Consider the following 70,427-nt stretch of genomic DNA (forward strand, 5'->3'; position numbering starts at 1 on the left):
CCCCAACTACTAGTTCGCTGCTCCAAGAAATGGAACAAAATATTATTATAAATACTGATTTTTTCCTTCTTCAATTGTTTATTGTAAAATAAAAGTTCTGTTTTTAAATCAATATTATAATAAATACTAACATTTTTAAAAAGATATTGTCATGTTTTGCTTTTAGAACACAATTGTGTTTATCGTCCTTTACATCCTGTAATTTATAGCTCGACTTTTCGAAGAATAAGGAGAGCTTTCACCTCATCCGGGCGTCGGCGTTAGTTTAATGTTCTGTCCAATATTTCATACCACACCAATTATGTTCCAAGTCCCTTAAGATATCGCTTTGAAATTTGGCAGACTTGTTAACCACCATGTCCCTAACCCCAAGACATGGGTAGATAACTCTGTCAAGCATTTTGTTAAAATTGACTGCCTTGTCGACTAAGATGGTTTTCATTTTACTACCAAGAACTAAGAATAGTCGAGTGTGCTGCCCATGACGCTCTTATTGTAGTTTTTAATTCGCGTGAGGTTAAGTAGAAGCTTTGCTGAGAATGATATTGTTGTCATCTAGAGGAAAATATAACAAAAAGAACCACCTTCCGTGTGCTGGTGTCTCGTATCCAAAGCTGTGCTATGTCAATCTTAAATTTGCTAGAGTAAAATAGGACTGGTGGAATAAGAACAAAAATCATAGTTTTGGTGCATGACCTTGCCCTACACGGGCGCTTTATACTAGGGCTAGAAAAGGTCTAGCTGTTTTATCCATTTTGAGGGCTTATTGCGAAACGGTTGTAACTTAAACAAGATAAAGAAGGAGATACATCTGTTTTGCACCAAGCCCTCGAGTTATATTTTTAGTTGCATTTTATGATACACGTACAGCTTCATGGCGGTTGAATATCTTTTCCTTTGCCAATCCCCAAACCATATATTAATTCAATGCATTTGTAATAGAGGTCGATACGTAAAAAGTCAAGACCACAAGTGTTTGAAGTCACTACTCACAAGTAGGAAGTCAAAAGTCACAAGTAGGAAGTCACAAGTAAGAAGTCAAAAGTCACAAATAGGAAGTCTCTAGTCAGAAATACGAAGTCACAAGTCAGACCATTGTGCACGAAGTGTCATTGCAATATCATTTAAAACGCTCTTAGCTTTACAAATGCGTCATCCTGGAAATTCTTGAAGCTGACCTTACAACGGATAACTACCTATTCGCCCTAATAAGAGCCAATGCTTCTATAAGCGCCCATTCCTTCTTTTCCATTTGTAAGTGGTTAAGCGCCCAGGATAAATTGTCTTAAAAGAACAAAAATCATGACCACAATCGACATTTTAAATTTTTATGCATGTCCGCGGGTCTAGAAAATTTCACTGTACAAGGAAAGACTGTGAATCTTTACATTTCATTCCCATTGTAGTGATTTGTCAGTAAACGGGACGACTTTAAATACGAGATATCAACAGAATTTGCATAGCTGTGACCCTTACATATTGTATACATTTGTAAGACCTGACTCCTAATAAGCGCCCACCTTTCACAATTTTCTAAGCGTCCTGGGCGATTACTAGGAAGAATACGGTAGTACTGGCTATATTCCTGTGCAAGTTTCGTACTAGGGCGTTTGGTCTACAGAGATGAACGTGAGGCAGTGAATTTATTTTAATAGCCAGATTCTAATTAACTGAAAGTTAAGTATATAGGCCCTAGTAAATCTGCACACCTGCACAGACTAATTCGGTCTACACTTGTCACAGGTCCGTAGTTTTTCTTGACTAAAACGTTAACGGTTACAAACAGACCTTTGTGTGCCATGATGTATTTGAACGTAAAAATAACATTTGACTTTCGTGACACATTCGTTTGTTATAATTGACTGTCAAACATAAGAATAAACATATGCCACTTACGTTATGAACTATAAAATATATTATACTATAGTTTAAAACATCATCACGATCATCATCCTTAATATAGTTATTATCATCGTCATGATTATAATCATTATCATCGAAATCAACTTCTGCTTATCATCAACAACATAATTATTTAAATTATAAAGTCGACCTTCATCATGAGGAGCAGCATCATGACAATCATCATTGCAGTCAACATACTTATAATGATAATCATGATGATGTAGATGATGATGATGATGATGATGATGATGATGATAATGATGGATCGTGTTGATCATTTGTTCTCTCACAAAACAACTTTATGGCTTAAAAAGACTTCAGTCTTCATACGAGCTTGCCACTAAATCATTCAACTCCAGGAACAAATTCTATGCTGAATCGGCATCTACTGGCATTTGGAGGTCGGGCTTTAACAGATAAGTCAATTCGCTGAATTCGTCAAACTTTCTCTGTGGAACTGAATACATGTTTTTACAACAGGCCACATCACGTTTGTCCACCACAGTATATAATCAAGCGCGTCAAACGTTTCAGGTAAAAAATACATAATGTCAGGTTTTCTGTAATGTACGTCGGAATTGTGCTGAGGTCTTATTTCATGTACATTCAACTGTTGATCAATTCTATCAAGGTGTGTTTGTATTAGGATCATAAAACAAAATTTCAAATTTTCACAATGTATCTGGTCAAGTTTATTGAAACGACCAGAATCGCGCAAATCCTTAAAAATGTTAATCCACCACTGTATACCTTGTTGACGTATCGTACCCCACCATCTTTCAATGCGCTGGTAAGAAGAGCTTCTTCCAACAATAACGCTGCGACTTCCAGCAAAGTGGTCGGTTGCTTCATTCCGAAAGAACTGCTTTAGAAGACAAACAACACTGTTTTCCGTTCCAGCATCGCAACGAAGTATGCGAGGTGTTTTTTTTCAATGCTCTTCAATGCATCCAAATAATATATCGCAATCAGTTTTGGATCGTTGTTAGTGTCAGAAACTTCTAACCAGATAACTTTCCTGCTAAAACCATCTACCGCTCCGTGCATACAAAATCCGAATGGTTTCAACTTATCATAACCATCTAAATGCCAAATATTGTTTGGCCCTTTTGCACAATAGAAACGTCTTTTAAGTCGATGTGCTTTTCTCATTTGAACACCATTTGGATCTATTGCATTCATTATGTCCATAACATCTTTATGGCTTACATCCATATTATGATTCACTTTCAGCCGGCGCCATATCGTCCGATAACCGACAGACTGTCCACTATAATGCATTTCCGTGCCAATTACACGAACAACGTTTTTCAACTGCGATTGCAAATGTACACCTCGTCGTTTCAGGTTCAACTTCTTCAAGATTCTTTTCAGCTGATGCAGTGACAACAAAATACCATGCTTAAGTAGCAAAAATCCAAGAATTTCACTGTATTTAAAGCCTTTTTGAAATATTCTTAATGAGTGATGCTTTATCAACATTCGAAGACGACAAAGGCAGGTAAGCTGGCACCACACCAGCTATTATCTCCAATAGAGTGCACAGAAAACAACACGCAAACACGAATTTCATATTTTGGCACAACACAGCCATCTTCGCTTATTACTCACGTGCTCTCTTAAAGTGTGGTTTTATTAATTAATTTCACAACTAAGAAGTAATAAGTCTTGAGTTAAAAGTCAAAACTCCCAAGTCAAAAGTCATAGCTCTCAAGTCAAAAGTCATTAAGTCAGAAGTCAAAAGGGCCCTCCAGTGCTTCCATAGATATGGAAATATCTTTTTAGCAAATGTTTTGAATATGATGTTTGCCAGTAAATTGAACACAACACTACTGAATTTGAGACAAAGTATTAAATTTAGTTTATGTCCAAGTGAAAACTCATTCGAGATCTATGCCGTGCATAGGTGAATATTCATGATATTAATAAAAATCAAGGTCAGATATTGATCGCGTGATACCTTTTATTTCTTTTAAAATATAGCAGGCATTTATATGAATTGGTCGAACAAAAATAAATAAGTTCCTGTTCTTATTTGTACATCGTACTACGGACTTTAGCTCAGTTTTACGTTATTTTAATTAATCAATCAACCTGTTATTTTCGGGGTATTTGTCATATGATAATAAATATAAAGAAATTTATACCATCAACAATAATTATTATTATACTACATGTAACAGATTTGGAAACCTATATAATTATTTTAATACTAATAACAAATAATAATAATTATATTAATTAATATTATAGTTATTTCTTAGATAACCCTCTGGCAAATAGGCGATCAATAAAACAATAACTCTCTGGCAGCGAGAGGGTTAATTGATTAATATTTAACGTAATTTCATGCACGAACACACATGCAGCGTGAGACTGATATAATATAATAATGATGAAGATAATAATAAACTTCAAAAGTGAAACAAATAAATTATCCCGCTAGCACGTTAAATGCGTTTTTACCCCCACAGAGTGCCTCAAATTTTTACCAATAGTCACGTGACATCTGAGAAAGAAACCAGACGGACAGTATATCACGTTAAGATTTGAAGACATTTTTTCTATTAAAGGACATTAATCAGCAGATTTTTAATTGGTCAAATGTCATTGGGTCATAAAAAGTTATTAGAGTATGTTACCGCATCTTGTAACCCCCTTTAGTGCGATATGTGCGTGTTATGCAATGGTTTAGCGTGAAACGCAGGGGTCTGATAGAGAACAGCAGATTTATGACACTACGTTTGATGCGGGTCGGACTTACTTTTGGTGTTCACAAGGTGAAATATATTTCGATCTTAAACTAAACTAAACAAATTTTCTTTTTATCATATGCAAAGAAACGTTTTAAAAAGACATTAAACCTAATACTGAATGAAAAGCGCACCAAATAATAATACAACGTGAGGTCATTTACGACCTCACGTCATTAAGTTGGTACCCAGTTCTGTGCACGCTGGTATTTCACTGAAACAACGTAAGGGGCTTAAATTCAAAATAGTGAAATTATCAAAGTGGTAATTTCACTGTTTCAAACAGTGAAATTACCAGTTTTACATCACTGATAAATTTCTATAAACCACCGAAAAGCATGTTATAAAGAGAGAATATTTGTTAATTTCAGTGTAAGATCGGAATATATTTCATCGAGTGGGCACCAAAATGTATATTTCACGAGTGGCGCAGCCACGAGTAAAATATGAATTTTTGGTGTTCACGAGGTGAAATATATTTCGATCTTACATTAAACTAAACACATTTACTTTTATTATATTCAAATATTATCAAATTGATAATTTCACTTTTTGGAACAGTGAAATTATCAGTTTTTTATTGCACTGGTATATTTTTATGTGCCCGCGAAAAACATGTAATAAAATCATTTAACACAATACATTGTCAATGAGAAAAAAAAAACACAAACAAAAAAAAAACTTTACTAAATGAGAAAAAAATATCGAGCAGGCGTTTGTTTACTTTAAATCGATATACACCATTAACTTATAATACGTGTAACTACATTTGAAAAAAAAAATAAAAAATAAGGAGTTTGTCTATTGTAATAATTTGATCAGGGATACAACACAATACGCCCCTGTATGTATTTATAGCACGATATTAGGTATAAAACATGGCTAAAACATTAGCACAAACATTTGATAAATCTGCACGTGAAAGTCGTGTATAACGGAGGGAACCGTGTCAGGGATTTTTTTAGCTCAATCAGTGACTTAATCATTAATTACGAAATATGTATGGTGAAAAAGTAGCATAAAATGTTTGATGTTACAAAAACAACATTAATCTTCATAAACTACGGAGCCCCTAAAATGATATTTTCGACACTTTTCTTCCCGCATTTAATTCATAATTACGAAATATCAATTCGTTTTTACGACATAAGAATTCGTTTTTAAGAAATAATTTGTTTTTTTTAACGTTTTTAGGAAATATTAAATTAAATTCGTAATTACGTAATATTAATTCGATTTTAAGAAATATTAATTCGTTTTCATAAAACAATAGTTCGTTTTTACGAAATAATTATTCGTTTTTAAGAAATAAATATTTGTTTTTACGAAATAATAATTTGTTTTTACGCTTTACGAAATATCAATTCGTAATTACGAAATATTAATGCGTTTTTACGAAATCGTATTGAAGGTCGTCGGGACTTCACAAAAAAATGCTACTATCCTCACAATCAAAACAGGTCATTTACAAGCCACCAATTATAACGAATATATGGTTTTCAAGTTATTATATTTGAGTGAACATAATTTTTTGGAGTGCGAAGTCATTCTCATTCCAAAATATCCCTCAACAGATGGCAAAAATCAAAATGTTTTAATGTTTAAGACAATTAACCTTTTTGAACATTTCTTTAAACAAGAGGGTCATGATGGCCCTGAGGTCGCTCACCTGTATATAGGCCCCCGAAGATTGGCCAGTTCATAACCCCAGGGCTTTTATTTGAACAAACTTGGAATTAAGACACCCATTAGAATATGTTTCATGATGTTAAGATTTTTCTATACACAATTATAAGGAAAAACAATGACCTTCCCCCCCCCCGGCAGAGTTAATTTTAACCAAAGGCTTTTATTTGAACAAACTTGGTAGAAACCCATAAGAAGATGTTTCATGCTAAACATCTAAGCTCTACCTCATTGGGTTTTTTTAATAGAAGATTTTTTATTTTTTTACTATACACATATAGTTAAAAACAATGACACCCCTGGGGCGGGGCCAGTTTTGATCCCCAGGGCTTTTATTTGAACAAACTTTGTAGACACTTATTAGAAAATGTTTCATGCTTAATATCTAAACTCTAGCTATTTGGGTTTTTTCAAAGAAGAATTTTTGAGTTTTTGCTATACACACATAAGGAAATCAATGACCCCCTGGGCGGGGCCAATTTTGACCCCAGGGCTTTAATTTGAACAAACTTTGTAGACACTCACTAGAAGATGTTTCATACTTAATATCTAAACTCTAGCTATTTGGGATTTTTTCAAACAAGGTTTTTTTAAGTTTTTGCTATACACATATAAGAAAAATCCATGACCCCTGGGGCGGGGCCAATTTTGACCCCAGGGCTTTTATTTGAACAAATTTAGTAGACACCCATTAGAACATGTTTCATGCTAAATATCTTAGCTCTAGCTCTTTGAGTTCTTTAAAAGAAGATTTTTTAGATTTTTACTATATGCATATAGGGAAAATCAATGACCCCCCTGGTGCGGGGCCAATTTTGACCTCAGGGCTTTTATTTGAACAAACATGGTAGACACTTAGTAGAAGATGTTTCATGCTAAATATCTTAGCTCTATCTCTTTGGGTTTTTTAAAAGAAGATTTTTTTATGTTTTTACTATATGCATATAGGGAAATCAATGACCCCCTGGGGAGGGGGCAAATTTTGACCCAAGGGCTTTTATTTGAACAAACTTGGTAGACACTCATTAGAAGATGTTTCATGCCAAATATCTAAGCTGTAGCTCCTTGGGTTTTTTAAAAGAAGATATTTAAAGTTTTTTCTTTCGGTTGCCAAGGCAACCAGAGTTCTGCATGGAATTAAATTCTTTGACCATTTTTTAAAGGTGACCACCAAAGGAACATTCCTGTGAAGTTTGGATGAAATTTGCTTAGTGGTTTATGAGATGTCACTTGAAGCAAAAGTTTACGGACGGACGACGGACGGACGCCGGACGAACAGCGATCACAAAAGCTCAGCCTGTCACTTTGTGACAGGTGAGCTAAAAAGAAACAGGCTAGATTGTTGCTTTCTTTTATCACACACATTAGTAAAACTTAAAGGGGCTGGCATCCAGAATTTTACAAAGAGTATATTTCCTTACAATTTATGTATGGGCACCGTGCGATCATAAAAGCAAAACATTTTTTCAAAACTTCATAAAATCGACAAAACGAAACAGACAAAAAATATCCGTGTCTGGATTTGAAGCACAGGACCCCAATTTAAAAAAAAAATACTAGAACCTGTACTATCACGGCTATCGCGGCAACTTAATCAACAGGCTATTATTTTAATTTATATACAGTACTGTTATACCGTCGCGTTAAAGTGTAAAACATGCGGAGAAACAAAACTATTAATACTATGCTTACATGCCTTATATTATGTCAGGAACTTAGTTTCAAAGCCTTCTATATAAATAATTCCAAACCATTTAAAACCCTATAAAAATATTTCGTTTGCACAAAAAAATAGTTCCTATTAACGAATTTATAGTTCGTTGATACGAATTAATACTTTGTAATTACGAAATAATCTTTCGTAAAATAACAAAAAAAAACATTTCGTAAAAAACGAAATAATATTTTGAAAAAACGAAATATTTCGTAAAACGAATTGATATTTTATAAAAACGAATTAATATTTTGTAATTAAAAATAAATATTTCGTAAAAACGAATGGATATTTCGTTAAAACAAATTAATATTTCGTAATAAAGAATAACTCTATTCGTAATTACGATATATGTATCGGGAAAATATGTGGAAAATGTCACGCTCCGTAATAAACACATGACAATTGAATTTCAATGGAATAAATACCGTAGATGTTGGTCTTCCTGAGTTTTCAAATGAAACAGCACGTGGTCCACCTTGGTTCATTCTTCGCACTGATTTGGCAACATATTTTAGTTTTTTGCCAAGATGACGGCCCACTGTTCCTAAAACGATATGATCACATCAATGTGCGGATTAATATTTTCGTTAAAAGTTCTAAGTTATCTTGATATTTATTTTGACATAGTAAAAACATGGCATATCTGAGCTTTAAAATGATTTTCAAGCCATGATTTTATAATATTTATAATTGAGCATTTTGAACTAAACTTTATTTCAAACAATGTTTAGAATTGTGAATGTATCATGGATATTGGGAATGTTTATTAGTCAAACTGATTACAATTGAACATACAGAACAAAATAGATTAGACTAGAATGAAACAATACGCGGTGCATTCTCTTAAACATACACAAATTGTCTTGCAATTAATTACAAAACATTACCGGATAATGTATCGCTTTTTGTGAAACGAAACCAATCAGTTATCACGTTGCCAATCCATAATATTATACAAAAAACAACAGAACAAAATCATGTTTTCTACCGTGTGATTCTATTTGGTCATAGATCTCCTCATCCTCATCTCTCTCTTCAATCAGAGGTTGTCTTCTGTCTGCAGAACTACTGCAATGGGAGACATAGAGGATATTGAATGAGTTTAGGTTGAGTATTGAATTTATCGAACGTGTATTTTATTCAACAAAATCAATAAATTTAGCTTTAAACATACACGGAAATAACGTGTAATGCTAGCATTTCTTTACACTCAGTATGTTAGTATAACGCAAATTACGTCACGTCAAACTATATGCACGACCGTACAATACCATTATTATGGATCAAAATGGAACGAGTATGTGATGAAGTATTTTATTTCATATTTTAGTGGATGGTGAAACCATATTAAATAATTTCAAAGTTATTGAATATTATTTTCACAGCAGCTTGACTATTTGGATGCCAAATACCAGTATGTGTAAATACGTATCTTTACTTGATTTCGAAAAACACATGGACATTTGAACTTACTATGTCCAAAATGTAACAAAATAAATGAAATTTTACAGAATTATTTTTCAACAATAACAATGTGTTGTTATGATTTTATGAAGGCATGCATTAGAGTTCGTGTCAATAGCGGCAAATAAAATGTGAAAATATCTTTAAAATCGTTTAAAAGCATGAAATAAATAGTTAATTTCTTTGTTTTGTATGTAAGATCAAATAATATTCACCCGTGAACACAGGCTTTTATATATTTTTATATTTAGCTAAGCCACATAAAATTATATCTGGTGTTCTGTCAGTGAAATATATATTGGTCTTACGTGCAAAACAAACAGATATAAACTATGTCAAATGTTTTTATTACTGCAGAACATTAGTATGATTTTGTAAATTAACGTTAAATTCTTTATGAATATTTGTTATAATACAAAAAGGACGCTCAAATAACCGATATTTCCTTCAAATCATACATTTAAATTTAATGGCTTCCAAATGAAACTTGTAAAGCAAAACAGGTAATAAGTTACTCATGAAAATATCTCCTAGTTGAAGGATTTATATCCTGTAATCGAGATGCAAGCTCTGACCGCCCTGCTCCTAGGTTTAACCTCCTTCGCTTTACTGGTGGGAGTGGTCTGTCTATATATTTATCCTTCGCCCTACGCGCCTCATGTTGCATTTCCAATCTCAATTGATCAGTTTTTGGAGCGTTTGCATGCTTCCTCATAGTTGCCTGGATACCATCTGTTATAATTCTGGCGGTTTGTGATAAAGCTTGTCTTGATCTTCCAAATTCGGTCATTGTCTCATCCAGACGCCTTGAAGTTGCACTTAAACCATTTTTTGTTACAGTCAATTGATACCTGTATTCAAAAGGAATGAATAATTATTTAATAATTGTAACATTTAAACGAATATCTTTTTAAGCTATACTATGTCACGCTTTTTTCCAAAGGAAATCGTTACATTAATATGATAGTATGCCAGATCGATCAATTTATAGTAATGTAAGGTGACCATATCTTGAATAGCCAAATATTGCTATGATCAACTGGTAAAAAGAAAAGAAAATGTGTTAAAAGATCAAAACGTAAATAAAATAAAATAATAATCACTCATTTATTCACTTATTTATCATTAAAGGGATACTCAGGCAAATTATTGACAAAAATATCAAAATGAATTTATGTACTAAAATCACGCTGGAATGACATTTTTTTAAATGTCCCAGCATGAATTTCTGTATAAATTCTATATAGTTTGGGTTTGAAGCGTAAATATATCTATATGTTTAGAACGAAATTTAAACACCGACAGAATCACTGAGTAGTTTTAAAACAAGTTATGTGACTTGAACAAACATTGGGAGTTACAATAACAGACATTGTGGATATTGTATGATCAAAACAAGCTAAAGCCATTCATTTGACATGTTTTTGAACGTTTCCAGAGCTCACTTTCACAGTTATTGTGAAATTTTAACGCTCTTACCTGACCCATGCGGGTCAAGTTAGGAAACTGCCACTTTATTTGTTATAAGGAGAACAGTTTTGTTCCTGTGACTGCCTAGTGTATTCAATTTGAGGACATTAACATAATAATGAATGAAAAATTAAAGACAAAGAAATTATATTTTTGCCTGTATCTCCCTGAATAATGTATATCATAATCAATTCTGTAAATTAATAAGAAGGCGCTAGAATGGAATAATTGTGTTTATCAAATAGTTTGTTCTCAAATGAATGGTTGTTCAAAAAGCAACAACATGAAAACACTTGAAAGCAGGATATATTTTTTAAAATTAAATATTTTTTAAAAAGTATTTTAACCTTGACCCTGTTTTCTGTAAAGCCTGCAGTTTGGTCTCTATTTCTTTTTCAAACTCCTCGTCGTTCTCACTGTCATCAGAATAATCTGGCAGGGGTTCTGCAATCATTGTATCTATAATTCCTCTTGCTCCTTTTGAATCAACATCCTTTTTTACTTCATTTAAAGATTGTTTAGCTTTGAAACCAACCTTTTCCAGAACAAAAAACAAAATATGTCAATATTTCTCTACCTGCAAAGTAAATCATATGCAGTATATATCCGCACATTTATTTATGTTACCCATACGTGCGCACCCCCCCCCCCCCAACACACACACACATACACTTTCTTCAAATCTGTTGGGAAGGTTTATTAACAAAGTAATTTTACTCTCTTCTAAAGCTTACAGGAATAATTTGTGCCCGATACAACAACAATAAATACGTCAATTGAGTATAAAAAGGATATTAAAAGAATCACCTGAGGAAGAGGGTTTTTCAGTTTTGTTACGGATACAAGATGTTGGAACGTTCCCCACCTATGTATTATCATACCGATAAATTGAAGCAACAGAATAGCTAAGTAAAAAATGATGAAGAGTAATCCCAATAAATCAACTTCAATGGCATTATTAGTTGATGCACTTCCATCGGTATCTTCTTGGTTTTCCTCCAGATAGTCAGGACTATCAGGATTGTCAGACGATCCCTGAAAAACAATTGTTTAAGAAGAAATGTCCATCTTATAATTATTTAAACAAAAAATAACGCATAAACATAATGAAATATAATGAAATAATTATATAAGACGAATTGAAAAAAGTCATTAAAATAATTTCGATTTATTTTAAGAAGTAAATATATACCTTACGATTTTACACATAGTCTGAGTAAAGTTTAAACAAACTTCTATAACAATGCTTTCAGATATACTAAAATATTATTAAAAGTTTCGCAAGATTCAATGCACAAGTGTATATGTTCTTACAGAAAACTTCAACGATATGGTTGTCGGCCTTTCAAACTGAAACATGAAGTTGATGGCAATCCATAGTAAATTTATCATCGCCATACCAAGTGCAATATTGTTCCGTAAGTCTATCAAACTCTTTGCAGTGTTCTTTATCTCTTCCACCTCAGGGTTTAGAGGTTTCAGATATCTTTAATAAGAATAAATGTTTCCAAAAACAAATCATTTAATGTAAGAGAAATTTAGTAAGTCATGTAGTAATACAAAACTGTATTTTCTCTCTGCATTTAGTAAAAGTAATAAACAGAGTTTTTTTGCTAATGAGTTTTCGAGTTGGCGTGAATAAATTAGGAAAATAAGATAAGAAACAAGAGGGGAATGATGGCCATAAATTGCTCACCAGAAACAACTGTTTTTCAGTGGTAGAAAAACATTTTCAAATGGGCTCAACTTCAACTTTTCTTCTAGTTATAAAGTTTCACTACACTGTTTTTGTTTTTCATAATAAAAAAATAACCTTTCACAAAAGGCTCAAGTTCCAAGTTCATTGTTTCTTTACATCTGGCAAGTAAAGCATGTCAACCCACGCTTTCTTATTTCTTTTTCATACTTAAACCTTTTTATAAAAGACTACGTAGGAATGGTATAAACAAAGTTGTTTGATGATCATACATCCATTAATAAGTACAGTGTTTAAAGTAAAATTAGTAAAATTAATATGTGCAAATTTGACAAAAGGCTACCTAGGAAAGCTACAGATAAAGTTTGATAATCATCCATCAATTAGTTAAGTAGAAGAACATTTGAAAAGGTTTTTTCTATTCATAGCTCTGTTTACCCCTAAAAGGGGAGGATTGAAATGATATGATATAAGCAATTTAAGTGTGACTGTCACAAGGATGCTTCAAACCAAATTTGAAGTGAATCTGCCCAGCAGTTTTAGTGACGAAGATTAATGTTGACGCATGACGACGAAGCACCCCCTTTGATACTAACAGCCCACCATGAAACTTCGGTTTTGCTGAGCTAACACAATTCCAAAATTTAAATGTAATATTCTTAACAACACTTTCAATTATCATATTAATATTTGGCCAACACATCTCTGTTTCTGCTTCATTTCATTAAGTCAGTAATAATTATATAAATCCAACGTGCAGAATATATCTTACTTGGTTATAAATCTGTCCCAGAATTTCAATTCCTCTGAGGCGAGTGGAATCACTTTCCCGTTTCCAAGTTCCTCGCACTCTACCCAAGCTGGATTAAACAGCTCGTTACGCGACTTTTTAACTTTATCGTATATCGTTTCCTCATAGTCATCGTCAATATTCCTTATGCTGCCAGATACGTAGTCATGTCTTTTTTTATGTTGTGCGTGGTGTGGTTGTTTCAATATGCCCTTAAGTTTGACCTGTGCAAGTTGTTGTCTATCCGTGTTGCCAGGTTCGTCATGATCTATTGTATCGTCATCAAGAAGAACCGTTTTTGTCGGTGCAGGTTTGGGCTCATTCTTTTGGTTAACAATTTCCTTCAAATGCTCATTCATTTCTTTTAGCAATTTGTTTGTCTCATGGAAACTTAAATCCTCTTTCTTTGTATTTTGGCTCTCTGTGAATTTGCTCAGAATATCTTTAAATTCTTTAGTAGAAAATGTAGGAAAAAGTCTACCGAAAAAACCTCTTTCTTTTTTTTTCTTTTCCTTTTCTTCAGCTTGCCTTTTTTCTATTTCTATTTCAGCTGGAGTTTTTTTCTTTGGAACTTCTCGAGTACCCCATGATACATTATTCAAGTTGGTCAATGAATATATATTGAGAAGTAAGAAGCCTGTTGGTATAAGAAGAAAATAAAGAGCTCCAAAAACGATGCATGACCACTCCTTTGGGTGCAACAGCGCTGAAAAGGTGAATGCTATAACTAGAAAACCTAAAAATATGACACTTGGATGAAATGGACTCTCTTGAGCTGCGGTAACTATTGTTCCAACTAATACAATCATCATCACAAACGCATATAGTGCTGTCAATATCTCTGCTACTTGGAGTTGTGTTTTTTCCTTCACATAAAAGCATAAGATAAAATAGAATATCGCAGGTGCAAGAGCAATAACATATCCCCATATGACAGTGACTTTAAAGACAACCATGTTAGCGCCGGCAATCATCATTAAAACAGTTGCAGGGCCGACAATTGTAGACAACAACAATGCACCCTGATACAGGATATACAGCATGCTGATGTTGGAGTTTACATATACGGTGTTCTTGTAGTCAGCAAGAAGGTCAATTATGTTGAAAACGGTAGATGGCATCCATCTTCGACGTTGTTTAAAAAACTCAGCAAACCTCTCAGGTGCGTATGTGAAAGCATCAGATCCAGCTGCATAGTCAACTCGATACCCCTGCTGTAAAAGTAGTGTGCATAACCATCGATCCTCGCCTGAAAAATACAGAAACAGCATAATCGCAAATGATAAAGCATAAAATAATTAGTCTGCTTGATAATTTTTGAAAACTGAAAAGGTCGCTCTTTGGTTAGTGCGGTTGTATTATTTTGGATTTCAAGTCACACATACACTGTTTAGATCATGCGAATGCTGGTAAACCGCATGAGACCTTACATGCATTAAGGCACCTAAGAAGAACCAGGGAATTTCTGCAAGATAGCTGGATAATTTCCTAATATAAGATTATCGCAAGTCTAAGCCACCTTAGCTATAAATCTATCAAGGTTCTTTTTGTCTCCTAGATTTAACACCGTTTTTGATTTCTGGTGAGTAGAAAGAGTCAATAAAATATGTAAACAATAATGGAATACAACAGTATATATTTAGTACGCTTTTAAAATACTAATAAGGAGCATCATATGATGCTTCTTTTCAAGTATTGTTATTTTTACATTACATGTGTAAACTGATTGAAATGCATTGATCCCTGACCTGTCTAATTCTAATTATCAGATTAGTGGAAACAATAAAAATTAACCACATCATATTTGTTTATGAAAGAGCACATGCCATTTTTTTGGTTAAATCTATTGTTGTTCAAATGGAAGGTCAGAGTAGGGATCTATCAATTTCCTTAAAATAGAATAAACAGTTAAAGTTTGTCCCTCACTTAGGCCATCGTTTCTTTCATCATCATTAAGAAAAATATATAAACAACACATATTATAAATACATTTACCGTGTAAACCGTAGTTATGACCACCTAAAGTTGTGGTACTGGTACTATTCATCAATTTACTAGTAAAAGTTATTTTGTAAGCTTTGTCACACGTGCTTGCTATGGACTAAGTTCCTATTTGACAGGTTTTTGCTTTACTCAATAATCAAACTCGATGAACTGGGGTTAATAAAACATTTATCAAAAATTGTGTTCTGTCCTTACTTTATAAAATTTCATAACATTACTTTCGATATTAATATAGGGTTAACGCACGTTTTTCCGTGTTATAACTTCTGCAGAGTCCCGATGAACGGTTGGTACCCGAGCCCGGTAGGGCGAGGGCTCCAACAGTTCCGAGGGACTCTGCAGACTTTATAACACTTGATTAACGTGCGTTGACGCTATTATAGCATTTTTTTTAAAAGATTCATGATGTATATTTTTAATACAAAACACATACATTAAATCCTTTTGCTTGTACGATATTTATCCAATTCTACATGGTTTACGTATTCTTTTTATTTTTCCGGGGCCAACTACTTGGGAAATTCAAATAAATGCTCAGAACCGTTCGAAAAATCGAAGTTTAATTGATTCAACAAAGCTGATCATTAAAGATTTATTAACTTAAGAAAAAACTACATTAAATTACTCTGCCCAAGACAAAACATGACCCTCAGAAATTCTTAGAATGATTTCAGATTGACGGTAGAAAAAAGATCAGTGACATCAGAATCGTTTTGTTTTGTTTTTTCAAGCTCACAAGTTTATAAAAGAATATCGGGCACTAAACATTATTCTCTCAAAGAAATATAAAAAGCATTTATCAATATAAACATCAATAAAACAACATTTTCTCATATTCATTTTGTGTTATCTTGTTTTGTAAGTTAATTTGAGGGTTAAACTAAATGACATTTATTTGTTTACATTGATAACTGAGAAAGGGCGACAACCAAGATTAGCGGTGATGTCTATACACCGTATTTCCGGCATAGTAATTTGATAGCTGCTCGCCGTTATGCGATTGAGGCCCTCGAATAAATAATTTCCATATAACTCTTGACCGTATGTATTGCGCATAGGTAAAACCGGGCTATAACAAGAGCGCGTGACTATGTTAACACATGGTTTTGGTCCCGTTATAACATGGGCAAAAGAGGGGAAAATAGCCGATTTTATGTTATAATATTTAAAAGTGCAAATGATGTAAAAATGTAATGACGAAATTACAATAAAATAGATAAATGATTATTTGTTTACATAAAAATTTGTATGAATTAAGTATTACTCATACCTTGATCATACATAAGGTGATGCGCAGCTTCTTTTGGCAGAATAGTATACTTCTTCATTACGTTATCATCCATAAGTGCTGACCCTCTGAACATAGAAAAACATCCGGGACTGCAAAGTACACACCCAAGAACATGCTCCGTCGCTTTCTGTAGCCAGTGAGCGATAGCGTACTCGAACTTTTGAAACCAAACAACAGGCCCTTGAACACAAAAACGTTTACATCAATTTGCTAATAAGAATTGATCATGTGAAGTTTTTCACTATATCTAACCTCTTTTAAATAAAGTATATAGAGGATATTTGTTTGTTTGTGTGTAAGATGAAATTTTATTTCATCGAGTGGGCTTTAAAAACAGTATTCTCACGAGTGGCGTAGCCACGAGTGAGAATACTGTTTTTAAAGTTCACGAGATGAAATAAAATTACATCTTACACAACAAACAAACACATTTTCCTGTATTTTATGCTTAAAAACAGGTTAAAACGAAATTTCCTGAATATTTACGTTAATATTAAAATCTGTTTTCCCCATTGAGAGCCTCAAAAAAGTCGAATTTCTCATTAAATACAAGAAGTCATGGGCTGAAAAATAAGTTCCACAATCAATGTTAAAAGGTAATGATAGTATTCATTTAATTAAAATAATATGTCTGATCGCTTGTTTTAATAATAAAAACAAACAATTCTAGTAGAAGAAAAAGTCCAACCATCTATCCATATTTCTGTTACTGACTGCGAATTTATATTAGACCTGGCTTTGTTAAATGTAAACGGCCGCCATTTTTAAAGTTGTGTATTTCGCTGGAGGAAAATAATTGTGTTTGATTCAGAGGGATATCATTTGGATTTGTTAGTCATACACCTTTTTTTAAAAAAAGAAAACTTATTGGAGGATTGTAACAGACAATAAATAAGTGTTGACAGATGTGTAAACATTCAAAAAAGTGGATAGGAAATTGGAAAACTTGGAAGCCTTACGAACGCTGGGTTGTTTACATATTCGTCGAGTGAAAGCTGCCGTTGCTTTTGAAGTTTTCATAAAGCATACGGCAGTTATTGCTCGTAGAATACTTAAATATCCCCAAATGTCATCAAGAGCAGTTTTGCATGTTGAAGGCATGTATTTTTCAGACTGCAAAAATGAAACAAAAAATTAAAGAGACGATATTTGGTGATTGGTAATTTGAATGAATAGAAGTGACATACTGTAAGTTTGTAAGTTTTCTTCTTTTTCTTAATTTTGATATGTAAGTTATTTATCAATTTCAGCTTTGCTTTTCTTTAAGCAGCATGACATTGTCGGAATAGTCAGCAAAAATAAAATTGAGGTACCACATGGGGAAAATCTTAAAAACGTAGTTTCGTCATTGAAAAGTGTGAAATTATAATTTGATAATTTTCACTGTGAAATTATCAAATATAATTTTCACGAATAAATCAGTAATCCACTGAAAAACATAAAATAAATACTTATATATCGTCTTATGCTAAACAATATGTGTACAATGCAGCACGACAAACACTAAGTACAATGTATGCATCTGATATCAAATCAATGCTGTACGACCAGTTGACTCCGATACATCTTGAGGATTTGCAAAAACATGTAAAAGGTTAAACTTAATCATTATTAAGTTTTGTTATCTTGATGAGTGTCATCTCTTCTAGAGAGGCTACAAAAACGAAACCGCTTTAAGAATCACACTTATCATAAAAATACTCATTAGCCGTTTGTTTTGTATAACACTCAGGCAAAAATGTTCTTTTAATACCTTTTCCAATAGGGTGTATTCTGCCGCAAGCAGCACCAACTTTCTCACTTTTTCTCATCCTGTCAAGAAGAAGGCGGACTGCACCAGGGGAAAAGTCTACGTCACCATCAAGCGCCAACAGAAACGTGTTTTGTGCCTAGAGTATATTTCAAATTCGGAACAAATAGTCTCTAATAAGGTTTATCATATACCCTTGCCCTTTTCGCGACAACGTAACAATGGTATATTACACTATCGCTCAAATTTTTGCTTAAGGAAATTGATTTAAAATAAACATAGTTTAAATAACATGCTCAATGCTTGCGTTTAACAATGAGCGCGTCAGTCTAAACATTTTTTTTCCTATTTACTGTTAACAATACTTTTATATTAATGTTATATTAATGCGGTTAGTATGTAAGAATATCTAATTCGTGTAGCAACTTTACAACTTCATTGAACTTGGTGAATAAAAATGTCATATTTTAACTCGGTCAAGATAATCAGTATTGGACATAAACTCAATTAATATCATCTATATGTTTTATTGATTATATGTGTACTATAGTAAGTTATCACATTGAATAAATGCTTGGGTTTATATCATATATCATATTTTTGCTATATTTATACGATTATTTCAAAAAATAAATATGAACAAAAGTAAAAATGTACCTTTTTAAGAACTTGGTCATCGAACGCCTGAAATATATGACTTCTGCCGATTGGTCCATTAGGTTTACTTTCAGAATCCCATTGTATTAAATCATTTATTTTCTCTTCGTTAAGTGCTGCTGAAACCGTTTCCTCACACATTCTTATTATCCGGAAACCCAACAAATAGTACATGTACATGACCTTGATAACAAGAAAAGAGCAAAAGCCTAACAAAGAGTTCAAAAACTTGAATTTTGAATCATTTTACGTTTCCTAAAATCGTAGTATATTTCTCAAGTTTGATTTTATTGAAATATTTTGACACATCTTGTGGCATGCAGCTTTAACAAAATTTTGTCATATGTCGGTGTTGGGTCAATTTGACCGAATTCCTTTATTACTAGCCAGACATAATCAGTTTCTCTGCAACTGACCGACCAGAATTCCTTATAAGTTCCTAATCAGCGTCGAGAGACAAATGACAATAACCCTGAATCATACAAAAGAAACAATGAAAGTCAAAATCATGCCGAACAACTTACTTACCTGGGACCAACGCTTCTTATGCCTTATTTTTTGTTTGTCTTTTAAATGTATGAAAAGGAAGTTATCCCCTGGCATTATATATATGACTTGTCCGCCATATGGGGTAGGAACTTTGTAAGGTGCCTTTATTTTCACAGTTTGCTCATATACACAGCTAAAATGGAATATCAGTACAATTAATACTTTATGTGATTTGTTTTAAAAAGTAATTTATGAAATAGATAACATACACATAATAACTGAATTCAAAAATAATTCACATTAACGTTTCTCGTTTGATTTTTTCTAACAAAAAGATTGTGTAGATGCTTGAAATGTAATGCTAGTAACAATTTTAATGTCAAACTTGTTACTCATGATTATCTTTTACGAGTAGCTCCTATTGAAATTACCTGGCGGCTTCCTCCATGATGGTTGCCAATAACTTTACATATTCATTTGGAACAAATTCGTTATTATCACCCAATGTCATTGCATCATCAAACAGAATGTGTGCTACAGTATTAAAAATAAGATATGTTTCAAATAATTTGTAAGCCGCGTCTTAAATGGAAGAGGTATATTAAATTTGATTTAACTTTTTGGCGTGTCATGGTCTTGCCATAATTTTTGTTTTATAAGTCAGATCATTTGGAATTTAGTGCTTTCAAGATTCAATATTACTTTTGTCAATTTTAGTTTTGTTTGACATCTCCTCTGTCTTTTCCTTTTATATGTCGACTTTGAAATGCATTTTTAATTAGTCTAATATGTCTTTATTCATGCTTTGGTCACATGCATTATCTTGATTCAGAATATTTAAATAGGTTCAACAGCAATGTCGTTTAACAGCATAAATATAAACCAGTTTGTAATAGAAATAAAAACACTAAAATGTCACAGTAAAAAAATGGTTTCACAATCGTTTTCGTTTGAATTAATAATATTTTCTAACTTTTATAGATTCTAAATTATGCCTAACTTGAATTCCGCTTCAGCAGTTTATAGAGCACAATAGTCTGTATAAAACGAAGCGAAATGTTGTGTTTCTTTGCCCTTTTAAGCTATAAGCTAACTCCTCTTAAAATTAACAACTGGTCGAGTCTGCTCATGTTTAGACTCGCTTTCGCTTTAAATTTTCATTCAGCAAGGATACAACTTATAGGTTACTGTACTTTATATGATGCAAGCTTTTTTTGATATCACGATTTAAACAATTTCTTTAAACAATAAGGCTGGCCTTCAATAAATCATTGCAATTTAGAGGCATGCAAATAAGAGGTTAAACATCAACATATGGGACCTACTTTCAATATCTTGAAAACGGAAACATTAAAAATAGCAAAATTACATGAAAATTGCAGATTCGCTTTGATTGAATCTGTACATGAGAGATAATGAAAAAAGTAAAACACATAAAAGTGATGGATCCAAGACCCCGAAAGACCAGAAAAATTAAACAGCACTGAAGTGAAGTACGGGACAACATTTTACAGCTGCCACACGGAAGTTGACACCTGCTGTTGTGATGTACAAATATCTGGAAAAAAGGATCCCTCAGAAGCATTGAAAACAGCAAAATTACATGAAAAAAAATGCAGAGTCGGTTTGTTTGAGTCTGTATATGAGGGATATTGAAAAATTGCAACATCCCTCACCCCGCATAGCACCGGCTTGAGTGGTACTCAATTCTAAACAATTTAAAGTGCTGGAAACAATGAGCCCGAAGGTCCAGAAACAAATATAACAACACTGAAGTAAAGTATGCTCAGCACAATATGGTAAACAAAATCAACAAAGAAAGGTGCCGTTCAACGAACGCATCCTTACACGACCCCGCAACAAATGGCCAGGAGTCTCCCCCCACCCCACCGCCAAACAAAAACAGGAAAGGGCATTAGGCTGAGCAATGACAGGATAATCACTTAAAAAATAAAAGGAAAATAAATAGTAACTGACAAGGAAATCAATTAGTCCGGACAAATTTTAAAGTTAAAATCATTCAAGGGACATTACTCTGACAATTATCATTGAATCGAAACATATTGATGAGATGCACAACTAAACATAGTATTGATCATTCTTATAATGTTTTGATCAAAATGCAATTATAGTGGTTCGGAAGAGTAGTCTAACCAAGTAGCTTGGCACACGAAAAAACACCTTTTCTACTCAAAAAAAAAAAATAAAGTCGATAGAAGAAACAAGAAATAATTTGATTGAATAAATGATAGAAAATCTTTCTCGTCTTACAGCAGTGCTAATATTCAACACTTTACATTTAAAGTAAAAACAAGTCAGTTAAATAAATTGTCATCATATAAATTGTCAAACCTTCGAAGTCATAGAAATCTTCATCTTTCTTATTGAATACTTGTTCAGCATGTCGTCTGACAAACTGATCTCTATCCATTCTGAAGCAAGATTAAACTATATATTGAAATGCCATAATACAGACACATTTAAGAAAAAGAACCCTTACTATATCATAACGTTGATGATTAAGTTTTAAAGGAGTAAAGATAAACTAGCCTCACTTGACCAATACTTGTTTCTAAAGCATTTTCCAGTTACAATGTTAAGTAGTACCCTTGCTGATACTTTGTTGATCTTTTGTGTGATTGAATTTTGTTGGGGTTGCGTATCAACAATCATATCACTTAATTATTATGCAATTAATTCTTAGTATTAAACAGACAGACAGACACACACACACACACACACACATAAATTAATTCACATTTAAAACTTTTAATTCTAGGCAAATAAGGAAACAAACTTTTTATTTAGAGATGACATAAGACATCTCTACAACCCCACACGTTTCAGTAACATAACAAGTGATGGAAGTTTCATCAGTGACGCAAACCTTTCGAGCATATCAAAACCAAATATAACTATTTTTCTGGCATAATAATTCTAATACCAATCAACAACAAAAACCATGTCATAAGCATGAAATACACATATTTATTAACAATTGACTTCTGAATATAACCTTGATTACTATCCTAAAATTTGGGCCTTAACAAACAGAGTAGTATATGATGATAAACGTTTTACCAAATAATTCAGAAATCTAGTATACGTGAGCGGACGCATTACACCAACCTGTTTATCCAAACAGAATCTAGAAAAGAGAAAGCACAAGAAAGCACAAAAATATTCAGATAACCCTAACCAAAAAAATTGTACGATATATATATATATGAAATATATCAATTTTAATTTTTGATAAATACCAGTTCAGTTTGAATACACGAAGTAGAGTATGCTTTTTCCTGGATATTGTATGTAATATACAAACAAATCACACGAAAATCAGGACCCCTACCTGAATATCGATTTCATAAGCTGAAACATTTCATATTTAGTCTCATGCCACATTGTTGCGCATGCGTATATCATAGGGGTATCTCTGAACTTTTTGTTTTTGTAATTATCTGCATGAATGTCTTCATTTTCAGCTTGGCTTGCAACATCATCTTCTACGTCACCTTCGATATTAACTTTCGAGTTAAATTTGGACAACCTGTTAACAATTAATAAACTTGCAATGCATTTGAAACAAAATAGTAAAAATTCAAGTCAATGACCTACCATTCAGCGTGACACATACAGTGCCGGTTTAATTTAAACCTGATTCGTTTAATCATTTACTAGTAGCATATTAACTTTGATACAAGTATAATTTAGTATTATCTTTTTCTGAATCTATAGCATATAATTTATGTTTGGTTTAATTTTATAATGCACACCATCTGAGACTTTGATGATTAAAAATATGTGAAGGAAATGTCGTACCTGTAAGAAACCTTTTCATCTTTTATATCCATGTAAACTATCCTTGTGTGTCGGCGTCTGTTTAAAAGTAGATGCTGCTCAAAAAGAATTCCGCAATAGAATGGGTTCATAAACAATCTGTAAATCATGTTAAAATGCATATTATATTTGTAAAGATAAATGAAAAATGTGTATTTCAAAACATTATAACATTATAACACTACATTGGTCTAGCAACACCAAAATTATGTAGATACTATAGAAACATTGAATATATGACATCTTTATAATACGTTAATTTTACCTTTCGGTCTTGGCAAGTCTTTCTATTTCCGGGTAAAATATATGTCTACATAGCCAATACAAAGATATCCACACAGTAGTGCCACAAATATAGTGTAAAACCACATTCAAAGTTTCAATATCTTCGCGACAGTGTCCTTTTTCCGACGTAAACGGGCTAAGTACACCTCCAATTGAACATTCAACTGCTGCTATAACTACTGCCAATGGTGTAGATAGCATGAGAGGAATACAAAACGAAAATCGTTGTAGCTTTAATTTACATGCTGTATATCCAACATAATTTCCGGCAAAGGCAGACAATATCAGCGTTATTATTGCTCCGCTACGCTTTAAATCATTTTCGCTGAGCTCACCAAACGCTTCCGAAAATGTCACTTTCTCAATACGCTTATGATTATCGTCATCTTCAATGTTTTCTTCATAATACGCTTTAATTATCCATGAAAGAAGAAGGGTTATACCGATCTTAATGAAACTTGTACATGTTGAAATTATTGGTCTTGCTTCTTGGAGTTCAAATTTTGCCTTCAATATAAACTGTCCACAACGACCTTTTGAATTTTCTGTCCAGCAAAATCTGTCATCTACGAAATTTTCCCAATATGCACAAGAAACAAAAAGTATACTTAATATGAAATAGACAAAATTGTTGTTTTCTTTGTCTATTCTACTATCGACGACAAAATGATCTAACACTAAAACAGCGGAAATGTACGCAAATTGCACTAAAATTGTTATAATGTTTAGAGCAAAAACAGAAAGTCTGAATATGGTTGATTGTTTTGTTGATTGTTCATTGGACGCTGTATTTCCTTGATTATTTTGTTTATTGTTCATTAAACCCCGCCTTTCATTGAACGCCGCCTGATCATTTTTATCATCATTTACATTCTTCCCACTGCTTTCTACGTCTGAAGCACAAATTGGAAACAAAACCGACGGCACTACAGCTACGCCACCCAATAAAAGAATTCCACGGACCATGTCCAATTCTGGAAGAATGATGAACGCAAGAGTACAAAGGCCGATGGAATGCATAATTTCGACAACCAAGCACTGTAATTGTAAAACATTAAATCACTGTATATAATGATTATGACTTTAGATAACAAACATCACGCGACGCAATCTTTAATTAAAATTACATTACCTTCCCTTACGTTCAACTCTCACCAACAGCAACTTTCTTACGATAGCCAGTACCCCATAGCTTTGATAAAATATAATTAACAAACATTAAAAGTCACCTCTCTTAACTCCGACCAACAACCATTTTTTTTCAAAATGAATGGAAAAACCTTTCAAACGGCCAGCAAACTGTTGGCTGGCTGTGTTATTTTTAACTGATCAGATTTTCCCCAAGTTATCTTTAATTAAACCAATTGATACATCATGCATTGAAAGTCAAACTTCCTTCTGCTTGTGAAGATCATGAGTCATGTTTCATAAATACTTGTCACATTGTTATATTAAAGTTAGATCCCCGGGAGATGCTTTGTAGTTTAGCGCGGAGGAAGGTTGTCTAGTACTGGTGTAACTCTCTAGGAACGATGGTTAGGAAACTACCCGCCTATATGACTGAAATACTGTTGGAAAAAGGCGTAAAATGAAACAAACAAACAAACAAACAATATGAAAGTTAAAATGAAATATGAATGCACAGAGTAAACATTTAAAATCCATGTTTTTGTTTGCTTCGAACATTTATGCATTCAATACACTGCGATTTTCTCCAAAATAACGTTGAGAAACCACCATTTTGTTCTTTATAGGGAAAAAAGGTATTGTTCCTGTGACTGCTTAGTGTATTCATTTTCAGTTAATTTACAGAATAATGACTAAAAAATTCAAAACGAAGAAATGAAATTTTGCCTGTGTCTACCTTAAATGTCATAAGTATTCTACAATCAAAAAATGGATAATGGATTACGCAAGTATATAAGCGTATATTTGGTTTTTACGATCAAACTATCTTTTTCAATCAGTATCAACATTATTTATCAACAATGAAAATCTATATTATACGTACTGAAAGTAATCACTTAAAAGGTCTTGTATTTCTAGTTCGTTATCTCTCTACAACTCAAGACATTTCATTTCAAAAACATTAAAATATTAAAACTTTTATCTGTAACACAAACCTTCAAAGCAACATCCACCTTCCTACAGCACTCAATTTGTACTGTCCCGCTGCTGGCTGTTGTAAGGATATTGCAATAAATATACATTTTTGGAACAATTTAACAGTTTCTCAATCACGTGTGGCATTTTATGCAAAATTTTTCACCAGTTTTAAAAACGTTGGGTTAGACTAGGAAAAAGTAGTTGTTTAAAATCCATTTAAAGACCCCTGCTTAGAAAAAGTCCCGGCCCGTAAGGGGTAAGGGTGGGGATTTTCAACAAAAAAATTTTTTTTGCAGCCCGCTTTTTTTACTAAAAATTTTTATTTTATAAATGAAAAAAAGTTTAAATTTTTTTACAAGACATGAAATATTTCCAGGATTGCTAAAAACCAAGTCTAAAGAAAATAAAAAATTTCAAATTTTTTTTCTTTTAATTTTATATGCGTATGTATTTTACAAAATATGAAATTAATTTTTTTGTCTTGCAAAAATTTCTGTGACACGCTCAATATTTATTTGGGAAATTTTAAAAGCAAACATGTAAAATATTATTTAAATGAATTTTTTTTTTTTGTTATGTTGAACATTACACTAACATAGTAGAACTTATATTTTCCAGCTTGATAGCTGGTTATCCTCCATTTATTATATCAGACACAAGCCGGTACATGATTAGAAACACCGATGTTCTATAAGCTAGCTGTATAGCTTCTTTCCAAACAAAATCCAACGTATATGGAGGGAAGTCAGCGACCTTCACCACTTGGTGGCTTATAACCATACAAATGTCTGTTTAAACGCATGAAGTGCCTTTTACCTACCTGTACATCTGACTGAGAATTATCTTTTGTGCGATCAATCACTGGTGACACAAGGACAACCAAGCTGAGTTTTTGAGCAACTGCACACCAAAGGAGAATACAGAATAAAAGAATATAAGTGACAACTTTGATCACTTGAAGTCCCCTGTCCTCATCGACGTCACGAATTTTTCTTTCCCGTGCAATTATCCGACAGACGTCCCAGAACCTATAAAATAGCTTTATAACAATTAACTACCAAACTGATAATAAAATGAAAAAAAAAATCATTAAACTCGCATATGTCTTGTCATTACATTAATATTTTATATATAAAATAATTATCATGTTTTAGTGTTGAAGGTTGGGAAAATTATCAAGCCTTTTCACTTCCGATATTTTTCATATATTGAGTTTAATGTAACTAATCTTAGTTTACAAGCTGCATCTATTGTCATTTTGATTGATATCATACTTTGCACGATTTGGAATATGTAGTAAGAACTAAATATTGTCCAGACAATACTAAAAAAGCCACTGCCGAGATGGAGGCAACGCAAGAGCGTTTTTGTTATTTTTCTTTACCTTTTTTAACCTTTTATACCCCATTAGCATATTGCGATTTTCATTGAAAAGCCTCCTGTAACAAGTTCAAACTGCTATGAAACTATGAAAAATGCATTTAATACTGATTAACTTGGCACAAATGTTGACTAGACCATAGCCCTTGTAACAGCATGCTCAGTCGTAAATTTCCTGTTTCCATGACAACAGAAGAACGTTTCAAAATTGCCAAAAATCACTATTTCGCATTGTTTTTTCCATCAAAAATGATTTCAAAGTGCTGCAACTTTTCAAGGAATTGTGATAAAGTAAAGGCATTTCAGCGTTGGTTACTAGTTACCCTAAGATCGGTCCGAGGCCATTTTAAGCCTGTCACATGTCCAAAATTTTCTTCGCGATGAGGGGGACTGCCGCCCCTTCAACCCCCCCCCCCCCAAAAAAAAAAAACCAAAAAAAAAACCAGAAGGGGTCACATCCCTTGCAACACTTTAATGTAACATTTGGATGGTCACTTTTTAACAACACTTTTCGAAAACAATGTTTGGGGCCTAAATATGGCATTTTTTCACTGTTTGAGGCCTCAAAAAGCGGAAGCCAATAAGCCGCCAAGACACGTCTATATGAGGAAAAAGGTTAAAGGAAACAAATAAAAAAGGGAAAGCAAAGTTTGCCTTTATCACACTTTTTGTATGAAACATTTTCCATAATATGACAAAGAAAGAAAATTAAAAGACTTTTGATGGCAACTGTCATTTTAAGGTCAAGGTCATAATAAAACTAGTCAACAAGTCGGTTTTGTGTGTTTTGTACACGTATGAATTAAATCTGTACATAAATAAAAAAATATCAAAAATAAAACTTCAATATTATGACCTTTACGATTTAGGTCATTTAAAGCTCAAGATAATTTCAGTCTTTTTAAAAAAAACATGTTCAAAGGGTTATTTTGCCCAAGTTTGAAAATAATTCATTTTTTAGTTAATTACAAATTTACAGCCAAATTATAGCAAAATTAAGTGAAAATACAATAATTTGATTTTCAAGGTCATATAGAACTCAAGGTCAATTTGAGATTTATATACTTTAAAGTCTTCATGTAAAATATATAGTTTTAATTGATATTATATGCATGGTCATTATTTCATAGATGACCCAGTGACTGCAATATCAGTAGGGGCGACCTTATGGCCATGATCAACCTCCGTACCAAATATGATGACGGTGTGTTAAAACATTCTTAAGTTTTTATTTTTTCAAGTCCCTGTGACCTTGACCTTTGACCCAGTGACCTCAAAATCAATTAGGGTCATGCAATGGTATTGACTAACAAGAACACTTTTGGTCAAAGGATTCTTAAGTTATTGGACAGACAAGTTTTTTATAGTCAAGAGCCGCTTATTATTTAAAGTCACAGTTATTTTTTAGCAAAATCATTGAAAATCAAATAATTTAATCCTCAATGAAATATCATAATGAGCCATTGTCATTTACATATAGTTTGATATTTGTGATGTTTGCATCTTTAAGGCCAATTATGTCTCAGAAATGTTATCATTTTGTAGTCTCAAAACGTTTTATTATAGAAAAATCAACTAAAATTCTGTCGTTTTACCTTTGAAGGTCAAATTCATTTATAAACGAAAGTCAAAGTTATTCTAGACTAAGTGTATTTGAAGATCTTGCTTCAAGTTTTGAAGTTAACAAATATGAAACTAATACACCAAGAAATAAATAAAAAAAACTGGTTGAACTGGGTGATGCTTCCCATGAAGGTTTCGAACACAGAAAAGTATGAAAAAATGACCAGAAGGCAAAAAGTCCGAAATGAAGTTCTAGTTCTTTGCACTGCAAATTCTATTCAATTAGATCTACCTACCTATAACGTTTTGTGTTGATATCTCTTATAGTTTCAGAGTTATGCTCTAGGTAACGTTCAAAATGTTAAAATGAACAAAGGGCAATAACTCAAAAATACGGCAAGGCTGTGTTTAGGGTCTTTAGCACTGCACTTTAATCCAATGACCTATCTACGTACAAAGTTCAATATTTGTATCTCAAATAGTTTAAGAATTATGTTCAAGTATAAAAATGAACAAAAGGCAATAACTCCAAAAAAGACAAGACATAGCTATGGTTCTTTAGCACTGCACTTAAACTCAATGAGATTTATCTACCTACAAAGTTGTATGTTGATATCTCTTTAGTTTTAGTTTTAAACTAATGTCCCGGACAAGGTTCAAGTATAAAAATGAACAAAGGGCAAAAAAATCCAAAATAAGGCAAGGTAGAGTTATGATTCTTTATCAATGCACATTCACACAATAAGAACTATGTACCTACAAAGGTTCATGTTGATATATCTTATAGATTTACAGAAATGTCCCGAACAAAGTTCAAAGTGTGAAAATGAACAAATGGCAATTACTCCAAAATTAGGCAAGACAGAGTTATGGCTCTTAAGCACTGCACTTTTACTTAATGAGATCTATCTACCTACAAAGTTTCATGTTGACATCTCTCATAGTTTTAGATTTATTCACTGGACAATGTACAAAGTGTAAAAACAAGGCAGAGTTAAGGTTTTTTGTGTACTGCACATATACTCAATAAGATCTATCTACCTACAAAGTTTCATGTTGATACTTTTCATAGTTTTAGAGTAATGTCCCGGACAAAGTTCAAAGTGTCAAAATAAACAAAAGGCAGTCATTCAAAATCAGGCAAGGCAGAGTTAATTTTTTTGTGTATTGCCAGTCTCCTCAATGAGATATATCTACCTACAAAAGTTTCATGTTGATACCTTTTGTTGTTTCAAAGTTATGGAAAAGAAAGGCTGACGGACGGACAGACGGACGGACGGACAATGCGGCGACTATATGCTCACCCTTCGGGAGCATAACAATATGATGTATGTTAAAGTGTGCGGACGGCAACAGCATTGTTTGGGACAATGGCACGCAAACATTGACTATAACATTAACTTTATTTTACTTCGAAAAAGAAGTCAAATTAGAAATGAAAATGAGAAAGTTTTCTTATGCTAACTCGGTCTTCTTCTTTTCCTTTTTATTATGTTTTTCCACTTCTTTCTTTTCCGTGTGTTCGTCATCGCTATGGGCAACTGGAGAAGGTGATCGAGTCGATTCAGTTGATGTTCTAAATCTTCCATCATGTGGTAATGTGTCTCCTAGCTAAATCATAAATAAAGGGAATAAAAGGCATTCTAATATTTGCTTTAATTAACGAAATGTCATTATCTTTATTTGCGAGAGCACATGAGCCTCAATGCAAAATAAAATGACCATCGGGATTGTAATTTATACAAACGAAGATTTTTATAAACTAAACAGAAAATATGATGCCTAAGTGCAAGCGTTTGCACAATAAAAGTTAATAAGGGTTAGCAGTAACAACAGTGAAAATAGAGGAATAACAAACACGTGACAGTATGCACCCGAAGAAAATTTGAGTCATCAAAAAAAATTTTTCAGAAAGAGGAGATATGCGTGTTTGAAACTTGTCTGAAACACTTTTAGTCTAATTAATTATACTTTTGATATAAAATGACACTAAGGGAAAATAATTTCAACTAAACGGTGGTAAATATGCCTGTAGTGATACTGACTTTAACAACAATAATGTTTGGACAGAAAGGCATTAATCTACTTTTCAAGTAAGTAAGTATATATGCTAAACGCAGTTTAGGTTAGCAGGACTATATCTTTATGATAAAACTATATACATTTATGTATGTCAAATAACACTGGAAAGTACAAATTTTGATTAAAGGCTAATGCTCTATACAACAGCATAGCTCAAGGCATTAAAATTTTATAAAACATGACTTGCCTTGTTGATCTTTATTCTCTTAATTTATAGGTATTTTCATATGTAAGTCTGTATAGAATGTGTGAACGTATTTATCTATCGGTAAGACCAATTATATACATCAAGTAGGAGAAGAACAATGTAAGGCATGGTTTAAAATGTTCATAATTTTTTTAAAAAGGTTATGTCAATTGACCTTGTAACTATGGTTTTATGTGATTTTAGCCCTGATGATTTAGAAACTGGTTGGTAGTAAAAAAAATTGAGGAACACCAGTGATTGTCACTTATTTTTATTATATAATTATATGAACTATGAGTTTAAACTATGTTTAAAGATATACATTGCACAAATTTACTTAAACGGAGTGACCACAGGTTCGGGGCTATCTGAAATAATTGCAACATGCCAGATAATTATGCTCTGAACATTGTAGTTTCCCATAACAAGACTAATAAGACTTTCTTTTGAATCTATAGAAAGTAAATTGCCCTTGTTATAGAGTAAATTTTGATTTATGTATGCCCAAACGTGTGTTCTGCACATCATATCATTATTGTTTACCTTTCGACAGATAGATACATAACAGTTGAAACATTGAAATTCATACCTTAAGGAAGCCCAGGCCAGAAAACCGCTCATTGTGTCATAATTATTCAAATTTCTTACCAGAAATCTCTATAACCACCAATCTAAACCGATTATACTTACTCGTATATGATAATTACGGAGGATATTATAATGCTAACATCACAGACCAATCTCATCCAGCACGTTTGTAAAGAGTATACTTAATATTATATTAATATTAAGTTTTTTCATTTGCAAAATCTTTGTATACAACATCCTCGTGTAATTGTGTAAAGAAAATCGCAGAGGTTCACACGAAGAAAAGGAGTAAAATGGATGACAAAACAAGAAAAACAAAAGATTTGCTTTGCTTTGAGTACGTACTCCTGTAAATTGTCCTTCAGAGTCAAAAGGGGTCGATGTTAATGATGAATCATCTTCCGATAAATAAGAAGGGGGATCACTATCATTTCCAGTCACTGATGTACCTAACCCTCGCCTTAAACCACCTGAAACTCCTTTTGAAACACCTAAACCTCCTCTGGAAGCACCTAAATCTCCTCCGGATGCACCTAAACCTCCCGTTGATGTACCTGAACCATTTGGTTTATCTTCCTGTGATCAGAAAAAAACTAACATTCCAAACTTTAACCAAAAGAGTATACACATATAAATATAATGAATTCATCCTTGTCGAAATACATTATAGATTACAGAATGTTAATGAAAATATGACAGCGGTTAAAGACTCTTTTATGTTTCTATCGTAAATATATTTATTACATCACAAGAAAGTTTCCTCCACTTATTTAAAAGCCAATTTACTGCATCAACACCTTTAGTCGATTGATCGTTGCTACAGAATGTGGTCATTACTAAAACGAATTTAAAGTTTCCTTTAATATATCTATAGAAATATACCAATGTTCAACACAGTCTACTTGATTGTTACAGTTTTAGTTTTACTGCTCTTACCTGATCCTTTTCTTTCTTCTCTTTGTTACGCTCTTCTTCCTCTTGCCTCAATCGTTCCGATTCTTCCCGTCTCTTTCTATCAGCTTCAATGCGTTTTTGTTCCTTTTTTATTTCTGCTACCTTCCTCATACATATAGTAACTGTAGCAGCAGCTATTCTTTGACGACAACGCAAAATTTGCTCAAACCAATCATTAAGCTCGATCGTCATGAATATCTGATAAGATATCGAATTAATACAAAATCAAACAGACTAACATACCTTTACAAGAAATGATTCATAATTAAACGCTTAATTTTGACAAATTATCTTATGACATACACATAGTCTTATCTAAAAGAAAACAGTATCAAACGTTAAAGTCATTACATTCATAAAATGGAGAGACAAAACATACCCTTGATGTACCACATCTGAAATATCCTTGGAAACTAGATGGGACTAAACGAAGAAGACTTTGAGTCACGTCTGCCTGTCTTTCTGGCGGTAAAGACGGAAATAAACAACGGTATCTGAAATTATTTCCGGATGCATCAGACGATGATATCAGAAGTATACATTATACAATTATGTCGAAATTAAAATATGACCTGCAGTAAACCCAGCTACGCGCAGAACATTCTACGTTTAACAGTGTACATTGCAAATTTTAAGCTATAACTGTTGGGAAACAATTTTGCAAAACTAAGTCATCGCATATTTGCCATGATATTTGTATAAACGCATGAAAGCTGATACTCTCAATGCCTTAAGATTTTATTTTGCTTACATACATACCTTGAGATAAAGTCCGTATAGTATTTGCGAACTGCAAAGCCCATTTTTCTTATCTTCGCAATTTCTGCTAATCCATTGTATCGTAATTGATCTGCGACAACATTCTGGTCGAAGTCGTTCGCTGACAGATTTGAATTGGCTTTAATGCACCTATAGTTAAACAAAGGATGCGTTAGTACTGCAAATGAAAATTACATATTCAGATATAAATTACAATTAAACGTTTAATGTCAAAATTGACAAATGCTATTCATATGATATATAACTTTAAGTCTGACTTTTAACACTTTAAAAAATCATTTTTAAATCAACATTTTCAAAATTCATTAAGGGTAAACTTAAATGTAAATAATTATGTAAAATCAAGTTTACCGTTTCAATATTAAAATGTATTTGAAAGTTATTGTTGAGCAAATCTGAAAGTTTTGGACCAGTTTACATAACACCATTACTGATATGTTTATCGGTTGAATATGCAACTATTGAGAAAGGACCAGAAAGCTGCTCAAACAGCAAAGTTAAAGATATTGCAAGAACGGTGTGGTGAGGCTTTTTCAGGTTTATAGTGGCAATGCAAGTAAATATACCGCCCTTGTATACTAGCACAAACTTACGCCAATTCATCATATGTTTGATCAGCCTTTTGATTTCTTCCTTTCCCTTTTTAAAGATATAATTGTGATATCCTACCTGACAAAAAATGGGTCTCCGTCACCCAATTTCTCTAATAACTGCATCAAAGAGTTCTAAAAGACAAATATTTGCAGGTTTATGTCATAAACTACTGATATCTAAAATTCCGTAAAAGATGATGATTTTATTTGCTTTTTTAACATTGCTCCGCCTTTATGCCTTTTTTGTATTTGTTCGGTGCCTGGCAGAATGTCTCGAATATGGTTTTGTGAGACTGAGCGTAGTTCAAAGCTGTGTGTTACGAACTAAACGCACCCTGGATGTCCACTTAAGTCATCATTACCATTTTAAGGATAAAAAGGCTGACGCTACATGAAATAAACAATTTGCTAAGTAAAAAATCCTGTTTTGCAGAAGAGTGCAATATTTAGTTGAAATTTCAAATAAATACCAATCAATATATATTATATTTATTACCCTTCCAGATTTTTTCCGCCTTTTTGATTGCATATTGATCACCCGAAAGAAATTGATATAACCGAGCCAGGCGGGTAATATACACACTAAATATCCCCGTTGGGTACCCCACGTTGTAAACAACATGCGCTGTAGCGATGCGCGTACGGTTTGATTTTACGCGATGTAAATTTCGATTATCAAGCACTTTTTTACTGTCAAATGATGAATATTTACCTAAGTAGGGTAATAATACATATTCTCATCAGTATTGAAAACAAATATGACCTTTTGAAAGCTTGATATTGATTCCGAAAAAGTGCGTTCAACAGACTACTCCTTTTCTCTTGTTTACATTCGTTAGGTTCGATATAAAATACGTCATGTATTTATGTGACGTCATGTTGTGGTAAAGGGGTACCCTAAAGGGAATCTTATTTCGACGTTTCATTTGAAGTAGCAATGATTTATTTTAAAATCGTCTTAACTCGGCAGGGGAATGGTAATAAAAGTATAATTTTGGTTTTGGAGTGATATATGTGGATATATTACCTTCCAAGATAAAATATCACCCTCGCCCCGAGCCGTTATAAAATCTTGACAGGTAATATATCCACATATATCACTCCAAAACCAAAGTAACATATAATATCAATACATTACATTTAACCAGACATTCAATTTATTTTACCTGGAAAAATGAAACAAGCGTCAAATGTTTCTTTCCAGGAGTAATCTGTGTCAATTCCTGTGGTTGTGGCTGTTGAACTGTCCCAAACTTCTTCTTTAAACTTTTGCCTATTTCCATTGCTAGAGCCGCTCCTGCCGGAGTTGATTTAAGTTTGGGCTTACCTGGAAACATCACTGGTACTCCACGTCGCGATGGTCGAAACTGAAAACCTGGTTCCCTAATAAAGAAGATTATAATTCCCTACTAATTGTACAGTGTCGCAGATTTACTGAATACTTTTATGTATATTATACCAACATGGATAAGAAGTAAAATGTTATTGTTAATATCGTCATGATAATTAATTAAAAGTTTAATCATTGTTATTGTTAATATCGTCATGATAATTAATTTAAAGTTTAATCATATCCATATAACTGACTGACATTCTCAACTCATTCACATTCAGATTGAATGATAATATATCTGGAAACAAATTGATCCCTAGGAATCATTAAAAACAACAAAATTACATGAACATTTCAGTCTGAGCTTGATTGAGTCTATACATGTACATAAAGTCTTTTTTATTAATTTTGCATACCGAGTAAAAAAGTAAAGTAGAAAATTTGAATCCCTACAAAACGCCGTTATAAAACGACAAAACTTGGCTCTATGTGTAAAGGATGTCGTATCAATATGTCAAACCATTCACTCTGCGTTTGACTGTTTGATGACATTTGTGCATGCCTCTGTCGCTTTTGAACAGCAAGCGGTCAACTATAAGTAATTTGAGTATTTATAGTCTTAATTGCACAGGCTTAACTTATTTTATTATATATAAACTTTTGAAATGTCGCTTACATTGATATTGTTCCAGTAGGTCCTTTTTTGATTGTGAATAGGTCAGCAATGAAGTCATCTTTGCTTTCCCTCATAGTCTGAACAAGTTCAGCATTCAATCTGTCTCGGTTCTTCTCTAAAAATCCGTCGGCGTTGTACGGAACCTTTATTTTACAAACATTGTTATCATATTAATAGGACTGAGAACGAAAATGATTTGACGTAGCATGGAAATTATTATTTGTAAAACAGACATTCTCAACAAGCAAAATACATATTTATTTTTGTCGATTCAATGACATAATAAAGAATCAAAAGCCAAGTTTTCAAAATGGAACAATATATAAACTTCGTTTCATTTTGTATCTACGTTTCCTCTACATCAGGAATCATTATATAAAAACTGCAGAAAACAAAGGTGTAATTCAGTATTCTTTGTGGTGTATATCAAGGTTCTTTTTCATCAAGAGCTGAAGAAAGTGTGTCAATATGCTGATGTTAAACAAATAATTTAGAATGTAACAATTATGACCTTTTCTAAAGGCATTAAATAATGTTCTGACAATTAAGCATTATTTTGAAATGTGGCATACTTTTTAAAACAAATACGGCATGCCACTACTTGACAACTTACCAAAGCTGCAAAATGCTGTATACAGAAAACTGGGTGGTCTCCAGGTGGTTGTATGAACAGTTTATTTTGGCCAAATTTCTTTTTCAAGTGATCAACAAATCCACGATCGGAAGAATGTTGTATGTTGGAATTCTCGTCCAGTATTGCTAGAATACCTGACTTTGGCTGTAAATTAAGAAATAACCACAATAATTAGAAGCGAGATACTTGAAGATTCCTGATGATTCTATGCAAGGGAATAAAAGGTCACAAAAAGTCACGTGCCTCCAGCTTATCATGTCGTAAACCCATATCTTCTTCCTATTCTTTTTCATAGAATTATTATTCAAATTATTTTCAATATGTCTGTTCACAGAGTAGCGTTGTTGTTAATTGTCTTTATGTAGCTCCACTGAGGTAGTTAAAGCATACAGTAAATACATAGAATTTGAAGATCTTGCATAGATCAACACGGAAAAATTATGAAAAAAATATACAAAAAAATATTCATAACAAAGTTCAATATCGTTATTTACTGATACTCAAAGCCTGATTATAGTAAAAGACCTTAAAGCTGCATGCCTCCAGATGAGTCAAAATATTTCAATAAAATCAAACTTGAGAAATATGTACTACGATTTTAGGAAAAGTAAAATGATTCAAGATTCAAGTACTAGTTTACATGTTATGTGCGGTTAATGACTTATTTTTAAATATTTACAACTATATTTCCCCTGCATTACTAACGCAGTAAGGGCTATTTATGCATATTTAAACAACTTTTTGGTAATTTACGTGGGTTGTTAGTACCAATGCAAATGTGCAAATTGCTTCCTTTTGGTTATTTCACAATATTATACATTCAAATACATTTCCAAATTTTTTTATAGAAATAAACGTGAATCTGGAGGTGTGCTGCTTTAAAATTGTTATTTACATTTTTAGGTCATTTTCCACTATGGAAAAAATTACTTTTGAAAAATAAAACGAAGTGAGTAAATGTCCTGAAAGTTGGCAGACAAGTTGGTATATATACACCTTCATAAAGTGGTCTAAGAATGTCAAAAAGAATACATGCATCCAGGCCCTTTCTTTAGAATACATTGTAAAGGTTACTAATGCATGGTTTGATAATGGATAAAAAATGAATATGTTATAAAGTTTTAATTAGTGGGGTTTTTTTGTTTACCATTTCAAACATTGCCAATAAATCATCATTGTTTTCGAAATGTATCCCATCCAGTTGTACTCCCTCAGCCTGGTATATTTCTAATTCCATTGTAAAGATCTTTTTGTTCATGAAACTTTGAAGTTTTTCGTTCACTAGATTTATACACAATTGTTCAAAGCTATTATTCTGAAGCTTTTCAAAGCCGGCAATATCCAAAATTCCGATGCAAGCAGATAGGTTTGATCTAGAGGCAAAAAGAAGTGTTGACAGTGTTATGTTCGAAAATAAACTTTATGAGTTTTATCACTTCTTCACTAAACTTAAAGTCTTTTAAAAAATATGTATTTCCCATCTAAAACTAACATAAATTGATCTTAGACAATCAAATTAAAACAAAACAAAATGAACCAGTAATTATCTGTCCATAACAAACTAATCCTTACATGTGCCTTTAAGAACTACACTTTTCGTGAATGCATGATATTTTTAAAACAATAGCGTCTTACAGCTGAAAATGGTAAAGCTACGAGATTAATTCCAGGTTTATTTTTGTAGATGAAACCGAAAAGACAAAAGACTTACCCAAGCCTGTTCGGGTGAAGATCTCTGTTTATCATTCTAACCAACCAGCCGAACATTCTTTCATACAACATCTTGGCAAGCGCGTCACGTCCGTCATTTGCTTGTTTTGTTGTTTTATGAGTTGCTATATAGTCACCTAAATTGGAAATAATGTATAACAAAAGTTGCCCGCAAGACTTGACAATTTTCAGTGCTTGGGAGTGGACCTATTGGTAACATAATCTGCATAAGCGTCTATGGATTTCGCGTTGGAATATTAAAAAGGCAACGAGCATGTTCACTTATGTGGAAATAACCTTCGAAACATACAAAATATTCTTTTTTTTCAAATGTCAAACGTTGAAAAGCCGATTAAACGATTTATATTTTAGCGTCTAAACGTCAAGGGCGCTCGTTTCCTTGAGATTAAGGTTGAAGACTTCAATCCACATGTCCCTAACCGTTGAGGGCACGAAACCTCCGTCCAAAGAGGTTTTGGATTCTAAAATGTTAAGAGGCTATCAAACTGCAATTAGAAAAGTCAATGGTTCAACTCATGTGCTCGTGTGCACCTGAGGTCATCCTTCATCAGTAAAACCTAGAGAATCTTAAAAGGGAGCTAGTAAACCTAGAGAGCTTCAATGTGCTAGTGCGAATAAAAACATTCACCTCTAACATATCTTTTACTTGTAATTAGCGCCTCGCCGAACGTGATTTCATCAAGATCTAGCAATTTAGCGGCTGCAAAATAAAAAAGGATTGTTCATAAAAACAGAGGACATTCTCGAACTAATTTATTGTCGTCAACCATTTGTATTTTCAGTCTTATGCTAGTCATAAGACGAAAAGTGTTACAATATACATGCAATAAATTATATCGATTTTTCCTTATATGTTGATTAATGGAATCAGACAAAGACCGTTTAAAGGTCAATGCAGGAAAGAATAAAGTAGTTCAATTTGATTAATTTCCTACAAGAGCTTATCAAATGTTTTACTTTTAACTGTGACTTAGACGAACTTTTGAAAATTAATTTGTAGATTATGTTGGGATAATAGGCTTGAATAGTTACCATGAGCAAATGAAGCAACATCCTTTAATTGTGCAGCCCCTCTGTTGTCTTCTTCAAACTCTATCTCCGAAATAAGTACAACCGCTGCTAACATTCTAATCACAACTTCCTTCTCCTGAAAAAGCGCATTTGTTTAGTATGATAGCATGAATAAAAGGCACTTTCCTGTCATTGTGGTAAATTTTTCGCGTCCAATGATTACGACCTGTAACGGGGCATCTATGCAAGCCGCCATTTCTTTTTTTTCAAATACAGTCACAGTGGCCATGACAAAAATGTACTAAAATGTATATAAATAAGGTTACAATTAAAAATAGGTGGCTCTGACGCGGCATGTGAAATAAAAAAAGACACTTGCAAAAAGTAGTTAATCTAACAATGTATGGCTTCAGAAAAACTTAAAGGGTACAAATGTACATATATATATATACGAGGGATGATCAAAAATAAACCGGACTGTGACTGGCAATTGAAGAATTTTCATCCTATCACTTATTGTTATGTATCCCACTTAACCGGAAAACAATACCTGTAAACTGATACTATATCTAATCTGATAACGCAAATAGCTTGCCCGTAACAGCGAATTCAAAAACCATGGTAACGCACACCCGGCGCAGTGCGTAAATTCGCCTTGACATCAGGCGCTTTATGTTGCGTGTATTTTACAATATAGCACATTTAGATTTCAAAATACGCCAAAACGTCATGTACCATATCTTTGACGGTGTCAGTAAAAATGACTTCATTTAAACCATATTTATATTTACAATCACAATTCAAACGTTACATGTTAATGAAATACTCGCGTTAAAACTATGTCGTCGGAATGTCTCGAAAATCTATCAATAGGAAAAATTTGTCAAATGTAAGACGAGGAACTGTTTAAAACGTAGAAAAAGATTATGGCTATCAAGGGAAAAGTTCGAGAAAGCCACAGCATATTTTATGATTAGCTTAAAGGATTAAGAAAGGATAATAGGGAAATAGAAAACAAGTAAGGGAGAGACAGAAAAAAGACATTTTCAAGGACGTTGGTGACGTCAATCGCCAAGACGTTAAAAAATGACAGTCGATTGACTGCGGACATTGTCAACGATGTTCGACAGTAACTACGGGACGGTGCAGTCAACTCTGAGGATCTTAAAATGATAATAGTTAATGCATTAATTACACGTATTGTATTCTTGGTTTACAATTGTATCAATTATTTTATTATTTTACGCAGTAGTCTTATGGAGAAATTGTGTCAACAATTTAACAGCCACTGTTCAAATTAGCTATGCGTTTTATTGTTTTTTAAATAATGACAATTTTGATCATAGTTGTATTATTCTGTTATTTTTTCATTGTCATTTTCATGATACATTGTCATTCAGCAACATAATTTTACATTAATTGTAATACATAATATAGTTAATTGCATGTGCGATTTTTTCAACAATCAAGTTACAGAAGGAAATAACGGAAGTTTGCGTCATTACAGGAGCTCTTTATCGCCATTCATTCCAGTATTACAATACAATATGATACCCACTAGACAGAAATATATATAGGCAGTGGATTCGCCGCGTCAATAACATGACTGTATTCACGTATTGGCCTACTCGGTGAATGAGTAAAAATCTGCTCCGTTAAGGACATTACGCTTGTGACGTCGTTAACGTCAATTTTAAAGTTATACCGTGCGCCGCATTGCTTAACATGTGCATGCCAATAACAGCATAACTTTTTTCTTTGTTAATATTTCTTGTTGGTATTTTTTGTATCATTTAGGGGATAGATTCCGATTTATTTTCCGTGTATTGTTATGTAAATTCATTTAACAGGTTAAGAATCATTTACAAAGTCCGGTTAATTTTTGATCATCCCTCGTATATATATATTTTACCATACATTTAGCTATCTACATAATAGAAATAGCATCAAAACATGAGGCTAGCTGATTTGTAAAAGGGGGCGTAGCCCCCAAGTATAAATTAGATTGCCGAGTGTTTCCATGTTCTTTCTCTATTGTATCATAGTCAAACATAAAACACGTTCCCTGATACCATAAGATGAAACCCGACAAAAAAGTAACCAATGAACGAGCAACTGAATATGATATTTCAATCGCTATCCATTTCTCTGTCGTCACAAAATGTAATTAATCAATGGTAATGCGGGTAACTAATACCTGCACCGCAGTTAACCCACTGTGCATGTATATGTATACGTTTTAACTACGTCACATTTTCAACAGAAAGGCCCCTAAACTATGATACAAGATTTAAATCGATTTTATCTGTGTGGTTTTTAAGTTATATCTCTATTTGGTGTTTTTTTATTCTGTTCTAACTTCTGCGAGGATTCTATCCATCAAGGAATACATGTGTTTACTTACAACTTCAATTTTTTGCAATATCTCCATACTGTTATCATACATCTTCTTAAACCGTTCTGTTTCACCAAGGTTAGACTGATCGCTCTGCATTATTCTAAATATCAGATAATAAATAAATTGAAATCACAAACGAAAACAATCTAACAACAATCTTACAAGACAATAGACATTTCTATGGAATATTGAAGACAAATTAATAATAATAATATATAACATCGGAAAGAAATTCAGGTGATCGTATATATTCTTTACACAAAAAGACACTTATGTCTTTTTTTAGAAAACTAGTACATCATGCTTATTCGCTGTTCATTTGTTGTTCATTTTTGTTCTTGATTTCTCGCTATATTATGCAAAGGAGGAACATAATATGCAAATTATTAGTATTCAATATGCAAATGATATGACAATATGTAGATGATGTACCAACAGAAATGATAAAACAAGGATAAAACTGACTATATAATGTCTATAAAAGAAACTTTGAAAATACAGAATAAAATAAAACAAACAATCGATCCTCGGAAACAGATTTTACAAATTCATTTATTGTATTTCTGATTCAACCTTCGTATATAACACACCACTCAACCAAACTATGAAAGTTTTTTACCTGTAACTGTCTACAGGGTCATTCAGAAAGAGGTCATCAAGGACTTCTTGCGTGCATCCAGCAAACATTGCGTAGAATATGTGAAAGTTTCCCTCTCCGTTATTTTGATGAACTACCCTGGATTTCTCTAACATGTAGTCTCTAACGACCGCTAATTTGATAGAAAGAAGAATCAAGTGCAATTCCTTTAAGTTTTAAATAATCATCTACCGCACAAATATTGTACTTCATGAAAAGTGAAAATCATTTTACCAATTGACAGTAGCCGTATATATCTTTTAATATATAAACGACACATTCACCTTAGAAAATCGAGGTTTGAAACATTCATTATCAAAAATGTACCATATGGGTAAAAGAATAAAATGATTTACCAATAAGCATATAGATAGCGGTGGAGATAGAGGAGCAAATTCATTTGAATAAAATAGTTCACATATTGTATCAAAATTTCAAAAAGATATTTTAAATTAACCCTATTTTTATCAACCAAAGAATTTTTCTACTGACAAAGATCAGCAAGGCAAGAGAACGCAGCCCCCGACACAACCCAATCACACTGGCCGGGTTCCCGGAAGAGCACTGAACCAATAAAAGACAGTAGTCATAAGTGCGGAAAAGGAAGTGGAGGGACCAAATATATCAATTATGTCACAATAATTATAAATGACACCAAAATGAAAATAACATATATTGTAATTATCACCTCCTGCGAGTTCTCCACCTTCTTTGAAGCTGATTTCCAGGTATTTAGCGTATCTACTGGAGTTGTCGTTCATTATTGTTTTGGCATTTCCAAAAGCCTCCAATAGAGGGTTGATCTAAAAATATAATTGAAGTGCTAAGATTTATACCTTTATCTAGCAAGTTTAATTAGTTTACAATGGTACCTAATCGAGATGTTGGATTTTGATACTTTTGATGTTACTGGTCGAGTCACATTCCTACCGCATTTTCCAACTTCAAGCAATTAATTCAATTGAATATCAAATATTGTTGCTGTTTAATTTCTTTCTTTTCTTTCTGTAATAGTGGTTTTTCATGCATTTTGATCATTATTATATGTAACATCCTTTTGAGTATGCTGCAATATGAATTTATATCCACCCATTCCCCTCAATGATGTAGTTTCGAATTATGCCAGATACTTTTGGTTCTTTCATGTGAAGAAACTGTTCAGCCAGCTCTCACAATCAGTTCACCTTGTAAGTCATTATTAGAGCTTTAATATGTTTGTGCGACGTAAAACACAAGTCGAAGCAAAAGAATAAAATTATAAAGAAAATAATCCATGCTCACAGACCAGAACATTTCTGTATATGTACCTTGACGATTTTTTCATGTAAGACCATATCTCCTGTCTGACACATATGTACCATATGTTTGACCATATATTTTGTGCTCTCTGTCTTGCCGGCGCCACTTTCTCCAGAAACAATGATGACCTATATTTATGTATACAGGAAGCACATTTATAAGGAAACAAATTTCATAATGCAAATTAATTTTTATACTAATTAAATAACACCTTTTTGTATCTTACAGAAGTAGAGCTACCGAATCGTAGTTAGTAAATAGATAATAGAAGTTCTGGTTAAACTTTTTACCACATTTCATGTTACACAATGGAAAGTATTGCCTCAATGGATCCGGCAAATATTTGGCTGAAAAACAGTTTATATTTAATAATCAAATATTAACAAAAAAGCATGTCATAATTTAAGCCACGGGCGCTGCCATTAGTTGATAATGTTATCACACCCTGTTGAGAAGGTAGGTGTCTTGATAATGTTTTATATTGTAAATATTCAGCATTAGACATAAAATCATATCCTTTTTTTTCATTTTTACATAGGGTTTTATTTTCTTACATATCTTTTTGATAACATAATGGCAATTGAATACCTGATTCGTGTCATTTTCACGCATGCGTCTGTATGCTGTTGCGGCGACTTGAAAAATATGCGGCTCTAAATCTGTTCCGAATTTGTCAGCATTGTATTTATCATGGATCTATTGAAAAAAAGTGCAAATTGTTTATTTTTCCGCACGGCTTATTTATAATTAATATTGTTAACAGTAAATTGCTTAAATTGGTTGTTTATTTATAATTCATTGGCCTTGTCAACATAGACCGGAGAACTATGGTTATCACATGTCCTGAAAAAGAATGGACACTTATTGAGTTTGTTGTTGTTGATCTTTTTCTTGTCAAAGGGACGAATGATAATGAATTTTTGTCACTGTTAAGCTTTTCAGACACGTTTTACATGAATGCATGATAGTAAACACAGTATTTAAACAAAATCACTACATCCTGTCTTAGGAGTCAAAACATCTTAATCACGGTGCGTAATCGTTTCGGGCTGATTTGGAATATTTAACCGTTCCTCAACTGATTTGGATTTTTTCACCAGATTGATTCACATAAAATTTATTTTGAGCTTGACAAGGTACGAAAATATATATAATTAACACATTAACAACTGCAAGTCTTCGAATATTCTACTCGCACGGAGCATTGCAATGTTTAAGGAATTCATAAACAACTTTATAAGGTTTGTTAACGGTTTTTAATCAGTTGGAATCGAAAACAGATTTCACATGTCAGAAAAGTAGTACACATTAGCATACAATTGCCAAAAAGTCATTATTATCTTTGATTTTTTCAGGGATTTCAGGATCATATATAATTTTAGAAAAAAATCATTCCGCGATAATTTAAGTGGTTTAAGTAAAATGTTTTGTCCAGTAATGAATTTGTAGCACGTACTTTTATGACAACCTCGTAAATTATTTTAGGGCACCGGATTGATTCATATCAAGGAAAATTAAGGAAAAACAGGGCAAAGGGCTGATTGTAGGCTTACGTCTTACAAATTCATTACCGGAGAATTATTTTAATAAAACCATTTAATTATTGCGGAATGATTTTTTCTATAATAATTATGATCATGAAATACCTGAAAGAAATAAAGATAATAATGACTTTTTTGGCAGGTTTATCCTAATTTTTACTACTACTTCACTGACATGGGAAATTTGTTTTTCGATTCCAACTGATAAAAGACCGTTAACAAATCTTGTATAGTTGTATATGAATTCCTTAAACAAAGCAGTGTTCCGTGCAAGTAGAATATTCAAAGACTAACAGTTGTAAATATGTTTATTTTACATATTTTCGTACCTTGTCAAGCTCAAATCTAATTTATCTGAATCAATCCGTTGAAAAAAATCCAAATCAGTTCAGGAACGGGGAAATATTCCAAATTAGCCCGAAACGATTTCGCACCGTGTAAATGTGTAGCTTTCTTGCAATTTCAAGCACATATTACTTCCGAGCATTGTTCCTTTCTTGGAAGCTTATTATTTCATTTGAACATTTTTGTTATTGCAGGAGGCAATCTTGTTTATTTACTCGGGTTGCTTTAATATAATAACACAGTGGGTCAACGGAATTACTGTATCATATCTTGCAAACTTATACAACTCAGTGTGTGCCGTGTCTTCCTGCTATTTCCGATCACTGTACCTTTCGGATGACTTATAGTATTTGTCATATGTTGCGGTTCAGATCGAAATATATGACCCAGTGGGCGGTAACGCGGCTTCCGATATAAACCGCAAACATTTATCAGATATTAATCTTGCATATTCTATCATATTCCAACATACATTGAATTATTTTATTAACTTAAAAAAAAACAATTTTTCATGGAAATTTATGTCATTACATTCGTAACTATATGGATATTCTAAATTCTTACCAAAGCGTATAAAATACGACTTCATACATAATGGCGAAATTACGTCATCCTAAGCATGCCATTGTATTGCACGCGACTTATCTGGCACCATTTTTGCTGAAAAATGTGTCAGAGTCAAATCGTATACATATACATGCATAGTGCGTTAACTGGAATGCAGGAATTACATGTAGTTACCCGCACTCCATAGCATACCCATCGATTGGCTCATTTTTCCTGGGTTTAACTATTGTGACGGCAGAGAAATGGAAAGTGATTGAAATTTCATATTCAGATGCTCGTTCATTGGTAACCTTTTTCTGGGGATTCATATTGTGACAACAGGGAATGTGTTTTTTATGTTTTACTATGATACAAAAGAGAAAGAACATCAACATTCTCGGCAATCTGATAAATACGTGGGGTTACGCCCCCTCGTACAAATTAGATAGCCTAGTGATTCTACTAAGTAAGTAATCATTCAAATATTGTATGTTCTATTGATTGGTAAATTGAGAACATAACTTATGTACCTGAGAAATTGATAAATGACATCAAAGTGGTGTTAATATCTTAAAACAGTTCACTATTGTTGTTTAATATATGAGATATGAAGAATTGCATTTATTGTATGTATTGATGTATCTGTTAGCCAGGTGTTTCAGTTATAAGATACAATTCAATTTTTTTTTTCAATAAATGTGACATTATAAACTGAAGAAAACGGACCAATCCCCTGGAGCATTTTTACATGTTAACAATTCTTGTCGAATTAAAGGAATATTTGACTATACTGTACACGAAATTGGTGTATCCCTAAAAAATGATGTACACTTTAAAATGATTGTTTAGATCTTTATCATTAACATTTTTTATCATTTTCCTCATTTTGTATATAAGGCAAGCAAACGTAATCTGAAACCCGAGACGAGGTCAAGATTCGATTTTATCTTAATATAAATAAAGGATATATATAGATATAAACTATGTTTCCTTACTTCATGTGGTAAATCTTTTTTTTTTCTGAAATTAAATGTACATTTGTACAACCTTCGCACGGATTGGTGTAGACCGTTTATATATGAAAAGTGTAAATATAAAGTCACACTATCATGTTTTCTTAAACACTATTGATAAAAAATGGGTCAAAGACAGAAAAGGCCGGGTTGCATATGTATATAAAATATCATGAAGCTGTGAATTGTTACTTAAATTTTCTACCACTGACCATAGATGTTGAAAATTTAACTAAGTCATTAATCCGGAAATGGATGAGCAACAGACCTGAAATGGAATCCCACAATATGGGACCACATGTCAATGCTGTGAACCAAATATCAAGAGGCTGTGGTAAGTAGTTGCTGAGAAAACTGTTACGAAAATTTCAAACCATTGACCATTTATGTCGAAAATTTAACTCAGTCGGCAAGCAGGAAGTGGATGAGCTACAGACATGAAATGAAATCCCACGGTATGGGACTATGTGTTAAACCTGAATACCAAATATCAAAAAGCTGTGGTAAGTAGTTGTTGAGAAAACTGTTACGGAAATTTCCTACCATTGACCATTTATGTCGAAAATTTAACTAAGTTGACAAACAGGAAGTGGATGAGACACAGACCTGAAATTGAATCCCACATTATGGGACTACATGTTTATGCTGTATGCCAAATATAAAGAGTCTGTGATAAGTGGTTGCTGAGAAAACTGTTACGAAAATTTTCTACCATTGACCATTTATGTCGAAAATTTAACTAAGTCGGCAAACAGGAAGTGGATGAGGGACAGACCTGAAATGAAATCCCACGGTATGGGACTATGTGTTAATGATGTATACTAAATATCAAAAGGCTGTGATAAGTAGTTGCTCAGAAAACTGTTAAGAAAATTTCCTACTATTGACCAATAATGTCGAAAATTTAAATAAGTCGGCAAACAGGAAGTGGATGAGCGACAGACCTGAAATTGAATCCCACATTATTGGACAGACCACATGTTAATGCTGTATGCCAAATATCAAGAGGCTGTAAGTAGCTGCTGAGAAAACTGTTACGAAAAAATTTTCCCGCCCGCCCCAAACATTCACCATACTATAACACTGGTTTGCACCTGTGCAACTAAGCCAAATAATCGATATTTTTGCATTTAAATCAAAACCTTTTAAAGATCCTGTAACGCATTTTTTCATAGTTTTATTTCATAAATATGATGCTCAAATTAAGATTTGTCAATATTGTAAGTTCCAGTAATCATTATTTATAAAGATATTACCGAATTTAACTTATCATGTTAATTTAGGAAGGTAATTAGAAATTTATTTTCTATAAATTCTACGTCAAATTTTCCAATAACAAATGAATATATATAATGTATTGATTAAATATTATGTGTACAAATATTTGCAGTACACATTTTACATATTTTCGATGTTTGAAAATTGTTTTATTTGCATAATTATATAATACATATATAATTTTTTGCAAGTGTGGTATACACACACTTACAATATCAATCACAAAACATACAGGATCTAGCCTTACCTTGCTGCAAACGGAAGTGATTACCTTTTGCTACAGTTATTTGATTCCAGGCCACTCCATAATTCTGTTTAGTCTGACCAAGCACTTTACTGATGGTTAACTTTAAATTTTTACCTTGATATCCCCAAAATTGTACAGTTACGAAAATAAAAGACTGGACCAATCGTAACGTTTCGGTCCTTGCCATTTAGTCTTTGGATTAGGACCTCGAACACAATAGTAAGATATTCAGAACGGAAAAGTTATTCCGGTGTTTTGTATTCCACGTAAAACCACGTGGTAAAACTTCTTTCAGTCCGTTCTCCTTTCGAGGTGATTATTGATAATAGCCGAGATGTTCCGATTGAGAATGGGCAAGTCCATTAAAAAAATCAACAGGGTAATGGTTAAAATTGCGGTAAAAAAATTATTCATTACATACCTTATCGTCATAAATCTTGAGCTGCTTGCGGGGGTTGACAGCAATTAATATGTCACTTATGTTTGTCTGAAAGAAGAAATGCAACAAGGTTAAAGGTCAACAGAAAGGTCAGCAGCGTTCTTTATTTTTGAGCTACTTGTATATATATTCCATTTTTAACGTTAAAAGATTTCAAAATATTTGGCAAAATGAAATTTTGATTTTGTATAGTAAGAACAAGAGGGTCAATACACTACAGTGTCGTCTGTAAAAAACCAAATCTATTAAAGTCTTCTGACTCTAATAAAATATAAGGGTTACACTTAAGAACGGGTATCAAATATTTATAGTTTGTCAAGGGTTTCTAAATACTCATTACAAAATTGATAGAAATATCGACATCTAATTTTGGGAGTGTAATCAAAACACCGTGCAATTTAGAAGAAAAACATAATCAATAGACTTGCAAAGTTACCAAACATCACCTTACATGATATGTTTAAGTCGAACACGATAACGTTTACGTAATAAAATATAAGGGTTACATTTAAGAACGGGTACAATGTATCAAATATTTATAGTTTGTCAAGCGTTTCTAAATACTCATTACAAAATTGACAGAAATATCGACATCTAATTTTGGGAGTGTAATCAAAACACCGTGCAATTTAGAAGAAAAACATAATCAGTTGATCTTCAAAGTTACCAAACATCACCTTACATGATATGTTTTAGTCGAACACGATAACGTTTAAATTATTTGTTGCATTACAGATTAATTAGTCATACATAAGTTATGTAAATGAATAATTATCACAGTTTTACAATATATTTTATTTATAATGTGAACTTGAACATGACAATGATTTATGTATGTTATCTTACAATATACATGCAAACTGTATGGGTGGTAATATTATATGTCAAGAATGATTAATAACAGTTCTACGTGTAACTCTTAACGCGTGCATGTATATGAATTATAAGTTGTCACTATTACAGGTTGTCATTATATATAGCAGTCTAAAAGCCCAGTCTGGAGAGTTCGAATTGGGGAGTTGACCAGAGCAGTTATATAAATTACAGTATTAAAATGTGAAAGTCAGTTTTGCGTTTCTTAATCATTCACTTACGCTCCCTTCGTAGCTCACTGAATACACTCACGTTACATCAGAAGTGAGCGGTAGTGGAACATTCGACCGATGCACAGGAGAGTATCATTCACTATACTACAAATTCGGTTATTCGGTCATACCATTATGATATAACGTGTTGTACAGGTTATTCAGTTATTTGTGTTTACTATTTTTTTGTCCATGGGCCCGGATTCGATCATTTAATCCTTTCGATTTACAGCTAAAGTCAAGAACTCCTTTCGATTTCTATATTAGTTTCCCCTTCGGTGATTCGCAACATGTCATATTAATGAATGAGAACCGGAAAGCAGTTCTGCTGTACATGAATTTGAAAGCTATAAATAGCTATAAATGTTCTGATTTTTGACACTTAGGTTAAACATTTGTCATTTCCCTTTTTAGTAGTACATGAAATTGTAATTTCTTACATTTTGAATTACATTTACACACAGCATATCAAGTATACTATTAGTGATTGAATTTGTCAATATAAGGAAGATTTCAGGAATAAAACTTTAATAATTTTGCTTTTGATAATTATTCTTAATTTATATTTATGAAATGTTTAATAATAACATGTTGATATATTGGTTGTTTTGAAATAATTAAACTTTAGTATATAAGGTTACATTTAATTGGCATCATTGATACAGCATACTACTTTGTGCTTCAAAATTTACTGATGAAGGGTATGACTGGAGACCAGAGCTGCAGTACTGGTACTGCAATATGTACTGCAGCGATTTTGCAATTACTGATACTGAATTACTCGTCCAAAATTTTGGTAATACTGGTACTGCATTACTATCTTAAAACGTGGTACTGCAACTGCATTACTAGGCAGCACTGTTGGTTTTGATAAAAAATAGCATCAATTCTTTTTCATAAAATAAAGCTGTAAATTACATTATTTTATTTTTGTGAAAAAGTAAGTTATCAAATCTATAGATAATTTGCTACCATACTCCTTCTAATGTTATCATAGTACTCATCATAAAAAAAGCACCAAAGACTTTAAGTGAAAATTAAATTGAGATATACAGACTCAGTAACTCTTTACCCTAAAATATCCTTATCAAAATCTTTTATTACTTTTTATTTACTAGTAAAAGAGCAAAATAATCACTTAATTGCTGCTATTCTAAATAATCCTATTTCAAGTGATATTGTTAGCACCATAAAAAGTTGTTATTTACTTTGGTATAAAGGCAACAAAAGACTGTTGTGTTTTAAATGAAAGATGATTGCATTGTATTACAGTTGACTGGTTACTAAACAATAAGATATGACATGAATATATGTTGTAAATATTGCTTGTAAAAAGTGTGTTAAAACTATAAAGTTGAAAAAATGTTACTTGACGGTACTGCAGTACTGAGCTAAAATCAAGTACTGTTAATGGTACTGCATAATTTGCCAAGTACTGGTACTGGTACTTAAGTACTACACCCTTAGTACTGATGCAGCTCTGCTGGTGAAATGTCCGGGGTCCGTACTCGACAGCGAAACCTGCATTTTGTTGCCTTACGAGCGGATGGACCCTCGTTAAGTATAGGCTATAGATATATAGCATCATCGATAACAACAGAAACCATGATCTGCATTTTGAACATGAAGTGTAATGTTTTTTATGAATGGTTTTAAAGCAATTCAACAAAGAAGTATATTGATATCGCAATAAATCAATTAACAAAAGATGTGTTTATATATACCACCAATGTCAAATAGCTTTTATATCTTGGACTTGCACGAACATGATGTTAGTGAATTTCCTCATACCTGCCTAAATTTCAGGTAACAGTCTTCTATTATATTAATAAATATTGTATCACCATATATCGCGTGTATAACAAAAAAAAATTCCCAAATTTGGTCTTTTTGAAATCCATCCCATTTTTTCATTCAAGAGTGTGTTCTACTTTCAGTATTGAAAGAAACCATTTTTTTCTTAATTTGACATGAAAAAATGCATGTAATATTATTATACTATAATATTAGTCCCTTTTGTTACTTTTGTTACTATTTGTATATTTGTTACAATTATAAAAATAAAAAAACAGACTTTGATATTTTTATAATCTTATGTTACTGACTACAGTAGTGACACAAACAGAACATAGTACAGTCTTTTCACATAACATTTACAAGTCTTGTAAGTCTTGTTTGTATTCAATGGAATTACTTTTCTTACCAGGTAGGCATCAGTGAACGCATTTTTTTATATTAAATATCTTTCCCCTCTTTTTAATTATGGACAGTGCATAAGATAAGTATAATTATGCAAACAAATGGTTTACAAAACATTCGGAAAAAATCTACAATAGTACTTAATCTGAATATAACATGACCCGTGCGTAGGAATAATTTGGTAAGGTATCTGTAATTAGCGCATTTTTTTGCGCGGAGATTCTCAATTGCTGCATTGCAGCAACATTTGTACTAGTTATATTTTGTATTTTATTAATAAACTATGTATGAACTAGCAAAATGGCTAAACAATTCATGTTATAAAGCGCTTAGTTAAAAACCATGGATTTTAGTTCAAATCTGCAATTGTTTTAAGTTTGGTTTTTATTTTTAAAATATATATCTATAGTTTGTCACATAAGTTTTGATTTTCTGGTTTTTGAACCTGTAAGTAAATAGAAGTTTTGCACATTTGAGAATGAAAACGTTTTAGCAAAATTGAATGATTTGATTTTTAAAAGTCACTGTACGGATTGTATTGTATTATTAATGTTATTATAATTGAAATTCTGAATTCCATTTGCCCAATTTTTATCAATTTCGGCTCATTTGTATACATCTATTTTCTTCTTTAATTGCTATTTATTCGGTCATTTATCTCTTTTATCGACTTGTTAACTTTAACTCAGTCCGTTGAATGCAAATCTGTGTAAAACTTAATTTTCTCAAAACAGCATTTTGTGTATTAAAATCACGATGAACTGAGATCCTGTTTATTGACAATATTTCTCAACAAACAATAAAAAAGGGAAATAAAACATGTCATTTCCAGGATTCGAAACAGTATCTCTACACTCACGGAGCGAACAATCTAACAATTCGCTATTTCGCTGAACGGATAAAAATGAGTTATTGTGAAGGTGGTGAAGCATTGTGACAATAAATAGTATGCTTTTACATATGAGTTATCGACACCCCTATTTGTCAATATTGATGTAAACAGATAATGAAAGGAAAAGCGAAAATTCGAGCTGTATATAGGTATCAAAATATGTAGATAAGAGTTTATTAAAACAAATTGAATTTTACAAAGCCATGCAATCCTATAGATTTGCAAGGGTAAAAAATAACACCTTATGTTAATTTCAGCGGAATCAGATTCTATAGCTATGCGAGTGTTACTAAAGAACCATGAAATTTACAGACACTTCAAAATTTATAGTTTTGCCGGGGTTATCAAAGCACCATGAAATTTACAGACACGTCAAAATTTATAGTTTTGCCAGGGTTATCAAAGCACTATGAAATTTACAGACGTGATAAAATCAATAGTGTTGCCATGTGTATCAAGGCACCATGAAATTTACAGAAGTGATAAAACCAATAGTTTTGCGGTGTGTATCAAAGCACTATGAAATTTACAGACGCGACAAAATCAATCAATAGTTTTCAGGATGTATCAAAGCACAATCAAATATTCAAGGGAATCAAAATCAATGGATTTGCAAGGGTACCAAACAATAACCAAATCAAGAACTGATAGGGGTATTCATATATACATTTCAAAACAATGTGAAATTTACAGAAGTATCAAAATCTACAGTTTTTCTTCGGTAATCAAAACAATCAAAAGCTACAGTTAAAGGGGGTGTTGGAAAAAAAAGTAAAATGACTTGCTGCTGCATACCATGACATTTGTCATTAAATAGTATATGGCAAAGATACTTGTTAAATAAGAACAATGATAATATCAATGACCTATTTACTGCTGAGAAACTGAAATTTTTATTAAGGAAACGTTCAGTTACTCTAAGATCATCCATTTAAGTAACCTGTTACTCGTGGAAAGAACAATTATTATTCCTAATTCAGTTTGATGACTTACTGATGACAATAATGCTAATATTTCGTTGAACACAAAGTTTATATATCTTTTCCGATTTTTCTCTACATGTACTTTATTTACAATAGATAAAAAAGACAAAAGTGCTGTCTCTTATTGTGATATACCACTCGACTGATACCGGTATTTGCTATCACAGCTTTCCTTACATGCATGGCTGCAGAAAAAAAATAATCGTGCCAAAAATATATAACTTTGAGAAAACAATACGATACGATACATTATGAATTTTTCATGCAATTTGAGAACTCTCCTAAACGTCTAAATGTACGGGTATATACAAAACCTTAATTATTTCTGATTTAAATAATTTTCTTTTTGGCAAAGATCCAATAGAGTTATATCTTTTTAAGAAATCAGGTTTTAATTATGAGTTCAATACACAATGCCGTTTAAACTATACAGTTATTCAAACTTACTAGTGCGGTAATAGAGCGTTTCAAAGCTCTTTTATGGCATTATAACTGATACGGTTCTTCATTTTTTTATGAATTGACTGTAGACAATCAAACAATAGTAAAAACACTTATATAAAACAATAGAGGCGCTCGTATGAAACGGCATGCATTAAACGACACATCATTAAACACAAAATTTAATGACCTCAAATAAACGCTCTTGTGCTGAATAAGATATTGATGTCAATGAGCATTGTCGCTTTTTTGCAATTTGTATACGTTTCAATTCTTATTTACAGTTAAACATAAGGTTATCCATTTGATCTGACTGATGACTCGTGCAATGAATCCTTTTCTTTACATACATTAATACCTTATACCTTATAACTTTAGTTATATCAGATTTCTCACATGAATGTTTTATTTTTTTAATTTTAAACAAATGTCAGTTCAATCTTGTGTTTTATTTCAATGTCATTTACACTTTTTGTTTAAGTTTTATTTGCTAATTTAGCAAAAAGACTTGCTGTGTAGTTAAAAGAAATTTTGGTTTTACGAGTTATTCCGGGGTTACAAACAATTCTTTTATAGTTATATCTTTAAGTATCAAAAGAACGGACTGTTTGATTTATTGTGAACGGCAGTGCAGTGGTTTGTTTGTTCCGTGGTATAAGCTTGGAAAAGAGACAAGTGATGTTAGCTTCGCATACTTTTGAATTTTATCATTATTGAAAAATTAGGATATTCATTGAATACTTGTCGAGCATACACATATAACATGTTTACAATGTCTCACTTAAACAGATTTACTTTTTTAAAAAGTGCAAATCAATTTAAATATGAAACTTAAATCAACGCTTGGCATCATACATGTATGTATTCAGTCATTATTCTAAATACATTGTAATCAGTGTGAAAAAGGACATACAAACTCTGTGTAAATAGAATAAATCTCACACATGGCATTGTGACACTCTTTTCGAGATCAAAAAGAGTGGTAAATAACTTTCTTTATTATTGTTTTTTATTTTATTCTTAGAGGATATTTACTGGATATGTTTGAAAGTAGAAATTGTGCATCGTAATAAAAAGGACAGCTTAGAGAGGGAGGGTTTGGCAAAAACTATAAAACTATAATGTAATCAATCTTATTCAAAAGTGCCAAATCCAGCCACAGCTCAGCAATTCAACCTATTCATTATAAATAGATATGCTATTTGTTTCAAGTATATATAAACTTTTGAACATAACGAATTGGGGAAAAATTAACTAAAATAAAAGGAAATTTTGTACTTTTCTAATATACCACTATATATCACCTCTCTCTTATATTTTTTTTTTGACTGACAAGTCATTTACATGAAAGTTTAAGCTCAAGTGTACTCACGTAAATAAGGTCACGATCATATCTCGCCTTCAGACATCTTTGGATGCTTTCAATAGACAAATCGTCCATGCGAGACAGATCATGTTGAAGCATCTCTGTCATCTCCATTCTGATTGGTCAGTTTTTTGGATTGGTTCGAACAGACAACTTTGTGCGATTGACTAATACATGTTTGTGTTCTGTGTATTACGAAGCTGAAATAAATAGAAACGAATGTTAATTTCCTGAAATATTTTGTAATAGTTCAAAAATGAATGGAATTGTTCTTAAGTATTTTATATATTCTCAGTATATATGCTCAATTTAATTTAATTTTAGGTTTGTCTAAGTTTAAAAAAGCCTGATTACCTTAAATACAAGCTAATGCACTTCAAATAAGATTGTGCTTATTCATATTTTGTGATTTTTTTATTCGGATTTTGTTTGATATATAACCACAACATTGTTAAATGAATATATATGTATATATTTGTGCCTTTCTTGTTTAACACAATGTCCACAATGCGTTGTATCGCAATGACTACTTACATATTTTAACCAAATACTACTCTGATTATAATGATTTCCAAGTAGACGACTCTTGATGTTTACAATAATATGACTTTTTATAGTTCCTCGGCCTGTATCATATCTATTCATACAATCTGTAAAATATTTAAGGGAATGTCTCGATTGGTCTGTTTAACAAAAAAGAGAAAATATTACAATTTCTCTACAGCCTAGATAGTAATAATTCACAAATATCTTTCACCCATTCAACTTTTATAGAAAAACTGTTTGTTAAGACAAATAAAAATTAGTGTTAAAAGTTTCGGGTATTCGAGTTATTGTGTTCAATTTACTTAAGTCGATAAGTAGCACGATTTTTTGCTATAAAAACCGTCTATAGACGCTTTGTTTTTAATTCTTGGTAAAAATCATACAGATTCAATCCAGGCGACCAGTGCAGACCAAGATCACACGGCAAGGTCATGCTCGTCCTCTGATAGTGTTCTGTAATGGTCGCTATTCAGTCCGTACAAAATCTTGAAAAAAAATCCCCAAAAATGGTGTAATATTTGTGTCGAGACAAGTCTTTTTGCTGAAATTTTGAAGTTGTAGGGTAATGAAGAACATTGTACATAAAGTTTTATTCTTTATGTAGATCTTTCCAAAATAAAACTGCGTCGCATTATTTTATAAACATTATTTTATACGCTACTTTATTACAAGGTAAAATGTTTTGTTGGTACTGAACAAAGTGAAACTGTTAATGAATTGATTCTGGTTTTCTTGCGCATATTGTTTCTTTAATGTTATAGAGTTTATATAACTTTAACAACAGAAATATGTAAAACTATAGTTTACATTAATAAATAATTCAGACACAGCACGTGTTTAATTTAGAAGTTGTATATATACATGAAATTACCTGCTCCAGTCCAATTGAATCACAATTTCTTGTCAATTAAAATTACCTGCCACAGTCCAATACCTTGTCAATTAAAGTTGTTTTAATCATTTGTTTTAACTTCCAGTCCTACTTATATTCAAAATCAATTAAGTCAGAGTGGTGTATTTCGTCAGGTGTGGCGTAGGAATGCGTAAACTATCCCGCAAACCAAGGTAGATATTCTTTTCAACGAATAACGCACCCATTCAATACCGTAAGAGGAAGTACATATTATTGGTGGTTCATTCGCCAGGGACTTCTGTCTTTTGTATAATGTAGTTTCAAATTTTTTTATGAAAATAAAATACCCGTTCGAAGAGTATTATCTTTTAAAATAACCTTAAATAACAATAGGAAGCATTCGCATATTTTGCCATTGACACAACTTTTAACGCTTCATGGCACCCATTCAGCACACCTTATTTGAGATCCTATTGTCTTTTGTATAATATAGTTTCAAATTCCTGTAATTGAACAGGTTCTTGTTGCTGGGTCGCGTGGGGTAGCGTCATTGAACGCGGCTTTTCCTTGTTGATCTTGTTTATCATATCTTAGAGCATGTCAGATGTTTATCATCATGAGAAATGAGCACTTATGTGAAATTATTTGTCAAAAAAATAGCAAAATGTAACAAAGAAGTACGTTGAATTTCATACTCAATAACAAAACCCTATAATTGACCTAATAACCAGAATGCCACAGAAACAAAAGACGGTTCAGCTAATTAGCCAGTAAGTAACGTTTTAGGAAATTTAACAGTGCGGCAAAAAGACAAAATAAAAATAAAATCAGAAACAAAATATGCGTGGAACATTATGAACCTTTAACAAAACACCTTTACATGGTCAAGACTGTAAGTCATTCTACACTAAAATCATTACCATTGATAATGCTGCAGGATCGAACCTGCAATAATTTCGTTTGTAAACCGACAATGATGGCGTTCCAAATTATGACGCTCTCAGGAAACCAAAGAAGTGATGTAATGTTAATACTACTTTTAATGCAATAACAAGGGATCAAAACTCAGCTTAAAAGTTAACACCATGCCATCATGCAGAGATACCGCTTCATATCCAGCCACTCTTAGGAAAATGAGTAAATCTGTGAAATGATTATAACATTTACATTCTATCAGGAGCTGAAGAATAGGACAATGTATGCGATTTGGCAGGACTTCAATTCATTATATATTAATACGCATTTGTAAAGATTTGAATTTAATCTAATCTATAATCTAATGTTTTAAGAGATGTTGGTGGTGTTTTTACAGTAAAACCATCGGATTACGGCAGTAAGCTGCTTTGAATGTACCAGAATGTACAGTTTAGTCACCGTATCGTTCCTGCATCGAACCCGTGTCACCCGATTTACAGTCCAACGCTGTAACATTTGACAGAGCTAAGGATATATAGTGCACAAATATTGACGTGACAATATTTAGGTTACACGACATAGCGTATAGACGGGCTAAATGTTAGTGTTACATTATTAGCGCGTCAATGAAAATGTGTCTCTTTTTTACAGCAAAATTTCTAAAAAATATCTAACTGCATGTATGTCTTTCAAGTTAAAGTAATTGCATATGATATACATTAAATTAACATAATTGTATTTTTGTAACTTATATTAAGTTTGATGCACCGCTATTTTTTGTATTTTTACTGGTAGAACTTCTAAATATGTAATCTTATGTAATATTCAAATCAGGCAAGACGGTCAGCTTACAAGAACGAAACGTTTAACATGGATCTGTGATATAAAAATTTATTTAAACAGTTATCTGTAATTCTAGCATTTGTAAAATTAATGTCAATAAGAGGAAATTGATATCAATGTATAATATTGTATTGTTCATACCTTATATGACTGCGTCGGAAAGATATATGGACTTACATACGTTACCTATTTAAAGATATACTATGCTCATCCTTGCGTAAAATATGTATAACAAGCGCACGCTCATGATAAAACGAAATGACGTTTGTGACGTCGGAATTTAAATGAAAATATTAACCAGCGTCATTGTTTCTGAAATATCATTTTCGAGTGTTCTATGTCTCCGCATCATACAATCATAACCAGTTTTCTGTGTGTTATAATGAAGAGAGAATGAATCGAAAGCGGGCACCTTTACCGCTCCATTCTCTGTATATGAAATTCTTACCGAATATGTCCAATTTGAATAAAAGAATGAATAAATAAATTTTGTATTTGAACTGCGTTCCCTATTACAGGGCACCTAAAAATAGTATTTTCTTGAAAAAAAAAACTGCCAGTTTTTTAAATGGCACTATATGTTCATTTTGTAATGCAGGCGTCAAACTTTCTCGAAATTGACTCCAGATGGGCATACGAATATGGAATTTTTAATTTCGTGCGAAGATAGCGCCGAAATTGATCGACAGTCTCTGAACAGCCTAAACAAGTACGATTCCTACAGAAGGTCACGCGATCGTATCCGAGCCACACACGATTCCTACCGAAGGTCACGCGATGGCATCCGATACACACACGAAGTAACTTTAAAGACGCAATTTTGTACAAAGTAGTTTACCAGCAGGACACGCGAAGGTCAAAGGATAGGTACACGACGTCGTATTTTGAGTACGATGCCTTCGTACGTGGTTACGAAGGCATCAAGTGACCTTCACCTCCGGGTGGTATACAACCAACGGCCAACCGCGGCAAATTTCAGTTGCAGATAGTATTGGGAGCTGATTAAACTACGTTTAAACTTTATTCTGGCTCTTCATTTTACAATCAAAAACAATTATATTCCAACAAAAATCTATAATAAAAGTGATGACTTTGATTATGGTATAGTAAACTACCCACATTTAGATGCAGACGTACCGCATGCAACATCTGACGGGGTATATGTATCTCAATAAATAAGATTCGCTAGAGCTTTTAGCAGCGTGAAAGATTTTAACAAGAAAACTGTTTTCATTACTAGCAAGCTACTTAAACAGGGCTACCGCTTTTATAAATTTTGTAATTTCTTTCTTTGTGATGCCAGCGCTATTAAGTGTTGAGAATTGAGTACCGCTCAAGCCAGTGCTAGGGGGCGTGAGGGGTGTTGCAAGTATTCATAATCCATCAGGTACAAACTCAATCAAACCGAGTTTGCAATTCTCTTGTTATTTTCTTGTGATTAATACTTCCGAGGGATCAATTTGTTTCCAGATTTTCATACTTCACAACAGCAAGTGTCAAGTGCTGTGTGGCAGCTGTAAAAAATTGCCCCGTACTGTTATATTTGTCTGGTCCTTCGGGATCATTGATGCCAGCACTATTATGTGATGAGAATTGAGTACCGCTCTTGAGTACCGCTCAAGCCGGTGCTAGGGGTCGTGAGGGATGTTGCACGTATTCATTATTCCTCATGTACAGACTCAATCAAACCGAGTCTGCAATTCTCTTGTAATTTTGTTGTGATAATGCTTCCGAGGGATCTCTTTGTTTTCAGATTTTTATGTATTATTTAAGTGATAAGCTTATCCGTGCTCTACCTTGAACCCTGTCAGTTTTTCTGGGGGTCCACTTGTGTAACTTGGTTCTTGTTGCTGGTCGTGTGGGGGTTCCGTTTATTGAACGCTGCCTTTCCTTGTTGACCTTTGTTTATCATATTTGATAAAACTTTATCATGCCACCAAATGTTGGCCTGTGGGCCTCCTCATGTTTTCAAAGGTGTCTTAATTTACCGCCTCCGTGGTCGAGGGGTTAGAGTCAATGACTTGTAATCCAGTTACCTCTCTCGCGTGGGTTCGATCCCCGGGAGATGCTTTGGTAGCTAAGCATGGAGGAAGGTTGTCTAGTACTGGTGTAACTCTCAAGGAACGATAGTTAGGAAACTACCCGCCTATATGACTGAAATACTGTTGGGAAAAGGTAAAATGAAACGAACAAACAAAAGTAGCAATGCTGCTGCCTTTTTTTTTTCTCGTTTGACTCATCGTCAAAGCATGTTATTCTGCAGAAAATAAACTGAAAATGATGATAATTTTATAGCAAATAATGGAAGCTTATGATGTCTCTGTAGAGATTTGCAAAAGTGACAGATGAGTAAGATGGTCTAGCCGTTTATATGTCCACCATGATAAACATGCAACGTTTGAGCAACTAAAAATTGTTTTCTTCGTACTCATTGTGGTCCCATCTCGATGACATCGTACCAAGATACGATGCTGACACGACATTATTGCGGGGGCTTCACGTAGTCGTGTTTCCTTTTTAAGTATATCGGAAATATTCGTGTTTACATCGTATTGTCTTCTTAAGGCTAAAAATGCGAGATTGCACCGATGATCACACGAAGAAAAGACGAAGACTACACGATTTGACAAGTGTATTCCTTACAAAGGACAAATTGACATACGATTTCAACACGAAAAACTTCGCAATGTCTTCGGGCAATTTTTTGGCATGCCAAACCTTTTGGAACCGCTCAAGAAGTTGCTGCCGGAGCCTGTATTATTCAGCCGGGATCATACGATGGCAAAATATGCCCTCACGAATTACACGACGTTATTATGATCAGATCCGAATTTGCACATTTTCTTATTCGTGTGTCAGCTGATGCCAAATTCGGGACAGTGTGACGCCTGCATAACAACATAAAGTGTGTAGAATTTTAAACGCAGCATATCTACTTAATTTGAATTCTAAACATGTTTATTTTTTATTTACAAAGAGACTGTGTAGCAATTATCAATATTGTCAAATATGAAATTTGAGCATAGTATATCTTTAATAGCTTATGGACTTTACATTGACACTGATGTTTATGTGTACGCTTATCAAAACATACGATCACAAGATGCATGGGTTCAAACCAAGTCAGAGTCCAGTCGTTGCTTCCTTGATCAAGAAACCTAACACTCATTGCACAGTACTTATTTGTTCCGGGACCGGTATCGAAAGTGTGTCTATAAGGTTATAGCTTGCTACACAATCAAACTAAAATAAAAACATAAGATAATACCAGCATTTTCAGTATTTTTATATATCTTTTTATTAATCATTGTTCTGAACAGCAATGATAAAATAGTCATTATCTTCGCTATCATTCTGATGATATAGACTGTATATCTTTTATATATATAAATAAAATTTGACGTGATTACAAATAAAATAACTTGGAAAAGGGGGAGTACTCAATTAAAACAAAAATGCCAAAACGTTTGATCGTCATGTAGGTTATTTTGTGTGCCCTTGGTTGTAAATAGTTAAACCATATTGATTCAAACGGTATTAATATTCTAAAGTGTATCTGTTTCATAATCATACACAATGTTTTAAACATTTGAGATCATATTTAATCAGTCATTTGACGCTTCGTTTTCATTTATATGCAATTTCATGCTAATAAAAGAAAAGCTTTTGTACAATTTTACATACACCCTGTTGTTGTTTTTTGTTGTTGTTTTGTGTTGTTGTTGTTTTTTTTTTTGTTTTTTTTTATTTTTTTTTGGGGGGGGGGGTTAGGTTAAATATCATCTTTTGGCATATATTGCAATATGATTTAATCAGTATTGTAAAAATAGCAAAACAAAATAAAAATCTTTAATACATTTAATGCATTTACAAACAGTTACTTAATGCAAAGATGATGGACGCTTATTTGATACGGGTAAGAAAATATCACAGTTTATTTTTATCGAAATATTTGAAAATGTTAACAAGATTGCTCCGTGTAACTCCAAATCATCAATAGATCGATTTCGCCTCAATTAGCCAAATTTGTACAAACTTATCCACCAAGAAGAAGCCTAGCTTTTTCTCTCTTTTTCTGTTCCTATCTGACTTTTTGTATTTGGTTAAAATATATTTTATTCGTCACATAAAAACATATTTACATACATGACATTAACAAAATACAAAAAAAGGATTAGACTGGAAGCAATATAATGCTTATTGAAGTCATTTCCCAAAATATAACGAAAATTTTGAGGACGTTTATGATAAAATATATTGAATAAGCAAATCTTGGTGTAGAAGTGTTTCTAAAATTTGTTTTTAGGTTTACAAAATATCATTTAGTTCTGCTTTTATAAATGATTCATTAAAAATATATTTGTCTAAAATTAGTGCAACAAAAACATATAAGAATAATAATCGAAGTAGAAAGGCGTTTTCACTGTACCCTGTCTTGTGAGCCTACACAATTCAATGTGTACCATGTCTTACCACAACAAGTACATGTTACTTCCGATCACTGTACCTTCCTTGTGAGCCTTTATATTGAAGGGTGTCCCATTTTCTCATGGTAACAAGTCAAAATAACGGAACATCAAAACGACGATGGTGAAAGGTCGAAAGTACGATCGTTAAAACACGAAATTATATTGACTTTTCAGCACCGAGGTTTCGATGTTTCGACTTTTCAACATCGTATTTTCATATTTTCGCTGTTTCAGAGAAAGTCATGTCCTCCATTTAACTTGATATACAGAGATAATTACTTTCTTTATATGCATCATTTATCAAGTGCTGTAGACTTTCCCTGCTTCGTCATTTAAAAGCAAACAATTACTTCTCTCCACAATAGAGAAATAAATCAAATCCATCTAGGAAAACCAGAAAGCATTTTTTTTCTTTTCAGCTGATCATGTGTGAAGCTATAAATTATGCGTGCGTCATTTACCTCACTAATATGATTTTTTTTCTGAACTCAGCTCATTGATTGGATGTTCATGAAAAAGATACATTATGAAATATACTTGGTTCATGTAAATTTAATACTCAATCATTTTTGTCAAGGTCTATTAGATCAAATTATTCGTAGAAAGATGTTACAGAATATCGTTCGCGTGGATGCACTTAGACAGTGTGTCTAGCCATCCGGTAAGCTCAATAGGTAGAGCGTTGAACTGTGTATCGGGCGGCACGGGTTCGATTTCCGGACGGTGCAGGTCACTTTCGTTGTGATTGATCATGAAATCCTTTCTATGGTCATTCGCTCTGTACTTATGTTCTGGCATCAACAGAAGTTGTTCAGTTCCTTGCGAATGTAAAGGCATCTAGTACTGGTAAAACGATTGACAGCCTGTTACTTAATCACATTTCCTGAAATTATCTCATGTTTACATTTTATTAAACAAATAGTAAAAAGCATTTAATTTTAATTAAATAAGTACATCGCGATTTCATTTTTGTTTTTCATTCTTAACTTTGTATGCCAAAGACGGGATATTAAAGGATAAATCATACTTAAAAATGTAATGTGCACTTGAAATGGCTCTTTTTCTGGGAAAAGGATAACCCTCAAGAGCAATGAAATCATAAAAAAATAAAAATAAAAACAAATTGTTGAAAATTGATAAGTTGGTTCTATTAAGTCTGTTCTTGGCAGATAATGGTTAGAGCAACATATATCACGCCCCTAGCACCGGTTTGAATGGAATTTTCCATCAGCAACACTAAAACTATTGCGATCAATGATCCTGAAAGACCAGAAACGAATAACGACACCGTACCAGTATATATATACTTTACTTAGTACACGGGTACATTTCAAAATATTACTAAAGAAGTAAAATAATGTAATCATCTGGAAAGAAAAATATCTATGTATTGATATATCACATTTTATATAATATTTATACGTGTGTATCCAACTTTGTAATTCTAATGTGGTATATAAGTTTAATGTACATAATATTTAAGTTGAATTAGATAACAACAATTCCTTTGCCATTGCCTATTATAAACAGTGTACTTATTTACAAAATGAACGGAAAAGAACAGAAGTTTTATTTTCTAGACTTAAAGAAATGTACATTGTCAACATGTAAAGAATCACTTGAACAAATGATTACTTCTTGGTAAGACAACATGTTCAGAAAGATCGAATATTACTGGTCTAACTATAGAATAAGATAGTACTGGTACTGGAACAGTAGATATACCAACTAAATGTAGTAGGTATGGAAGAGGAATGAAAGATATCTTCCTTATTGTTGAATAAATTTGTTCAATAAAAATGCAATAAAAAAGAACTTGAAAACACCTGAACACCATGTTTATCTTATTGTTTAGATAATATCTTAAGTTGTTTGCTTGGATAACAGATAACGGTAGTCATGAAACCTAGAAATTTTGTAAATATTTTTTTATCTGTATCCAGAGTATTTTCTTGTATGTCTTTCTTTTCTCCATAAAAAATGTGCTTATCTTCGAACTGTTTTTGACTGGGGCATCTGTGGCATTTAAATATTTACAAATACAAGATGAGTCTATAACTTTCCCTCTGTAATATTCATTGTGTGTGTCCCTCCATGTTTTAAACTTGTTACAAACTGACGCCCAAATGTTTGGAGTATAAAACTAAAGAAGCTATTATATAAACATTCAATATCAGTATGTTTTGCCTCTCATTAAAAACTCAAAAACAGACGTTAGTGTTGCTCTTTCTGGATTCTTCCATCTGTTTCAAAATAAAATGAAATAATTAGCATGGTTAAGCCACACATGATCGAAAAAAAACTATTTCAAGTTTATAAACGTGCAAATAAGTTTTGTAACAAATGAATTACTATGTCATTTCAAAAGCGTGTCAGTATAGTATAGTATAAAAAGGACTGATAACTTATTGATAAACAAAATAACTAAAATTGAAAACATGATAACAAATTTTATTGATTCGACGGACAAGAAGTAAATTTATAACTTTAAGGAAATATTTCAAAATATTTTCTGATTGAATAGCGAACAGTTCGGACCACGATTAGATGACACGGATGATACAACTGCACTGGTCGTATGGGAAGAATGTGTAGCTGTCTGCAATCTGTGGGACTAGCAATGTCATTTAATACTATTCAGTGTTCCGTGTAGGGGCCAGTTACACAGACGGTCGGTTCCCAATCGGGCATTTAATTTTAAATTTACTCTCTGTTATGATCGGTTGTCATGCGTGATTTTATTTCTGGTTTTCTGTGTAAACGGCTATCGGTGACAGAAAGCAAACTCAAACGGCTTGGATCGGTGATAAAAATGCTGAAATACTATCGGTTTTTATCAGTTGTAAATCGGGCGTAACGGTGATTAATCGGTGTTTGATAGCTAGTCATCAGTGGTTAAACACACGGGGGAGGAAGTGTTACACGAAGGATGGAGTTCTTATGATAACTTGTTTGGAGTTCTTATGATAACTGTCACGGAGTTCCTGGAAAACGTTACGGATTTCTGTGGAAAACTTTTCTATATACTTGGAGAACTCGCCTAAAAAATGGTTATTTTTAACTTTAAATGGGGAGTTTGGGGTGCTAAATTAAACTTTGATAATTAAGCTTGCCCTACATATTGTATTCTGTTTCAGAAAAATCTTTTAGTCCATATTTTGTCGCCTTTTTAAAAAAAAAATCTGCAAGTTTTGAGAAAAATTACCAAATTACTTGCTAATTCGTACATATTGACGTTTTCATTTGTGATCTTCTTCGTTGCTATACTTAATTACCTAATTATTATGGAGAGTTGCAAACATAAAGCCCTGGCTAGTAAATTTATACCCGATTTTTCAAATGTTACGGAGTTCTTGCGATAACTCAAAATATGTCCTGGAGTTCTTATGATAACTTTTGTTACTGCCAGTGTGTTATTGTGCTTAATCACGGCGCGTTTAAGCGTATTTTATTAGACAATAAGTGTGTAAATCATTATGAAGCATAGTACGCTTATCATTTGCACAAAAATTTGGTTATATAACGTTGGTTTTGATCGTGATTTTCAGTTCAAGAGATATTTTTCTTACCTCCGTTTCTTGTGTTTTTTGTGTTTGTTTTGGTCTTTGTGTGTGTGTGTGTGTTTTTTTTTTTTTATATTTTATTGGAATGACTGTAAACATACTTGATGTAGAGCATTTACTTACAGGATAAAAATACACCTTGAATCATGATTTCGTCATATATACATTATTCCTGGCAGTTTTAGAGAACATTAAGTAACTATGCTATCGGTATGCATGTAAATGGTTTTCAGCAAAATAGGAGGTAGTATGCACTACCTTTATCTAAATTTAATGAGGTGGGTGTCGTCTTTATGTTTCAACGGGTATTTCAATTTTTAAAAGGTATCAGTTTTTGTCATAGAAACGTATAAAGTTCTATGACAATGATATGACGATAGAAAGTAAGTCTTCAATAAGATATGTGAGTCACCGTAAGGTTCATGCCGTTTATAGACTCTATTAAATCCAATGTAGCATCACGTGACGTACAGCAATTTCCATATTTCGGAAAATTACTGCATACATTTTTCTTATCAAAGTTGGAGTCCTAGTGGAAAGTTTGCAACAACTTTTGCTGTAATTGATTACAAAAAAATATTGTCGAACTTCTTTCGCTTGAACCCGTAGGGCACGTGCAAATCTGTCGAAGAGATCGGTAGTAATCGGTTGATTTTTATGCATAAAAAGATCATACATTTCGGGTGCATGGGTGTGAAGGATATCCAGGTTATATACGATACATGGTATATAATGATACAATTTACTTAGCCGCTTCTTGATGGAAGCCCAACTACACGGTACATATCCATATCGGTACCCTCTTTGCGAAATCTGCTCAAACGGTACCCTCTTCGAACATGCACAGGTCATTCTCTGCTAAAACCAAACCAGCGATGGATAACAATCCAGTAAAATTTCATTGTAATAAGGAAAGGAGGTATGACACGTAGAAAAGATGTATACCACGGAACACTAGAATGTTTTATTTATGTGCTGATTTGTCATGTGCACGTTTTTCGTGTACAAGCTACAAAAAATCGACATGTCTTGCATCGCCCATCACCTCGACATATTTTTCGGGCTGAAATGAACCTATGGCTTGATTATATATGCATCACACATATTTACTATGTTCATATACATATCATCTTCGGACAAATGGCAGTATATTGTCAAAAATAAATGAAAAATTCATAAAAAACAACCTACTTTCGGTTTTGCAGCGGCAAGGGCTACCTCTCTTCATTTGAATTTTCATAGCACAGGTACCCTCTCATTTTTTAACACATAGGTACCCTCAAAGCACGACATATACTTTTATGTGTTAATCGCTAAGTATGTAATATTTACATAAAAGTAAGAAATATTACATACATACTTAACGATTAACGCAAATAAAAGCATATGTCGTGCTTTGAGGGTACCTATGTGTTCCCGGGGATCGAACTCACGCCAGAGAGGTAACTGGATTAGAAGTAATCGACTCAAACCCAACGAACCCACGCCAAAGAGGTAACTGGATTAGAAGTCATCGACTCAAACCCCTCGACCACGGAGGCGGCCGTTCCTGAAGATAGCTTAGCATCTCTTTATCCTATGTAGACTGTACACCAAAGCAATTTCATGTCTTCTCAAGATATATTGAATGATCGTGTTTTAATTTTGCCACATGGCCTCAGTGTTGCATTTTGCGGAAACTTATGACATAAAACTTTTGTTGACGAACAGTATACACAGAAACATTTAGTGCATTCGTTGGGTTTTATAATGTCAATATGATTTCGCATAAATTTAATTAGGAACTAAAACACGATTAAAACCAACGTTATATAACCAAATTTTTGTGCAAATGATAAGCGTACTATGCTTCATAATGATTTACACACTTACTGACAAAAAATACGCTTAAACGTGCCGTATTAAGCTCAAGAAACACACTGGCAGTAACTGACAGTTTATTATAAATAATAAAAGTTATCATAAGAACTCCAGGACATATTTTGAGTTATCACAAGAACTCCGTAACATTTGAAAAATCGGGGATACATTTATTAGCCCGGGCTTTATGTTTGCAACTCACCACTATAATTAGGTGATTATGTATAGCAACGAAAAATATCACAAATGAAAAGGTCAATATGTACGAATTAGCAAGTAATTTGGTAATTTTTCTCAAAACTTCAAGATTTTTTAAACGGCGACGAAATATGGACTAAAATATTTTTTTCTAAAACATAATACAATATGTAGGGCAAGCTTAATTATCAAAGTTTAATTTAGCACCTCAAACTCCCCATTTAAAGTTAAAAATAACCATGTTTTAGGCGAGTTCTCCAAGTATATAGAAAAGTTTTCCACAGAAATCCGTAACGTTTTCCAGGAACTCCGTGACAGTTATCATAAGAACTCCAAGCAAGTTATCATAAGAACTCCATCCTTCGTGTAACACTTCCTCCCCCGTGAAACAATTTCCGTCAGATATGGCCGGTGATTCATATTTGGTTATCTTTGTCCGATCGGCGATATCGGTGATTAAAAGCTTGCATATCTCGTGATATAGGTTGCTGTCGGTTATTTGTAAAATATTTTTACCGATCGAGAATTTAAAACATGTTTAAAAATCCCAATCGATTTTTTTTCACCGGTAAAACTTATCTTTCCCCAAAAGCAGTTGATAAGTTGATAACAGGTGACCAATAGGTGATTTCAGTGTTAAATACGTTGTCATCGGTTCGCTCCATAATTTGGCTAAAAAAACTACCGATCAATCACCGATGGCTTTGTGTAAATGGGGTGTTTCACAGAGATAAAATTTAAATTAGGTACAACTTCTTTCAGCTACCAAACGGCTCCTTTATATGAGTATAAATTAAAATCAGGAAAACATCAATGACATTTGATAAAACAAGATTATACATGTGTAAAATGGAAAACTGTTTAACTGAAAAAACACGTCATTTTGGCTTTTTTATTACATTATATGCCAGTTACACCCGTTTCCTGCATACTATGTAGTGTCAAAAATGTTTTCATGAAAAACGAAATAGCTTGGCTCAGCATCAAATGCATATTTGCCTTTATCAGTAGCGGTATTGTTATGTATTATAAATGAAATAATGATTTATTGAAACT

The 70,427-nt window shown here is 32.8% G+C and overlaps 1 protein-coding gene across 1 annotated transcript; it reads right to left on the bottom strand.

The window, feature by feature from the left end:
• Window positions 1-9,437: 9,437 nt before the first annotated feature.
• Window positions 9,438-57,711, bottom strand: LOC132732998 (uncharacterized). Its single transcript, XM_060719556.1, has 38 exons — window positions 57,542-57,711; window positions 56,659-56,774; window positions 56,131-56,324; window positions 49,141-49,206; window positions 44,338-44,445; window positions 43,758-43,877; window positions 43,139-43,253; window positions 42,433-42,583; window positions 41,820-41,913; window positions 39,437-39,551; window positions 39,033-39,104; window positions 38,385-38,520; window positions 37,821-38,046; window positions 36,653-36,817; window positions 36,040-36,182; window positions 35,197-35,413; window positions 34,107-34,162; window positions 33,417-33,566; window positions 33,037-33,151; window positions 32,640-32,855; window positions 32,049-32,279; window positions 30,312-30,457; window positions 26,663-26,931; window positions 25,921-25,976; window positions 23,778-24,847; window positions 23,495-23,611; window positions 23,025-23,222; window positions 22,025-22,104; window positions 20,104-20,206; window positions 19,712-19,865; window positions 19,184-19,366; window positions 18,530-18,665; window positions 16,756-16,956; window positions 13,464-14,730; window positions 12,310-12,481; window positions 11,803-12,030; window positions 11,343-11,530; window positions 9,438-10,376 (listed from the first exon to the last, which is right to left on the bottom strand). The coding sequence occupies exons 3-38, from the start codon at window positions 56,236-56,238 to the stop codon at window positions 10,037-10,039; spliced, it is 7,512 nt and encodes a 2,503-aa protein (XP_060575539.1). The 5' UTR covers window positions 56,239-56,324; window positions 56,659-56,774; window positions 57,542-57,711; the 3' UTR covers window positions 9,438-10,036.
• Window positions 57,712-70,427: the final 12,716 nt, after the last annotated feature.

The sequence above is a fragment of the Ruditapes philippinarum genome, unplaced genomic scaffold (genome assembly GCF_026571515.1).
Source record: "Ruditapes philippinarum isolate M1 unplaced genomic scaffold, ASM2657151v2 ctg1486_1_1_1_1, whole genome shotgun sequence".
In the NCBI taxonomy this organism is placed as follows: Eukaryota; Metazoa; Mollusca; class Bivalvia; order Venerida; family Veneridae; genus Ruditapes; species Ruditapes philippinarum.

Bases quoted from the DNA above. Each gene is read 5' to 3' on its own strand.
- LOC132732998 (XM_060719556.1), bottom strand. From the start codon at position 56,238: ATGGAGATGACAGAGATGCTTCAACATGATCTGTCTCGCATGGACGAT. The intron at 11,531-11,802 runs GTGATTCTTTTA...GTTCTGGAAAAG, and splicing joins TGAAAAACCCTCTTCCTCAG to GTTGGTTTCAAAGCTAAACA. The intron at 10,377-11,342 runs GTTAAAATACTT...TTTTGAATACAG, and splicing joins TTACAGAAAACAGGGTCAAG to GTATCAATTGACTGTAACAA.